Source organism: Palaemon carinicauda, chromosome 1, assembly GCF_036898095.1.
Source record: "Palaemon carinicauda isolate YSFRI2023 chromosome 1, ASM3689809v2, whole genome shotgun sequence".
NCBI classification, from domain to species: domain Eukaryota; kingdom Metazoa; phylum Arthropoda; class Malacostraca; order Decapoda; family Palaemonidae; genus Palaemon; species Palaemon carinicauda.
This window is the reverse complement of record NC_090725.1, coordinates 81,646,759-81,718,847: the sequence shown is the minus strand read 5'-3', so window position 1 is coordinate 81,718,847 and position 72,089 is coordinate 81,646,759. Positions and strand designations below refer to the sequence as shown.

At 41.8% G+C, this 72,089-nt stretch overlaps 2 protein-coding genes across 5 annotated transcripts in view; one reads left to right on the top strand and one right to left on the bottom strand.

Annotated features, from left to right (window-relative positions):
- Nucleotides 1–6,700, bottom strand: part of LOC137649331 (uncharacterized) — a 32,172-nt gene extending 25,472 nt beyond the window's left edge. For both annotated transcript variants that reach the window (XM_068382316.1, XM_068382322.1), the window contains exon 1: nucleotides 5,064–6,700. In XM_068382316.1, the coding sequence (XP_068238417.1) occupies nucleotides 5,064–6,685 (1,622 nt within the window). In that variant the 5' untranslated portion in view covers nucleotides 6,686–6,700. The remainder of the gene's footprint in view (nucleotides 1–5,063) is intronic.
- An 18,044-nt stretch (nucleotides 6,701–24,744) lies between these two features.
- On the top strand, nucleotides 24,745–59,740 carry Sap30 (SIN3-associated polypeptide 30). 3 transcript variants are annotated; one of them, XM_068382337.1, is made up of 5 exons: nucleotides 24,745–24,969; nucleotides 39,496–39,675; nucleotides 52,693–52,830; nucleotides 55,172–55,249; nucleotides 58,563–59,740. In XM_068382337.1, the coding sequence occupies exons 2-5, from the start codon at nucleotides 39,508–39,510 to the stop codon at nucleotides 58,686–58,688; spliced, it is 510 nt and encodes a 169-aa protein (XP_068238438.1). In that variant the 5' UTR covers nucleotides 24,745–24,969; nucleotides 39,496–39,507; the 3' UTR covers nucleotides 58,689–59,740. The 3 variants fall into 3 exon arrangements, with proteins under 3 accessions (XP_068238438.1, XP_068238430.1, XP_068238433.1); XM_068382329.1 differs by lacking the exon at nucleotides 24,745–24,969 and adding an exon at nucleotides 27,637–27,754; XM_068382332.1 differs by lacking the exon at nucleotides 24,745–24,969 and adding an exon at nucleotides 27,668–28,037.
- Nucleotides 59,741–72,089: the final 12,349 nt, after the last annotated feature.

Below are 72,089 nucleotides of genomic sequence, written 5' to 3'. Positions count from 1 at the left end.
ATCGGTGACCAACACCCAGAAAAACTACTCGCCACCTCTACCCCAGTAGAAATCACAAAATTGATGTGGGACAGTATCATAGGGGTGGAGGACTAAATCTTCTAATAGACTCAGGAAACCTCAGTCAGATCCCTCAGCAGTTACATATATTCTCTAAGACATTATCCATAGCACAAAGACTCCATAAACAATATAAATTATCACCAAAACTCAACAAAGTCTTAGAAACAGTTCTGTATTGCTTACCCTCCAATAAATGTTTTGTAATCATTATTCAACAACTGCACAGACTCACACTGAAAGGTAACTCAAACTGTAAGATGAAGGTTTGTATATTTCACAGGAACAATTTAAAACTAAGCAAAATGTCATCTGGAGGTAAATATTCTGCCAACAACCACAGACCCCAAAACTTAACAGGCTATTACGGTTTCTACATCAAAACTAACCTATCCATATTTCAGTTGGAAATGTCCGATAGTATTCACATACATATAAATTTATTATTTTTAGTGGGCTTACTGCTTTCCTTTAGACTATTTATATTATTATTGTTTAATGAAATAACCCAGTACCATATATACTTCCTTAGAGCAGGCCCCAATTGGACGCCTTAAATGCAGGGGTTAAAAAGTACACATTGAATGAAAGTACTGGAGAAAAAAAAGTAGAGAAAGAAACAAACAGGTATAGCCTGGTGATAAGCCCTTTGGAACAGTACCATCTTATGTGAGCCATGCTAGATTCACTTTGCAGTTCCTCATGGGAATTAAATTATACCAACATTAACAGGTTGTATATTTTTATATAAGCAATGCACTCATCATCAACCGACAAAAGAATTCCGGATTTTATCAAAGTTAGAACATGTTACCAGTATATAACCCAAACAACCTACTAAAGTCTCTTACTGTTTCCATTTCTTGTCCCAATCATGCGCATGATTTTCTTTTTAAGTTTTTCAGCTACTTTACATAAAAATACTGTAACTTTAAACTACAATATGGCTTGCACAACCAGATTTCCTTACATAATTCTAATTAATATCTTGTGTTTTCTCTCAAAACATATTATGAACTGATACAGGAAATCTTTACTATACACAGCCATTTAATTACTTTAATTTTAAGAGAAACAAATAACTTTAATTTGTCTGCTTTTTAACTACCAAAATATACTTTGTTTTGCTGATCAAATTTTGTTTGCTCACGTAAATCACACCAAATACAGATTTTGCTCACCATCATTGTTATATATTGGTCCAGATATTTGCTTTTAGTGTTACAACCTTCAGAAATTCAAAAAACTTCTAAAAGTCATCTTTACCTAGACAATTCTCTCTTTAGTGAAAGATAGAAGTTTCAAAGTTTTCAAATACAATACTTATTAGTATTTAATCTATTAGCATCAACAATTGTATTTTGTAGATTTGCATTCAAAAATTTGTTATTCAATTAAGGATTTTGTACTTATCAAAACTTGTTCCTTAGGGGAAACACTTTGATCATTAAAAAAAAGCGAAGATAAACGAAAGATAAAAGAAATCCAATCATAAAGCCAAATTTACTTTAAATATTTTGTTGTCAGCATGAAATACTGTTTACCCAATACCAAATATGTACAGAACTGTATTCAATTAGACATGAAGAAAAACACATTAAAGAGCAGCAATCCAAATCAGATACCATAAAGAAAGGAGTTTATTGAATTGTGCCTGAATCAGTTCTCATAACAACTATACTAAAAATTCTCAACCAAAATACTGTAAAGGAAAACTACACTGCTAGGGATGGGGAGGAAAAGCGGAGCAAGTTCCTATTTTTTCCCTAGAATTCTCTTGCTTGAAGGGTACACTATTCCATCTTATTTTTCTTCCATCTTGTTTTAGTTTTTATGGTTTAATGTTGTTACTGATCTTAAAATATTTCATTTTAATTGTTCATTTCTTCTATTGTAATTTATTTATTTTCTTTCCTCAGTGGGCTATTTTTCACTGTTGGAGCCCTTGGGCTTATAGCTTTTCCAACCGAGGTTGTAGCTTAGCTAGTAATAATAATAATTAGAAAAGGAATCTAATATTCAGAGAAAAAAATACCATCACTTTGCTTCAGTTTAATATCCTATTAGTCACATCTAACGACATGGGAAAAAGGCAGCATAGAAGCAAAGTATTCATTCTAGCTTTAGAGCTAATTTATCCTTATGGCTGGGATTGCAGTAATCTTTGTTTTCTCTAAGATGATGAATCTAAAACTGGTAAATGATTATTACTCTACAAAAGTTTACAATTTGTTTCTGAATGTTTTCTCTTTTCCTCCACCAAGTTAACATGAATGAGACCGACTTATAGGGAAGGAAGAAAACCCATATGATAAGGGATGGTGATAGAGGCTGTATGAGAATCTAATACTAGAGAGAGAAGCATAAATCTATAGCCTTTTCTATACACGGTACAACAAAGGAAGTCTCAGGATTATGTAGGTAAACGAAAGGGAGAAGAAACCTGAGCGAAGATAGAGATGGGACTAAAAAAACAAAAAGCAAAACCAAGAAACCATGCCGTACTCAACACTTGCTAAAAAAATTAGCAAATTAGAACCCACATGAAGAGTGACTGCCACAAAGTAGTTATAAAATTTTAGATTTTCTATCAACCCAGAAGATTAAAGGAAAACAAGTTAGTTATTCTTTAACCATACCTCAAATGAAATGCCCTCTGTCTTTAGTTGATTCAAGAGGGAAGAAAATTATGCACAAATGGAAGAAATTAAAATGAAACAGTTGAATGAAACGAAACCAACAAGAGAACTCATAAAACTACTTAGATTTCTAAAAGTCACTAAATTTCTGGAATTGTACAAGCATATTCTCTTAAATTAATTTCCCAAGTGAAAAATGAGCTCTCAACTAGACATTTACTTGCATTTTTTTTTTTTAATAAAAAAAATCAAGCTTGTTCTTAAAAAACAATTTCAAGGATTAAGCTCAAGAGGGTAAAAAAAAAATGAACACCCTTCCAGACACAAAATTAGCAAGTTCCCTACTCCCGGCCCATCACGTTTTGTATTTGCACACACACGCACACAAAATGTATCAAGGTACTTTTGTCCTACATTTCCCATTCCAACAACCAAGCTGTTTTGACTTCCTCTCTTTCTCCCTCCATTACTACATTCCAAACATTTTTGCTGCCAACATCATCAACCCTTCCGTCTGACTTTCCTCTAAGAACTTAAGAGGTGAGAATTGCAAGACGAAGAAAATGAGGTCTATATTCCTCATGGGTTGCATGCTACTCTCAGATTTGTACTAAAGGCCTTAATAGCTCAACACAATATTTAAATATTTAAATAATGCAATGCCTTCCAAGGAATTTGTAATGATTATACTCTAGCTGATTATATAATATTGGAAGTAAATCTAACAACATTGTCCCATATGTCAAAGGCTCTTTCTGACAAGTTGTTGATCTTCCTTAAGAATTTCAAATATCCCTGTTTTGGCATAATAAAATCTAATAAAAGCACAGCTTAAAAAAAGCAGTAATTATAAAAATCCGAGGGTGAAGACTAGTAAGAAGAACCAGAAAATCATAAATATTTTTTGTTTCCAGATGTAATTGGGTATTCCCTTCAACAGAAGCAATACAATTTGGCACTAATGTGAATAGTTGCAAAGACCATGAGAATTCCAAATTGGCTTTGCAGGCTGGTATATTTCTCACTGATGAATATACTTCCTCTATGCATTGATCCTTTATCCTTCACTTTGGATGCAACCATGAACGTGACTGCTCCTTTCTTGAACTGTGAATGCTAACACTACTCTTATTTTCTCCGCTGTGTCTGTGGGTATATGATAATTTGTGCCTCCTCATCTGTGTAAAGACAGAAGAAGCATTCACATTTTACTTCACCCTTTAAAGGTATCATTACCATTTTCAATGTTATTTGACCTGAATGCAATCAATCTACCAAATTGCAGAACAAATGTAATGACATTGTTTAACTCTTTACATCAAATGGAATTTTACCACCAAGAAAAGTGGGCAGGCAACATGGACAATTTCTTGATTGGAAGTTAAAAGAAATTTTGTCCCCAGAAGTCAATGCCTTTCCATGTTTCTGCTGACATAAATTTGCCTTAACCTTTCATAGATTTATGAATAATTCAACAAGCCCTCACGCACTCCACAAAGAATTTAAGGGTACTAAAACTTGGTAGCCTATTCCAGTTTCTGCTGAAGTAACTCCACCTGATCACACATCAAGCCATCGCTCCAATCAAGCAGCACTTCATTATCAACTGAATACAGGTGGATCATAACCTTAAAGTTACATAACCTAAAATATAACATTGTAAAGAAATGGATCATAAAAAAGATCTCTTTTGTATTTAGCAGGAAAATAAAGTACTGCATGAACAAGCTATGTGTTTCATAACCAACAACACTTAGAAAACTCAAGATTCCGGACTTTTAATGGTAGCAACCAGGTGAAAAACTAATATATTACAATGTAAAGTTATCCTAAAACGATAACTTGGGAGAATAGGGTTGATAAAACGAAGAAAGTGAAGGTAAACAACAGTTGTAAAGGTAAACAGATGTACATGTTACAGAAAAAAAGGTAAAGAAATTAGTTTTAGAAAGAGAAGTGTGGACTCCCCTTGTGGAGGAGGTCTAAACAGTTAAATACCAGCATTAAACTTGTTTTCCAGTTATTCAGTACTTAGCATGTCCCCCCTAACTAGATGGTACGAATCAATTAGAACTTCTGGAAGAGGGTTAGCAATTTGTAATTAGACATTCTATAAAAAAAAACTTCTCCATCAACAATTATTTAGTAAATAACCTAATATTTCAAAAACTATAACAACAACAATAGAATAAACCAGAGGAATCCCAGAACAGCAACTTATCTATGACCACAATTATTTTGCTGATTCAACCTAACCTTGCCCTAATTTCATTGATAGCTATAGTATTAATTACAAACGCAGCAATGGATGTTTGAAGTTTCATTTTTTGGGTAAGGACATGAAATAGCCTATATTAAGCTCACCTTATCCATTCCTTTAATTGGTTATCGGAGCTATCTTGGCTGTCATCCAAAAAATATGATGGTTTGAGAGACCCAGCAGATACCAGGAACTGAGATCTTATTGCTGCCATTAACTGAGCGAAAACTACGTTTTGATGTAATGTGGCAGGGTCAATTTCCTCAAGAGATACCAATTCTGATGACTTAGGTTTTGGATGATGCAATGATGGCTCAGTTTTAGAACAAATATCAAATTCTTCTTTAGGATTTTCAGGTAGTCTACTTATTTCATAGTCATTACTTGAGGAAAATCTAACACCAACACTTTCATCGTCACAAAGTGAAAAGTTCAACAATCTATCGCTTTTTAAATCATAATGATCTGTTCTTTCATCACAAAGGGAATGCTCAACAATATGTTCACTTTCACTTGGGGATCTTTCTAACTGCACCCATTCATTTACATAAGGGGATGTGCCACCTATTTTATCAACTGAATACTGTTCAAAATGTTTCTCTTTATAATTTGGGGACTGTCTATGCTCTTCACTCTCTTCCTGATTTAAAGCATAGTCTCTTTTATTATCTTCACTAATGTCTAAAAATTCTATTTTTTTCTTATCAATAACCTCATTTGAAATCTTATTATCAAAATACAAGGAAGTAACACTTTTGGTATCTTGACCCTCCTCAATATCTACACTTCCAACATCAGAATCTCTTACATTTTCAGGGGAATTCCTACTCAAAGATAATCGATCAAGAATATAACTTGCAGATTCTCCACCAAAGCATTGGTAATTACCTTGCTCTGAGGTGTCTAATAAACTTATAAGACTTCTCGGCTTACAAGTCAAATCTTCTGCCTGCTCATTTACATCACAGGTCTTAGTAAGGGAAGGCTCAGATTGATCTATTAAATCAATCATAGATGACAACCCAGACATACGTCTTAATAATTCCAGCATGGCCATATGACTTATTACTTTTCTAGTTATAAAACTACCTCTTGCAGCAACAACTTCTTGTAAACTATTTTCAATTACCACTTCATCTGCAGCGCCAGAGTCCGAATTATTTTCCGATAAATGGTTAACTCTGCTGCACTTTAATCTGTGCATTCGAAACTTTTGAAATGTGGCAAAACTTCTTCTACATGGTCTACAATATGCACATTTGTGAGTAGAAAGATATTTAGGACTAGAAAAATACTTTTTACATAAATCACACTTATAGTCCGTGACGACTGGAGTACTCGTAGGCTCTGGTGGTGGCAACGAATGTACAGGCTCTAAATCAGCCGCGGAATTAAGCCTTGCACATTTGCGTTTGTGCATTTCATATTTTTGATATGATGCAAAAATGTGATCACACACTACACAGTATGGACATTTATGAGCTGCCAAGTAGTTCAAGCTTGAAAACCCCTTTTTACACCATTCACACACATGACTAGAGATACCAGGATTTTCAAAACCAACACTCACTATGTCCTTAGCATTTTTCCCAACACAACTATGACTGTCATATTTTTGTTTAGTGCTATATGAACGCTGACAAAAAAAACAAAAAGAGCATTTGTGTTTTTCTAAGCGTTTTATTGACGAATAATCTTTCTTGCATAACTCGCACTGATAGGACATTTTCCCTTCTCAGTAGTATAATCCTAGTAAAACCAAAAGTTATAAAATTATTTCAGGTATTATATAACTGCTGTACAATTGTAATTAAATAACACTACTCAACACATATATAATTAATGTGGCAATGTTACAAAATACAACAATTATCTTTTTAACACATTCACAAATAAGCATTGAACTTTACACACAAAACAGCATTTCTAAAGACCAATTCAATACAGAAAATGATGGACAAAAGTATGGCTTAAGCTTAGGATTCCTGAAAAAGATAACCTTTCTTTAAATTATACAGAAAGGAACAAGATTTCAATAATAATTTTAAAGTATTAAAATGAAAACAGCAAATATTGTGTAAAATACAGCCAACTTTAGAAAGTGAAAAAGAATTTCCAACCTCATGTTGACAATTTTATCTTTAAAAAATGTGCAAAAGGAAGTATATTCGATAGTTACACAACAGTAAAAGCTGTACTTTAGCTTGTGCCTCATGAACTGGTAAAGATTGCATCACTTAAAATTATTTTTTCCTTGTGTAAACCAATTTAATTATTAATGGAGATTATATATATACTGTATACATATAAATAAATATATATATATATATATATATATATATATATATATATATATATATATATATATATATATGTATATATATATATATATATATATATATATATATATATATTAAATATTACTCCATATATCTGTATATATAAAAATTTTCTATGATGAGCATCACAAATTCCTAAAGTAACTTGTAGTTTTCCTAACTATACAAACCTGCATCCTTTAATCAAACTGTTTTCATGGAAGCTGAAAGGAGGAGCTGTTAAAACTTTTAACGAAGGGTCAACAATTACTAGCGGGCAGCAAGGAAGTCCTGCCACCTAGCCAGTATGCTGGAAAGCCACTTTAACCTTCACTCAGTCTTGCGAGGTGATTAAGACGGAGTGAAACTTACAAACTTGGGATTGTATAGTTAGGAAACATACAAATTACTTTAAAAATTTGTTATTTGTTCCTATAAGAATACAAATCTTCACTCTTTAATAGGAGACTTATCCTAAGCAGTAAGGAAGCCCCTATAACCATATTGGATGTTTCAAAATCCCAGAATATCAAGAAAATCGGACGTACAACTGTTGATTCTTACCACCTCCAAACACTTGAGAATAAATTCTCATGGGTCAGGCTAGGTTTTTGTCTATGGACAGACAGACAAGGAAGTGCTGGGATCCTAGTTGGAATATGATGTCACAATATATGGCCAATTAAGCGTGATGTATCCTACATTCTATACGTCCTCCTCTTTGTAAGGAGGATGGGGGAGATACTTCTATTCCTTACTCATATAGGACAGTTGCTTCGTATGGAAGCTTAACTGCATCAACGACCGATCCAGCAAATAAGAGCAAGATCGCTGCTCCCCATTTGAGGAGAAGGAAAAGAGGGAAAGGGCCTGACATTCCACCTCTCAACGTAAACTAATGTCATGACCTTTATCTTGGGCGAGATGCTTCTTGTCCCGTATAAAGTTAGGTAAGCTACACCCTTTCTTCTGAACAGTTAACACAGATCCCAACAAAAATGTATCTAAAGACTTGTGGGTATACTCCAGTAGATAGTGGGTTGTTAAGGTTGTCTAAAGTTTCCAGACTTCAGCCCTTAGAACTTACACCACTGACAAGTTCTTCCTTTAGCCTTGGGTAAATCTGATATTCTGGCTTTGTGTGATAGCCCTTTTTGGATCAAGGACCGAGTGGTATCTTCACCGCAGAAATTGAGGAGTTTCCCAGATGAAAGATGATAGACAGCAATTAGTTTGGGTACCATTTGTATGAAGCTGCTTGGGAGCAATTAGGGGCACTCTGAATCGAGACATCTCTAATTAACTGTTGGTTAACGAGAAACAGGGATAAGGGTGGCAGAAAAGCACAAGTGTTTGGGATTCCTAGATTTGATTGAACTTGGCAGACAGTCAGGGACTGGCAGATTCCAGAAGTTTCCTTTTCTACTTCAGGGTAAGTAGGTCGAGCGATGGTGAAAACAAAGGCATTTCCACCACAAAATGATGTAGGGATAACATAAAAACCCCTAAACTGGGACTTCTCTTTCAATTGAGCAGGTTTTGCTTAAACAGTTCTCTTGACCAAAGAACTTTGCATAGCTCTTTTGCATTTACTACTTCCCAGAGTATATTTACTTGAGAAGGGTTTGTGAACTGGGCCCCTTTGCAACCTTAATCATAAAGGGAAGCTTTGTCTATCATGCTCTACCAAGTTATCTGGAGAGTTTAAGTAGTAACACTGTATGCATTCCCAATAGGATGAAAAATAGGTGTGTTCCTTCTGCAGATCACATCCCCTAGACACAGAAGGAAACTCAGGTGGGTGCCTCATCCCTACTCAGCTATGTCTGTGGTCTGTGGGCAGTAGATTCTAGGGGAAGCTCTTATGAAGAATTTCATCACACAGCTGCTGTACTAAGTTAGATCGTTCTGTAATCCTGTTGCCACCCAACTCAATGGTAAAAGGAATGCTGGGTGTTAATAAGCAATTCTCAAAAACTGTTGGAGCAATCATTGGGAAAGTAGCTGTGTGAACCTAGACTTCTTGTTGACGAAGGAAGTCTCAAGGCGTTGTTCTTGCCGATCCAGAAAGTAGTAGTACAAGAACACTTACATTGACTCTGATATGTTATCATTTGCCGAGAAGACCCCCGTAGTTGTCATGCAACAGTACTAAGCTACAACCCTAGTTGGAAAAGCAGGATGCTATAAGCCCCAGGGCTCCTACAAGACAAAATAGCTCAAAGAGGAATGAAATAAGGAAATAAACTATATATGAGAAGTAATAAATAAATATATATAATTACCAGTAACAACATTAAAATCACAAATTTTAAGTAATTTGTATTTTCCCTAACAGTACTTACCTCGAACTACTTTCTTAGGAGTATCTGGGATCTCCTCCATAACCGACCAAGAATTTTGCGTAGTTCCCCCTATCTCCGTTTTCCCTTGTCGGGTCCCTCCGTGGCGAATGTATACTCGCCCTGAGGCGACCCGGGGTACCAAAGTAGTTTGAGGTAAGTACTGTTAGGAAAAATACAAATTACTTAAAATTTGTGATTTGTTCCAACACGGAGTACTTACCTTGAACTACTTTCATAGGAGACTTACACTTTAGGAGACGGGGGTGGACTTACAGGCCGGAAGACCCACCACTACCATCCCAAGACACGGGACCTAGATAGGAGGCTAGGTCTAGACGACACAATGGACAGGGTAGAAGAGCCAGGGGGAAGCACGCAAAAGTCTACCTTTTGAATAACTCACCTTTATGCATAATCCTGGCATGGGCTTTCACAACATCCATCTCTCACATGGGAGGAGGAAAGGAAAGGGAAAAAGGGCAGCAAGGATAGGGGGAGTAAGGAGGAAATGTGTCGCTTGCGATTACTTCCCTCGGGCTACCTGGGGCTTATAGCTTTAAACTTGTTGCATGGCGGAAATCACTGGACCAATGGAGAAGGAGTCCAGGGACTTCCTCGTACAGTCTTTCAGGTAGTGGGCCGTAAAGGTGGACTGCCTGAACCATGTGCCTGCTCGCATGATTTGGCCTACTGCCATGTTGCTGTCAAATGCCAAAGAAGTGCTAAGACCTCTAATATCATGGGGTCACGGGGTACCAGGGACCGCAGACCCCTCAATGTCATAAGCTCTCTTGATGACTTGCCAAAGCCAGAAGGAGATTGTGTTCTTAGACACTTCCCTCTTTACCGGGCCTGAAGAGACAAACAGACTTTTGATGGGTGGCCTGAGTCTGGCTGTCCTACTAAGGTATTTCCTGACTGTTCTCACTGGGCACAGGAGCAAGTCTTCCGGGTTGTTCGAGTGAGGGATTGCCGGAACCGAAAACTCCTCGAACCTTGGGTCCGCAACGGCCGGGTTCTGAGTTTTGGCCACAAATTTAGGCAGAAACTTAAAGGACAGGTCCTTCCACCCTTTCGAGTGCAAGACCTCGAAAGACAAGCCGTGGAGCTCACTTGCACGCCTGGCTGAGGCTAGAGCTAGTAAAAACACTGTCTTGAGGGCGAGGTCTTTATCCAGGATATCCTTGAGGGGTTCGAAGGGAGGCCTTGTCAAAACCTTGAGAACCTTTGCCACATCCCACGGCATGACCTGAGAGGCGCGTGGGGAACAAGATTGCTCGAAACTCCTGATGAGCATGGAAATCTGGCGAAAGGCCCCCAGGTCGATGCCTCTGAGTTGAAATACCCGCCCCAGAGCCGCTCAGACCCCCTTGATAGCTGGAATGGAGACCCCCAGGTCGTCCCTCAGGTGGACCAGGAAGTCTGCAATCTTGTGGACTGATGCATCCAAAGGTCTCAGGTTCTGTGTGGCACACCACTTCACAAACATGGCCCACTTGGCCCGGTACATGTACACCACACTCGAGGGCTTCCGAAGATACCCTGACATCCTCGAAGCTGTCTTCTCCGAGTATCCTTCCTTCCTTAATAGATGCTCGATAACCTCCACGCGTGTAGCTGAAGGCACTGAGGGTTTTCGTGAAACCTTCGAAAGTGAGGCTGGTGCAGCAGATCTTTCCTTACTAGCAGGAGCCACGGAGGAAGGGTGCCCAGGTCCTGTAGATCCGTGAACCACTCCCTCTCCAACGACCAGGGCACTACTAAAGTCATCCTTGTAGCCCTTGATTGTCTGAGCCTGTTGAGCACCTGCCTGAGAATCCCGAAGGAGGGAAAGGCATACGCGTCGTGTCCATCCCACGATTGCTGGAAGGCGTGCTCGAACGCTTCTGCTGGGTCTGGCACAGGAGAACAGAACACGGAGAGCTGAGCGTTGAGCCTCGTGGCGAACAGGTCTATCACCAGTGAGCCCCACAACTGGAGGACCTCCTGGGCCACTTGTGAGTGTAGGGACCACTCCGACCCCACTATTTGCCCTGCCCTGCTGAGGCCGTCGGCCAGAACGTTTTTCTTCCCCGGAATGAACCTGGCTGTGAGAATGAAGTGGTTCCTCTCGGCCCATTCAAGGATCTGAGACGTGAGGTTGCACAGTTCCCTTGACCTCAATCCTCCTCGTTTCTTTATGTATGCCACCACAGTGGTGTTGTCGCACATGAGGGCTACTGGGTTTCCCTGAAGGTGATGGGTGAATATTGCGAGGGCCTTTTTAACTGCCAGGAGCTCGAGCAGGTTTGTGGAGAGGCTTCCCCTCTGGGGACCACTTTCCCTCTGCTGTCTCTTCGAGCAGATGGGCTCCCCACCCCTCCTTTGACGCGTCTGTGAAGAGCAACATCACCGGAGGAGCGGACGCGAACGGCACCCCCTTTAGGATGTTCGCCTTGTCGGACCACCAGAGGAGCATGTTCCTTGCTTGCCAATAATGTTTGAGGCATCCCCCCACCTGTGGCATGGGAAGGTGTAGGGGGCCTCCCTTCCTATCTCCTTCTGGGGGAGATGGTTTGAGCGACCTCGTCTTGAGCCGGCGTATTTCTGCCTAAAGGAGGCCTGGGAGGGCCGCGGGGATTGATGCCAGGAAGGGGAGGGGGCCTCCTGCCTAGCTGATGTCGTAGGTGGGTAGGCCCCGTCCACCGATGGTCTCCTGGGGGGGACGTCTTACCGCTGGCTGTCTGGGCTCCATCGAGTCTTTAAGCTTCCCCACTCTCTCCATTGTTTCTGCTACTGTCTGAAGGGGGAACAGGGTCTCACCCCACACCGGAGCATTTCTCAGGAACTTTGCCTCATGTTCGGAAAGTCTACGGGGGAGCCTGTTAAGAATCGTATCTCTCCTCCTTAACACCCAGTTTGCCGTCTGGGTCAGGGACTGGAATGTAAGGAACTTCATGGCCTTCCCTCCCGAACGTATGAGTTCCTGTAGTAGGGCCTGATTCTCCGACACCGAGAGATCGTGGGAGAGCTGGAACCCTGCTAGGGTGCATGCCCACCAGTCCAGCCAGAAGATCACATTTATATCCTGTGATGTGTCCTCCATCATAGCAGCCTCCGCCTGAGAGAAGACCACTGGGGCAGTAAGGCTCCTGTCATCTGCACTGCCCTGGCTTAACGTCGCGACGGCTTCTTCCAACGTCCGAGGCCCCACAGGACGCCCATCTGGTACATAAAACTGCTTTTGTGTCCTCAGTCCAGGCAAGAGCTTGAAGGACCCTTGGGCTCTGAGGGAGTTCCTATGTCCCGCGACAAACCGGTCGACGTGGTCCATGCCCAGGGCCACGTTCGGAGCAAGAGGTAGGGTCAAGGATGGTTTCTGTTGAACTGGATTATCTACCATCCTTCCCAAACCCGAAAGCCAAGCCTGCTCTGATGACGGTTTAGGCTTGTCTAGTCTGTGGTGGTGTCAGATCAGTGCCAAGACCTTCCTGTAGGAGGACACTTTGTCGGGAGAACATTCGCCAGTGTCCAACAAGCCCTCTACCACTTGATCCTCCGTGTTGGCTGTATCCTCGATCACGGATGGATCTGCGGGGGAGGCCGTATCCCTTAAATCCGGGCGGCTCGATGGAGCGGCTGCCTCCATCACGGATGGAGCCGCCGAGGCAGAGGTAGCCGTTATGGGTCTACTCCCTCCCGGGGGAATCCGTGGAGAGTAACTGCCCAGTACCAGTAGCTGCATCTGATGCCTGGATGGAGCCGGTGAGAATTTGGACCTGGGCACCATGCTGCCGGGCCGAGCCAGCGGCTGCCTCCGCTGAGCGGATGGAACCGGTGACTTGCCGGGCAAGGGAAAGTTAAAGTGCCAACGGCTGCATTCGACACGTGGATGGAGCCGAAGAGACACTGGGCACGGGCGCGGAGGCGGCTCCAGCGGCCACTGGAGCGGCAAGAGCCCTGTTCGACCTGCAAAGGGGAAAAGCCACTTTAACCCACTTCTTCCTGGAAGAAGTCTTCTTCTTGTTCTTCCTCCTCGTAACCTTGGCCTTCTTCCTTGACGGGCCTGCGTTTGAGCTCAACTTCTTCCTCATCTTTCTCGTCTCCCGGCCGCTGGAGTACGAGGTAATGTCCGAGATAGATGAAGAGGAAGAGGAGCTATCTGAGTCCTCTGTGTCTTCTGCCACCAACCTAGGGGCTTGCAATTGTGCTACCGGGGTGCCGGGTTGCACGAAGTCCGGCAGTAAAGAAGCCGAAGGCGTGCGTAGTGCCCCACGAGGCAAACCAGCCAGAAAACTCCTCCTCTTGCCGCATGGGTGACCTGAAGGACGTCCTTGGCGCTGTCCACACAATGGAGTCGGGGTCCGAAGAGCACGTGGCTTGCCTTTCTCTGTCTAGCCTGACCCCGGAAACTGCTGTTCCTGAAAAGCACTGCCACAATGGGGGTGGGGGGGGGGAGAGAAAGGAGCGGTTCCTGACCTCCCCACACTGGGTCTTCACTCGAGACGGGTCCTGCGGGCACCAGAACCTCGTCTACGGAATGCACTTCCGTCACAACAGCAGACTCCCCACTCGTCTGCGTAGGCACAATGCAACTAGAATCAATGACATCAGACTCATGGGGAACAGCAATGGGCTGTTTCCCTGCAACAGACTTACCTTGTCCCCTGCTCTGGGTAGGGGAAGGGGGAGGAGAACCTCTCTCCGAAGGCGCTGAAGACGACGTCAACGGCGAACCGATACCAGGTTTTCTAGGCGACCGCTTCGGCGCCTTGTTCTTCTTCGTTCCGTACAAGGCCCACTGCAGCTCCGGCCCGGACGCACACTCCGGACATGTGGAGGCTGGCGAGCACACACTGACTCAACACGAGGAGCACAACGTGTGCGGGTCGACGCTAGACTTAGAAAGCCATGACCCGCACGACTTACCGGCCTTGGGCCTAGGACAACGACGTTGGGATTCCATACGGGAATACCCAAGCAACACAAGGAAAGGATGTGAATGGGAAAGCACAAAGGGAACACGTGGAACACAATGGTGGGTCGGACGGGATGTGAGAGAGCGGCGAGATGTTATCTACGCTGCGTCCAGATGCTTACTGGCGACACAGACCTAGTAGCGCAATCTCGCGCGCTGACCCCGGGTCGCCTCAGGACGAGTATCCATCCGCCACGGAAGGACCCGACAAGGGAAAACGGAGATAGGGGGAACAACGCAAAATTCTTGGTCGGTTAGGGAGGAGATCCCAGATACTCCTAAGAAAGTAGTTTGAGGTAAGTACTCCGTGTTGGAACAACTAGACATTCATTTATAAACTGAAGATATGTCAGCATGTTCTACATAAAAACATTCGCTGCAAGTTAGATCTACTGATGTTCCACCTACCTAATTGCCTGTTTAGGAAGACCATTCCACAATCTGGTCAGAGTTGGAATAAAAATTCTAGTATAGTATTGACCCTTATGACAGAAAAGGAAAGACTGTTAGAACTAACTGCACCTAGTACAGGATGGTACAGTCTGGGAAGATCCAAATGCAAAGGATGGTCAAAATTATGAAAAATCTTATACTGTATGTTTGTTGAATTGAATTGAATATATCTAGGCCTTATATGTTTCTATGACATTCACTGCCTTAATGTTATTTTAAATATATGATACTACTCTAGTATGCATAACGAACCAACAGAACTATGGTGAAAGAGATTACTATCCAGATCAGGAATATGAAATTTAATGGACAGCAAGTTTTTGTCCAACAAATTTAGATGAGTCGCCATCAGAAGACTAGACAAGAGAACAATATTAGAAACAAAGTAGAATGAAAGAATTATAACATTTCTTCGGAATAGATAGATCGTCAAAAATCTTGAAAGACTCAAATAAATTTTTGGTGCAAATGAAGAAGAAGCAGATCAAAATTCATTTCACAAAAGTAAATTTATAATCAGAAACCACTCCTTGCCTGAATACTTGGGAAGTGATAGCTGGTCCAAAGCACCAAGCTTTCCAATGGTAGCCAATTTGCCAAAGGATGCACAAGAGAAAGGTTCCTATAAGATTTAGAGTGGATCCTAGGGTACGTGTCTCACGGGAACTGTGTATTCTTCACTCTTATGATGGATCGTACGCAAGCAGCTCTGTCCATCTTGAACAATGCCAGGGTAACAAAGCAGGGAGAATGAAGCCCGGTCTCAAGTTCTCCACTGAACAATAAATTTTTAGGAGGAGACTAAGAACTACACAAATCTTCTTGGAAGCCCCCTTGTTGCCTCTGGTCCTGCCCGAAGGGGCAGAGCTCTACAGCGTTGTTGGTACGCCTTTTAACATCCTGATCAGCACATCTACCACTCATACGAGCTGCAGGGTCACCTAAATCTTTGTTCCTTTCTACTATACTGAGATTTCCCTTATCCCTCTACCTGTAAGGCCAGATTGAGTGAAAGAACGGAGGGCTGTTCAAGCCTTTCCATGGCTACAGAATCAGGAGTCAGGATAAGAGTGTCCTCATGCTCGAATCTCCACCAGAGTCCCTGCTGTCCAAGTGGATCGATTGGGGAAGGCACTTGGGAGAAGCCTGGGAATCATTATCCTTTTGATCCGTAGAGTGCAAAGGATTCCATTGCAAGGAAGATGTCAGAATTGTCAAAAGGAACAGAAATACTGAAACTTCATCATATGCACGGAGTCACGTGAGCTTTGATTGGAACCCGTGGACTAGTGGGAACAGTCCCTTTTTGCTATAGTCCCGAAACGTGAGGAATGATGAAAATTGGCCTTAATTCTTGGGAAAGTCTCGATTCATGGCAGGGCCACTGAAATTGAGAAAGTTTGCAATACTAATATAGCAGTGAAAGGAAGTATGCGACAGTTGACCTGTGAGTAACGCTTCTTTCTGTGAATCTTCTGAGGTCTCGAAGGCTCACCGTATCCAATATTCCCAGGTGGTCACCTGTCTATGTGCTAACTAAACGTAACGTTGTTCTTAAAGCAATCTGGCCTTTGACAACCTCAGTACGATCGGTCAACTGGGAAACTAGACTCCCACTCTCTGCTAGGATATTGTTATTTATTAGTCTTCAGAGAGACTGTTTAGAAGGAAAAAGGAAGAGGGTGATGTCCTAGTTACAGATGAAGGAGCAAGGGGTCAGCAAGAACTAGAGGGAGCTATGCACAGAAACAACTCTGTGCTTAGAACGAACCCAATACAAAATGCTCTCTTCCTGGTACACATTGTTCTACTTGATATGTCATGTTCTTAGAATGGTAGGTTACGAGGGGAGATGTCGATAGGAGGTAAAATTGCACCCAAATCATTTTTTTACAATTACTTCTTCCCCAAAGAAGATATAATAGCAGTAGGCACAGAGTCCCACAGTTGATTTCTAATGTGGGGAGGCTACAACAGGATGAAGTGGATTCAAGGTGTGCAAAAGTCTGTCAGCTGAAAGCAGGTGCAGACTAGTCCAAATAGACAACTTACATAAGTCAACTTGTTCGTCGTTGATGTTATTATGCATATGCACATCAATCGTGAGGATTGAGTGTGTGGATTCCCAGCGTATAAGTGCACGAGTAGGGCTATCAACTGATGGCACAAATGAAAGTCCGCGCGTTAACAGTAAAGTAGAGTGCTTGTGGGAACAACATGTAAGGGTGTGTATGCACCCATAGGAGAGTGCTTCTATAGCATGTGAACAGGTGATGGCATAATGAAGATGATCTATACTCCTGTAAGAGAGACTGCACACAGGTAACACACACTGGCCCATGGAGGAGAAACATTTAGTATCATGTGAATGCAACTCTTATAACCAGTCTTTGAGGAGTTCTTCATCAATAAAGGGAAACAGAAGGACGAGGCCCTTCCATCCAGACCAGCAATGTGTCAAGAGATGAAGGTGAAGCAGCCGCGGAAAAGCACCTAGAAATTCTCTTTCTGGTGTGGCATCTATCCCAGGCCAACGGTGATGACACTCCAAAACTCTATGAAGAGACAGCACCACCACTAGTTACTTCTCTAGCACCTTTCTAGACACAATAAAATACAGACTAGAAACCTTTCCCATTCAACTAGTTGACACTCCTGAGTGAATAAACAGCAACAGCAACAAGAAAGTGTATCTAAGCAAGTTGCACAAAAAACTGTTGGTCAGCTGCAGTTATTGCAAAACCTTTCCTTAATCACCTAAGCACACAATAGAGCAAACAATTATCTAGAAGAAAAAATATGATTTAAAACAACCAGTTAAAGATGCTGGGAGCACCGTACATTTGTACTCTACAGTGACTGAAAACCAAGTGGCTTCTCAGTGTACTGGTGAAGGGATGGGGCTTTCCCGCCCTCTGGCACTAGCTACCGAAACTTTGTTTAAAGATTTAACAGCCGTCTAACGCTTCATTGAAAACATACCACTATTAAACGTTGAAAGTTTGTATTTGTATGGGAATAAAAACTTCTAAAGAGTAAAAGATTTTTATCAGTGCCCTGTGAAAAAATTATCAAATCAAAATTTGTAACTTCATGAAAACTATCCTAGTTACTAGTTATGAATATAAACCTTGAAGTTACAAAGAGAAATAATACTGGAGCTTAACATTTTCTATTAATACTTTATATACAGTAATCTTTAGCAATATCAAAGTTCTAAGTCATTAAAATCTCTTTGATTACAAATTCTCAAAATAAAACTTTACCTGAAAAGAAAAAAATCATGCACGCACTAAGTATGAAGGCGCTCAAAAACCTATCCATCTGTCCAGTCCCCTATGTAACCCATTCTAAAATCTTTAGAGTAATCACTAACTGCTTTTGTCCAATGTAGCTAAAATGATTGCATCAAACAGCAGCCAATAACAAAATACAGGGCAAATAGAGCTTAAAAAAACAGCAGCCAAAAAAGAGAGAGAGAGAGAGAGAGAGAGAGAGAGAGAGAGAGAGAGAGAGAGAGAGAGAGAGAGAGAGAGAGAGAGAGAGAGAGAGAGAGAGAGAGAGAATATTTTTACATGACAATCATATCCACATTTTGGATTCTACTGCTCGATGAAAGTGATGAAGTGAAATATAACTTTTAAATGATTTTGTTATACAGTAACAGATCTAGTTAGAATCATATCCCGATAAAATTAGACGTATTAAGATAATCTTCAAATTTTTCTTAAATCTCTTTGTGTACATTTACTGAAGTGGTTTTGTGATGGTTAAAAGTAAACAGAGATAATGTTGCAGTTTGTGCCAATGAAGCAGATACCAACTTAAACAACTGGAATGGGTAGATATTATCTACCAATGAATGAGATAAGACAGAATTAAAAAGATATCTACAGTCAAATTGTATCATTGGCATCATTTAGGTATCACTTACTTTCACACACCAGCAAATGTTGAAAACTTTAATGACACTCCCAGATTCCTTAAATAACTGGAAAAAACTTTTATCTCACCCTTGAGAAAAAAAAGAGAAGTAATATTCGTAATTATAAACAGTAAAACACCAGATACAGAAAAGAATTCAGTTACCGGTATATAATGCTAAATACTGTAGTACCCAAGATACACATGATACTTCATTCATAAAAAGAGTCTTGGCAATCGCTTAAAAATGCTGTAAAACCATTTTCCTCCATAATTTGCAGAAATCTTAAAAAATGGTTGCAAAACTATAAGTGAAGCCAGCATAAGGAGCTCCTACAACCTACCTTCTCTATCATTATAAAACCTAATTCTTTCAAAGTTCCATCAACAATTTGGATTTTGCTAGTTTCCTCATTTGTGATTTTTGCTCCGTGTACCATACACAGATTTCCTTACTAAACGGATTTATCAAAGTTAGATTTTGTAAAGTTTATACAGTAAACTTATTTTTGTGAAAGTTAATCCTCATGCAAAATGTGTTTTCCTGGCTATGATAGTGAATTCATGTCTTGCACCAATTGCATGATACAATATCTTTACATTGCTAATTCATGCATCCCGTTCGATGCAAACCCGCAAAAGATGATGCTTTTCAACTCTCTTTCCTAATTCATGTTATTTCAATATTTTAACCTGTTTATTCGTTAAGTACACTGCTCATATAGAGGAAACCAAAAATTTCATTTTATAAAGCTAATTTTAACTTTTCCTAAATACTGTATATAAACTAAAGTCCTTCATTCAGGAGAATGTCTTCTGCCATGCGTGGAAAGGCTGTTAGATGGATTAACTAAGTAGGTACGGTAGTTAGCGGGGATCCATGGCACTGATGATCTTTGTCCTAAGGACTGAGAGGGGTGGTTGAATAAGGACTTCAAAGATTCTTCTCTTCCCTGGACATGTCAACAAATACATCACTCTAAAAACTTTATAAAAAAATTTTCATTTTACCTAAAGTAAGTTTTTGTTTATACCAACTTATTTTTTTACTTTATTACTTAACAATAAACAAAGTAATACGACCTTACTGTATTTCTTTTCTATAAATAATTCGAAAATGGCAAATAAAATAAAATAGATCTATTCTTTAAATATTGTAATATCCCAGTTCCTATCAAAGCATCATAAATTCCAACACTCAGTCATCATCTACAATCAGCAAAGAAAAGCAAGTACAGTATATGTATGCAGCAATCACAAATGCTGAAAGGACTCAACCTCAAAAACAAAAATTTATTGCTAATAAAGAGAATAAAATATCAGCAAAAGAAAATACTGTACTGTATTTCTTTAATAAAAATCACAAGACAAGTTTTTCACTGAATTTTGCAGATAAAGAAGTTTTATTCTTTAAATAAAATACTTAGAATTTACTTAATATTACTGTATTGCAGTTCAAGAGATCTGACAATCCCTCAATCTACACAATAATTAATCGATATCAAATTATAACCCATCCTAACCAGAACAAAAGCCCTTTTATAAATTCTTTTTTTTTTTACTTTTATCTTTCTTAGGATTGTTAAATCTCCTCCCTTTAACTAAAGGAATGCCAAGCATCCTACCCACTAATTACAGACTTGTAAGTTTGAATGACTTTAGTAAATTAACGGTTAAAATTAAAGTAGCCAATCATAATTGAACATGATTTATAACAACCTTCAAATGGTCTTTGCTCTGGCAAGCGGTACATGGATGTGTTTACGTATACAGTACTACTATAACAAGAGCAACTAATGTTGCACCCATATAACTGAACTCCTTGGAGTGAAGCTTATATGGAACAATTTTAGCATATTTTCCAAAGTAAAAATACATCTGGCTTCCTACTAGACTGGCAATTTCATTGAAAATTAGAGGGGTACTCAGTAGAGTGCACACCTCCACCACGGCAGCTTATTTCTCGACTTTGACCTTAATATGCATTAACTGACGTGGATTTTTATACACTCAAATATGTATCAAGTTTATATTCTCTGTGATAACAATATCCAAACTTATGGCCAATTACATGAATTGGGACATTTTGCTTGACCGTGACCTTGACCTTCCAAAATGTAATCATTTCCAGCTTTATACATAACAGTTAATCCCTACAATTTTCATAACAATTAAAATGCGGCCAAGAAGCTGTTCACAAACAAATACACACACAAATTTTAAAGACAAACAAGAGCGAAACCATAACCTCCTTCCAATTTTCTTGACAGAGGTAATAAAGACCTAACAGATTCTACAGTACTAAAATCATTGCTCACTTGCCAATCACCTAATAGCTGGACTAAAGGTAAAAATACTGAAGTTCAAAGAGGAAAAATATATGAGACAGCTATACATGCTAGACAAAGTCTGACACAAATCAAATTTGTAAAGCTGATTTAATTAAACCACCATAATGCTATCGGAACAATACTAAAATTTACCATTGTCCACATACATTATACACTTTCAAAGGAAACGGATATTCAACTCCGAAAATTTTACTAAAATGCCGGCACTAAGAGACACCTGAAGTCGCAAGTGAAAGTGAAAGTACTTGAAGTATATTTGATAGTTTGCAGTTCAGCAGACTATCAGAACTCCCTTATTTTCAACCATCACAATCTTGGATGAATAAACCTTGTTCCGAGTGTTCTTAAACCCCTGAATACGTACTGTACTTGCCCAACTGATAATCTTTTAAAATTTGCCAAATTACCATAAAATTTTGTCTGACAGCTCTTACGCCATAGCCGTGGATTTTATGGACCAAATGGTACCCTACTTGACCTCAGCAAGTGTTGGAAGGCATTTTTTTATCCATTCAGAAAACCCTACTGCAAAATACTGAGCATCAAGCATAGTGTGAAAATAATTGTTCTTAGCTCTCCAGATGTGGAGATGGCAAAATATTCCTCTGTGAAGAACCTAGTTCATCTATAATATAAAGTACAAGCAATGCATTCAAGAACCAGAAAAAAACATTCAATCGATTATAATTTTTTTTTTACTTTTCACACCGAATTTAATTCATATTTATATATGAAAGGATTGCTCTGTGAATTCATGTCTTTGAACAAAGTGTAGCCTGTTATTGGCGACATTATTATCATTATTATTACAGTACTGTGATACTAGTTAAGATACAGCCCTTGTTGGGAAAGCTGGATGCTATAGGGCCAAGGGCTCCAACAGGGTAAAACAGCCCAGTGAGGAAGGGAAATAAGGAAGTAAATATGAGAAGTAATAGATAAAAATTATATACAGTATCTTAAGATCAGTAATAACTTTGAAATAGATCTTTCATATATAAACTACGAAGGCTTAGGTCAGCCTGTTTAACATAGAAATATTTGCTATAAGCTTGAACTTCTAAGTTCCATCAATTTAACTGCCAAACTAGCAAGATTGTTCCAGAATCTTGTCACAGTTGGAATAAAACTTTTAAAATACTGCAGTGTTGCGACTTATGATGAAGGCAAGACTTAAAAACAACTGCATACCTAATACAGTACATGTATTAGGCTACATGCTGGATGGTAAAGTCTAGGAAGATGTGAAGGCAAAGGGTGGTCAGAATTATGAAACATCTTAAAACAGCATGCATAAAGAACTAACTAAATAGTGCCAGAGTTAATATTAAGGTCTGGAATAAGAAAATTAATAGACCACAAGTATTTGCCCAACTAATTAACATGATAGTCAGCAGCTGAAGACCAGACAGAAAAATAATTGAAACAAGGTAGAATTAATTAAAAAATTTCTTCAGAATTGATTGATCATAGATTATATCTAAAGACTCAATACCTGTACACTAAATTTCTTGTGCAATTTTAGAAGAAATAGACCAAATGCATTTCTCAAAAGTAAATTTGCAATAAAAAAAAATCTCCCTTCAAATTTCAAAATTGTGTATAGTTAAATAAACAATGTCAATCAAGATTTGGATGTTAAGAGCCACTGTTCTCAACCTACTTGCAATCATATTTTGAGTTTTGTTAAGGTTCAACTTAATGTCCCATAATTTGCACCATGAACTAATTTTAGCAAACCTATATCAACACTCAGATGGAATTGATGCATAGTAGCATCATCTGCATACTCAATTTTTGTTTTTGTTCTACACCAAACCACACATCCAGTGTATAGTGTAAATAGTAATGGGCGAAAAACATTACCCTGCGGAACAGCAGATATTACATACCTATACTCCCTATGGTGCCCATCAACAACAATTCTTTGCAATCCGTTAATCAAAAATTCAATAATAATGCTAAGAAAAAAACCCACCTACTACCAAATGTGAGTTTGAAAACAAGGGCCTCATGATTAAAAGTCAAGGGCAACATTAAACAATCACACAAACTTCCTGATCATAACCAAAGGATTTCAGTACAGCATTGGAAATGCAAAGCTTTCTGCAGAAAACAAATTGCAAACTAGGAAACAGATTATTACCTTCAGCATAACTATTTAGAGGTTCAGAAACTTAGGATAATATGGAGTTTTTATGATAAAACAAAGTTTTATGAATACTTACCTGGCAGTTATATATATATTCGAAGCTATATATATATATATAACTGCCAGGTAAGTACTATTCATAAAAATGAATTTTAAGCGTGCTGCTGTTTCTAGGTGAATCCGTATCAAACGCCATGCAATATTGCTTAGAAAACAAGCTTGCTGATTTCGAAGGATGTGAGGGAACAATTAAATTCTTTAGTATATATATCCTCAATTCAAGAAATTTGCGCAGACGTAACTTTAAATCTCAAAAAAAAAAAAAAAAAAAAAAAAAAAAAAAAAAAAAAAAGCCTGTTAGTTTGAAGAATTTATGATGAAGGCTGATATTGGGATAGTCCAAGGGGTTGTGACTGGGAAGGGGGTCCAGGGGCTTGCCCCGGCTAGGGGCTGTGACCTGGGAAGGGGTCCGGGGGCTTGCCCCGGCTAAGGGTTGTGACCTGGGAACTACTAGGTTAGGTTAGGTGGGTTTGTTAGGTTCTGTACCCTTCTACAAATCTCAAATGTGTTAAATAATCATGTTTGGCCTATGTTCAGCCACTTCCATGATCCACATGTTTTACCAACTGGTTATCTTGTTCTTATTTAGCATTTCTGACCATTATTATGGCTGTAAATCACTCATTTATGACATTTCCCCACCCTCAAAACCATGGTTTCCCACTTGGTTCCCCCATAATCTCTGGTAACAACTGAATTGGTATCATCTCCTTTCTCATCCATAGTGCTTCTTAGCATCAAGTGTACTTTTTATTTCTGCTGGACAGTACGAAAGAAGAGTAAGGTTTTCACTATATATATATATATATATATATATATATATATATATATATATATATATATATATATTTCCTAATATTTTGTCAATCTTACTGCTGATTATTTAATTCATCAAAATATTTTCTCTAAGGGAGGGTGGGGGAGTAATGGCCTAGGGGGAAAAATATCCTAGGGTTGAAATTCCCCCGGGAGAATAACAGCCCGGGCTGCTTTTCGGGGGAGGGGGGGGGGTCGATCCTAGGCTAATTTTCCCGGGGGGGGGGGGGGAATTTCCTGCTACACCGGTAGTTTTATTTGTGGACCAAAACAAAAGTAAACACACTCGAGTGTGGGTTACAATGGACGCAGCTATGAGGGACTCCCTAGAAGATCTCCATTTCTTCTATGCAAGCAGCAGTTCTGTCTGTATTCCACGAAGGTTATTTAACAGTTGTTGTAATGTTCAGAAAGCACAGTGATCATGAAGACAGCCCACATTCAACATCCTTAAAACACACCAATTTGCAGCACAAATAAGAGAATTTGATTCATGAATACCATTTGCAAAATGAGAATTTACCATTTCAGGCAATCAAATTCAGAAAGGATGCTGCTCACACCTGAAGCAAAAAAAATTCTCAAATAGCACAGGCGCAAGTACAAGTTATAACCTTGGCTGGGAAGGATATAGGTAAGTGGTTACAAGTAACCAGACCTTAAATAAGTTATCAAATGCCAGCATGGCTGTTTCAAGTCTTCTAATGCTATTAAATTCAACTTACTTTAGCCTTCTACCGTACACAACAAACTCTTATTTACTCATTTACTATGTAACATCATAAAACATCAGTATACCCTAGAGCACAGACCTACTGACCTGGTTAACACATGCCAGGCATGGTGGTACTTAATGATTCACTTATTTTTATAAACTTAAGAACATTTTCTCAAAAGAACATGCATTGTTAGTTTATATCAAACCTGTTGTGTCCATATGGGACCTATCCCTATTGCAGCCTTCAATGTTTACAGCAGGTTTGCAAAAGTCAAGTCTCGATAAGTTAAGCTTGGACTAACGATATTTTTCTGGATTAATTATTAAATTTATAAAATAATTTCCTTGAATAAGTTAGTTGAGATATTGGTTTGGTTTTAATTAGATCTATCCTATACATTATTTAATCTCCTAGTTGAGATAATATTGGCTTGGTTATAATTAGGCCCATTGTGAAACTATGCAATGCCTTAATTAACATACTAAGTTCATCCTGAGTTTAACAAACCGACAAGGTACATAATACTGTATACGTAGACATACCGTATAAAGTACCTAAACTAAAAGCTAGTCTAAATATCGAATGTATGCCTACTAACTTTCAATGAATCTCGGAAAGAGAGAGAGAGAGAGAGAGAGAGAGAGAGAGAGAGAGAGAGAGAGAGAGAGAGAGAGAGAGAGAGAGAGAGAGTGAGTTCCGAACAATCATTCAAAGTGAACAAAGAAAGGAGAATAAAGGAATTGAAATTTTAATACAATTACATCCAGTCTTAACAGGGCAACGGATATTAAGACCGTCTCTTCAAAAATCTACAGGTGAATGGTAACAAATCGTCGTTAAAGCTTTAAAGAAAAGTATGAGTCATGGATATACTATCTACAAAAAAAAATGAAAAAAAAAAATTGGAAAAGAATAGTTTGCCCTCCCGGGTACGGCAATACCTCGCCTAGATAAAATCTACACCTTTTTTATAATTTAACTGGCCGTGAGCCAAGTTATCAAATTCAACAGCGATTTTCGGGGATGGAGTCCTATTCAGAACAAAGGGACGCTTCCCAAGACTTTTCCTAAAACAGGAAGCCAAAAAAAATAAATTCAATATCTACATATTAAACAAATGCGATAACACCAAGGAGAATCTTCTTTGTTAATCCGCCGAACAAAGCCAGCCATTGTCATAATTATCCGTTCATTTATTTAGGTTTGTTTCTCAACAGGGATCTTATATGCTATGACAGATGTCATGTTTCAACGTTTTAGGACCCAGGTTCAAACTCTACACAAGCGCGATATCATTCTATGCCAGTTTGAGCTGAAGCGATTTCTGTCCATTTTATTTTGGGATGACCATAAAATTCTGAAATGGCGGCACTTGTTTCGAAGTTCTGCGTCGGTAGCAACCGATTACCGATATTCACAAATATATGTATACCACCTGGGTATTTAAAAATCAGCCGGTTAAATACAAAGAAAACAAAAGTTTCTTAGCATAAATTATTTAATATTTCAAGAAATTAGGAATAATTACGAATTATAAATCTCGACTATCTCATACAATCCACGGAATCGAACACCGACGCCCGATAATACATCGTAACTTTTCCTGTCGTCTGACTCCGTTCACTTCAAAATACAACGAAGATGAATGAACACACTATCTCACAATAACAAAATCTGTATAGAAACGGGAAAAACATTTGGTTTCGGTGTGAAAATCAAGAGAAATATCTAAAAATACTGTCATTCAGAAAAGCAAAAATACGATGCCTCAAGAACCGTACTTTGTTTTATGGCTGCCATTGCAAAGCTTAAAGCAGGACGCTGAATAGTTTTTAATAAATTTAACACTTGGACAACGCAGTTTAACCTCGAAACTATACCTCACTCTATTCTTATGGCACCAGCTGAGCTAATATACAAACGAAATTAAATCAACATGTACCGTTAATGTTAAAAATACATTACCTATACGTAGATACTCTTCAACGTTAGACTTTCCGGGGGAATCGGCCAGCGTTCTTCCATAGAGAAAGCATAGGAAGGCAATCGCAGTCGGTGATTGGTCAGTTTTGTTTTTCCCGCAAAAATGGACCAATAAGACATTCCCTTAGACGACCGGTGCACCGAAAAATGGGCCAATGAAAATGCGGCAATAGACGGAGAGTTGACAGGCCAAGTTTCAACAAGTTTTGTTTCAAGCATTCTTTGTTTCCAATAAGAACAATTTCTATAGTAGAATAGGGTTTGATTTATGTTTGTTAGCTTTGATGTTTAGCAGAGGCCATTATATCCCGAGAATATAAGATCAAAGCGAAAGTCTAATTTTTGTAGAAAATGTGCTAATAAGCAGCTTATAATGACGTCTATGAGGACCAATCAGCGCTAATCTCTTAGGGAATGTAGACACTTAATGTCATCCTTAGACTTTTAAAAAAGATTCTCTTTAAATTTCTAACCCTTAAGCATAGGAAATGGCTCAGTTTGCAATTCGAAGTTTTATCCATCTGCTTTTAATATGTAATTTTGTCTCTACTCATATGTATAATAAGTCCATATTTTATTTTTCTTCATTTATTAATATTATTGGAATGATTGGTAAACAGACAATTGAAAGCGAAAACAGCAGCGAACCAAATGATAGTGCTGTGAAGGCTCTCTCCTGTTCAGAACCATCTATGCCAGAGTTTTTCCGAGACAATGGTTATTATGAGCTATTGTTCTTGTTGATTGTCATTTGTGTGTCCTTTAGCTTCAGATACTAAAGTATTTCTCAACAAATTCGTGCTATACTGTTGGTTAAGGTGCCAATTGCCAGAAATTAATTTGTATTAGGCTTCCTTGATTGAAAGTCCATAGCCCAACGGAGACAACCTACGGTAGCCTTTTGCTAATAGAAGAATAAACTTTAAGAATTAAGTTTCATTCATCGGGACTGCATTGGTCGTCGCATTTTGTTATTTTGTGTTCTTTTGAAACATTCAAGGTAGGTCAATACTCTTCTCGTTTAGGGCGATGTTTGTAAATCAATTTATTCCATTTGGTATATCCTAACGCAGGTCATGTTAAGCTTCCATTAAAATGAAGGTTGACAGGTTTACCCAAACATTAGTAAATCGGTTACTTATCAAGAAGATACAGTGTCATATACAGTGCAGTATTAATTTAACGTGTTAATTTGTTCTCATTTCCTTATTTCCTTTCCTCACTGGGCTATTTTTCCCTATTGGAGCCCTTGGACTTATAGCATCTTGCTTTTCCAACTAGGGTTGTAGCTTGGCTAGTGATAATAATAATAATAATCTGTGTCTTGTTAGAATTGTTCGTTTAGTACAGATATAAATTAATATCCAATATGCTTTATATTTTCTTACGTGATATTTTATTTCTTGTCAAATAGGTTTTCATTTTTACATTTGGTCATTTGTGTAAAACTTGTCTTACCCCAAAACTTAGTTATATGTTGAACTTGTCAGTCAAATGGAGATAAATGGGTGATCGTAGAGGGGCATAAGCTCTCTGACATGAGGAAACTTGGGCATTGCATTTTGGGTTTCATCTGAAGTAAGGATTGCGCTTTCTGTTAAATGGCATTTTCAACTTCATTTAACAGACCCTTTTCTACAGAACAAAAGTAGTTTTTTCCCTAGGTTATATTAACCTGTAATAAACTACAATATAACCCATTTTTTTATGCCAGAGCCATCATGTCCGTCAATCCACAAACCTCTTCCTGCACTTGTGGCATATATGCGTGAATTGCATCAAAACCAGCATGAAAAATAAATAACTTGTGAGATTCATAACAAACAAGGGATATTTTAAGGGGGAAATGGGGATGGAGAAACATATGCCCTAATCTAACCACATCACGTTTGCTTAACCTAGGGATCCAGCTCCTTCATACGACCTGGGTACTTGGCTCCCCCTTTCAAATGGCCTATGTAACTATTTTGCATTAATAATTCACCTTTCTCTTCTATCCTGTTTTAATCTTTTTTTCCCAAATGTCATTTGTCCCCTTACCTTTCCTTCTGAACTTATGCCTTCCTCCATCCACCTTCATGACCATGACCTGCGCACATGTGATCATCATCCTTCCACATGGCATGCACAAACCTCTGTAATATTCTTTGCTGTATTAATTTTTAGACGTCCTACTTTTCCTTCTAATATACTCATTTCCGATCCTGTCCCTACTCGTGGTTCCACATATCCATGGTAACATCCTTATTTCTCCTACTTCTAACTTCTTTTCTTGAGTCATCCTTGTTGGCCAAGTTTCAACTCCAATCACCAAAGCTGGTCTAAATACACTTTTATAAAACAGTCCTTTTACCTTTGCACTAACCCAACCCTCTTATCACATATTTCCAATGATCTCCAGTTCATCCAAGCATACATCCTATGGTTAATTTCCAATTTCCCGCCTCCATTATCCATCATAGGACCTAAGGTATGTAACATGTTAACCTGCTGGATGTTATCCTTCCCTATTTTAACAACACCCAGTTTCCCTTCTCGCATCTGCAGATATTCTGTCTGACCCTACTTATCCTTAAACCTTGATCTTTATGAGATTGTCCCCACATCTCGTTTTCTTTCCACACCTTTTATAGTCAGATCTAACAAAAAATCATCAGCAAACATTATTTTCCAGGGGACTTCCTCTCTGACACCTGCTGTAATAACATCCATCACAAGATCAAAGATTAAACTTTGAACCGAGATTAGAACTTTGATGTAAACCAAACTCGCACTATACTTCCCTGTTGTTCCCACCCATGAATACATATCCTGGACTAGTTTTACACAGTTATCTGAAACACCCTACTTTCATACATCTCCACACTTGTCTAGGTACCGATCATACTCCTTTTCCAAATCAGTATATACAGTACCAGATGTAGTCGCCTTTGTCTTTCTGAATAGTTTTAACATTATTTGTCTCAATGCAAAAATTGCATCTACTGTACTCTTTCCTGGCATAAATCCAAATTCTTCTTCTCTAACTGCCATTTCATTTATTCTTCCCTCTATAATTCATTCATAGAACTTAAGATATCAATTTAATTCCTCTATAGTTTGAGCAGATCCGTTTATCCCCCTTTCTTTATATATAGAGACCATGATGCTATTTCTCCAGCTGTCCGACATTTTTTTCTTGATTGTAGATCTAAAGTTTTTGAGAGGTCCCAGAGCATTTCAACATCCCCTCTTCCCAGACATTTCCACACCACAACTAGTATGCCCTCAGGTCTAACAATCTTAACATTTTTTATTTTATATTTTATCAAGTGCTTTTTACTTCTTCCCAGGAGATTTGAGATTGCTCTTACTCTGGGTTTCCCTCTTGTTATTCTTCTGAGATTTTCTTCACTTAATAGCTTCTCAAAATGTTCTTTCCGTCTTTCTCTTATTAAACATAAATAATGTATCTATCATATACAGTATGTGATTGAGTAAATTGCACTCACACCCAGCTCATATCTATCAAGATGAGATCATTCCCACTACTGTATTCGTGCTGTTTCCTACTAGCTGACTCTACCTCCACTCCTTACTTTTCCTTGAAATTTATTAAGAAAAAAAAAAAAGTTTGAGGGGTGTGATGAGTATACTTTCTGGAGAATTTGTAAGATTGAATGAAGGAAAAATTAGTCATAGGAGATTTCTTAAGCAAATTCCCATCTTTCAATTAATGCCTGAACTTCAATTTTAGTGGAAGGAAAGCTTCACAGCAATCCCCAAAAGCTATTGCTGTAGCAGAATAGTGGACATGTGATTTAAAGATGAGGAAGATTAAAAGTTTAGTCTTAAGTCACTGAGCAGTTGCTACAAAGGTTTTAGACAATTTAGTTTTTCAGGTGAGTACATGTAAGAAAAGGAGATGGATGTCTACTAATTGTGTCAACTAATAACTCAAAGGAGCTTGTCTGTTTAATGCTATAGAGACTGTCCTCAATGCAGTGTGAAATGGACGATGGGATAGGGCACCTGGTTTTAAACATATCTCCCCACTTTCCAAAATCTCCAAAGATCACTGGCTTGTCTTCTTTTTCCAACCCCACTCCACGTCTTTCCCAGTTTCTAAGTAAATTAGTGTGTTTCCAAGATGAAATGAAACATTCTTTTTTTTTTTTTTTTCACACCCATTGAGGTAAAACAAGGCAATATGTTTAACCCATCCAAAATGTGGTACTGTATATAAGTAGATTTCCTCCCTTGCTCATGTGCCAGATGTTGCCATTACACACACTGATACACATTCGTTATAGATCGTTCCTGTTTCAAGGTAGTCTAATGGCCACCTTCATAGCTAAGGTAAAGCAGTTGTTTACAATGTGAACCGGCATTTCTTGGAAGTAAAGGCGCAGAGAGAGAGAGAGAGAGAAGCAGATAATTTTGGAAATACTCCAATCTTTAATAAAAACAGAGTAAGGGGAAGAGGTTGGAGAGCAAGCAATGATATGTGGAGGTGTTGCAACAGTGAGGATATCTGTTTAAAACCATATCGTCATTTCTTGTTGGGTTATGTATACATGTAGTTGCTTGCTGGGTGTAAGGCACCTGAAGATTATATCCAACCTCCCTCCCTTTAGAGGTTAGATATGAATCAAATCAATAATAGAATCCAACCCCAAAATTGGAGCCCTTTCCTAGGTAAATTTAACAGTGAGAATTTAGGCAGTGGAGGATCTCTTACTTCATTGTCTCAGTCTAGAATATCCTTACGTCATTGCAACTCTTCCATGATGGTGCAACTGCAAGGTTTTTTCCATAGTTGTACTTTGGCATTGAATGGATTTCCTATCCACAGTACCATACTGTACTGTACATGGGCAGTTGCGGGTCTAGTGCAGATACATGTATGAGAAGTACATTTAAATGAGGGATTGCTTTACAAGTGCATTTTATCTGCTGCAAGGATCATAGCTTTCATGAATTAAAAAATTTATTTACATAGTCATTCTTTTGACTTGTATGGGATCAAGCTAAAGGGTTTCTTATTGTTTTTGGCTCTTCTGACAAAATCAAATACTGCCATGTCATCATTGAAGTTGCATTCTATTTTGTTTAGTGTACTTTTAATTTTGTATTTGTGCCTACTCGAATACAAACTTTTTGCTCTTTACTATAAATGTATGTTTTCAGAGTAGCTGGAATCTAGTCATAAACATTTATGTGAGGTGTCAGCGATCCTGTGCTACTTAGCGGGGTGTAGACCAGCCACCCAGCTGACACACATATGTGGGTTAGCAAGGCATGTTTATGTCTGTTCTGGTGACGGATTCTCGCCGACATTGCCCTGCGTACAGAGGAAACTCCTGCATGCAGGCTTCTCTCTGTGGTAAGTGTCAGTAGTGGCCATCCTCCTAGTGGGAGTGGTACAGTAACAGAAGTAGTAGTCTAAAATGGATTAGTGTATTCTCCCTCGGGGTCTTCCTTGTACTTGAAGTCCTGACTTCTTTCTTCAGTGAATGATCAAACAAGAATGATGTCTGTTTAATCCATGAACAATCTTCAGGTCTGAAGTACTGTCGTTTTCCCTAGCAAAGGGCAGTGCCTGCACCTATGGGGAGTCAAGCTCTCTTGATGCCATGCTTCATTTGTGGTCTTCCTTGGGGCCTTCTTAGGAACTGAAGCTTGGGGCACTGCAGGAGCAAACAGCTGCCTCCACTGGGGTTGTTACAACCTTCCTCACCGAGCTGCTGGAGGGGAGCCCCTTCCAGTCTGTCTCCTCTCCCACCTGATGATTTACAGGCACGTTCTCCCCGAAGTGCTGGCCAGGCATGCGATCCCCCAGGGTGAGTGCACATGCTGAATTTTCTCAGTAGGGGAAACCTGGTGTACCTCCACCCTGTAAGGTTGGTTGCTCATCTTGCCAGTGTGAAAATGCTTCCTCACTTGAGTAGTCCCCTCTTGAGTAACTCATAAGTGATTCGTTACCTTGCGCTAGCTCTTCAGAGTGTTCTGGTGGTCATGGCAGCCAACTCCCTGTAGTTGCACCCCTTTTCTCCATGCTGTCAAGGTACCATGAGTCTTGCGAGTGCTAAACCCTCTAGTGTCTTCCCTTGGGCATCTACCCTTTGTAGGAAGCACCAGGCTGCTTGCGAGTATTTGTGCACCTTTTAGCGATACTTTGACTCGCGAAGGAACAGTACCTAGGTTAAGAGCAGAGACTAGTGCCCTGATGCATGCTCGCCAGCCTCGCTCGGTGGGTGGTGAGTGGGCGAGCTAGTTCCTGCTCCTTGAGGATGTCCGAGAGAAGTAGCTGTTGGTGACCTGCGCGCTTACAATCACTTCTCACAAAGGGCTCTTGCGGCCGTCTCTTTGTTCACGAAGGACATGTCATAGTTTGAAGAGCTCATGAAGGCTCTAAAGTGGGTTGTTAGCGATCCTGCTCCAGCTCGATCGTCAGTGCCCTTTAATCAACCCGTATCTATCTCTCTCTCGGTGTCAAGTTTTATGAGGAAATTCAGTCTACCTGTGGACCCTAGATGTATGAGTACAGGAAAGGCCAAAAGTCTTCCAGGGGAGGGAAAAATCCTAGAGTGAGCAGCCGAGGCCGCAAACGCTAGGATTGGCAGTCCCCCTGCATGTCCACCAGGGGGGGGGATGCCTACAAAGTTGAGCAGACAGGTGGCAGCAACTCGGGGCCAATTCCTGGACGATTTCCGTAATCAGTCACGGATGTCGCGTCCCGCTCACAACATCTCTACCTCCCCTGACGACTAATCCAGTGTCATTGAGCTCCCTTGCCATGGGATCAGCAAGGGGGCAGGCCCTTCGGGCAGAAGTCCAGACCATGTTGAAGAAGGGTGCTCTCCAAGAGGTCCTTGACGGGTCCCCAGGCTTCTTCAGTCGACACTTTCTTGTAAAGAAGCGTCTGGAGGCTGGAGACCAGTCATCGACCTCTCGGCTCTGAACAAGTTTGTCAAACAAACGACGTTCAGCATGGAGACCGCAGACACGGTCAGACTTGCAGTGAGACCGCAAGACTTCATGTGTACACTGGATCTGAAGGACACGTACTTCCAGATCCCAGTCCATCCGTCTTCAAGGAAGTACTTGAGATTCAGCCTAGACAGCAAGGAGTACCAGTTCAAGGTGCTGTGTTTCAGTCTCTCCACAGCACCACAGGTTTTCACCAGAGTGTTCACCCTAATATCTTCGTGGGTACACAGGATCGGCATCCGTCTCCTCCATTATCTGGACGACTGGCTGATCCTAGAAGACTCGGAGTCATCCCTTCTTCGGCACCGAGACAAACTTCTGGGACTTTGCCAGGATCTGGGGATCATGGTAAATCTCGACAAGTCTTCTCTGCTTCCCACTCAAAGACTGGTATACCTAGTCATGGTTATAGACACCAATGTCCCATCGGACGACAGGATAGCAAGGCTGAGGAAGGCCGCAAGCCCTTTTCTCAGACGAGAAGAGCTTCCACCCAAATCGTGGTTACGTCTCCTCGGTCACCTCTCATCTTTGTCTCGTCTAGTTCCCAACGGTCGCCTCAGGATGAGATCCCTCCAGTGGCGACTCAAGTCCTGGTGGAATCAAGGTTACGATTCCCCGGACGTCATGATCCCTATGGGACCTGCGGAACGGACGGACCTCCAGTGGTGGTTGACAGACGAGAACTTACGAAGAGGAGTGGATCTTCTCGTCCTTCCCCCGGATTTGATGCTGTTTTCAGACGCCTCAAAGAAAGGGTGGGGGGCCCACATTCTGCACCACAGGACCCCAGGGCTGTGGTCAGAATCAGAAAAGTGCCTCCATATAAATCTTCTAGAGATGAAGGCCGTTTTCTTGGCCCTTCAACAGTTTCAACAATACCTGGCGGGTCACTCTGTGGTGGTGATGAGCGACAACACCACAGTAGTGGCTTACATCAACAAGCAAGGAGGTACTTTTTCGAAGCAGCTATCCCATCTTGCAGTAGAGATACTGAGATGGACTGAAGTCCACTCGATTAGCTTTGAATTTCAAGCTTCCGCTGTACTGCTCCCAGTCCCGGATCCCAAGGCACTCTGGCAGGATGCCTTTCAACAACGGTGGGACAACATCGACGTGTACGCCTTTCCCCCGTTCTGTCTGATGAGGAGGGTGCTCAACAAGACCAGAATATTTGTCAATCTTTCAATGACCCTCATATCTCCGCTATGGCATCACGCGGAATGGTTCCCGGACCTTCTGCAACTCCTAACAGAACTTCCGAGAGAACTTCCTCCGCGACACAATCTACTCAGACAACCACATGCCAACATCTGCCACAAAGCCCTAGCTTCGCTACGACTTCACGCCTGGAGACTATCCAGCATCTCCTCGCTGAGAGAGGATTTTCGCAACAAGTTGCGATCAGGATGTCTGGACATCTGCGAAAATCATCCGCATATGTCTACCAGGCAAAGTGGAAAGTCTTCTGTGGTTGGTGTCGTGAAAGGGGTATCTCTCCACTCGATGCCACTATTCCAACAATAGCGGAGTTCCTTGTGTATTTGCGAGAAGAAATGTGCTTTTCAGTCTCGGCAGTGAAAGGCTATCGCTCAGACTTAAGTCTACCCTTCAGGCTCAAAGGAATGGACATTTCTTCTTCGCTGGAACTTTCCTAACTCATACGAAGTTATGAACTTACCTGCCCTCAGTCGGAAGCGAGACCTCCTCCATGGAACGTGGTTCGAGTTCTCAGGTCTCTTAAGAGACCTCCCTATGAACCGTTACGCCTGGCTTCAGATTGCCACCTAACTTGGAAGACGGTGTTCCTACTAGCTTTGGCTTCGGCCAAGCGGGTCGGTGAACTTCATGGTCTCTCGTATGACATCGCCCATTCAAGGGGATGGGGGGAGGTAACGTTGAAATTCGTCCCTGAGTTTATTGCTAAGACTCAGAATCTGGGGATGGCGGACCCTCTGTTCGAGTCTCCGTTTTGTAACAGATGACCCAGACCATCTCCTACTGTGCCCAGTAAGGAGTTTGAGGCTATATCTCAAAAGAACGGCTGCAGTCCGTCTTCAGATGCAAGCTTTGTTTGTTAGCACTGGGAGGACTAAGAAGAGGGTCACCAAGAATACCATCTCTGCATGGATTCGTAGAGTGATTCATCTGTCCCTGAATCCAGACCCTCCTCCGTCACGTCGTTCTAGAGCACATGATGTCAGGGGCGTAGCTACGTCCCTGGCCTTCAAAAAGAATTTCTCAGTGACGCAGGTTCTTCAGGCTGGGGTGTGGAAGCGTCAGACGACCTTTATAGCCCGCTACCTGCAAGACGTGACCCACAGGAGGCTCGATACGTTCTCTATCGGCCTTGTGGTGGCTGCACAACAGCTGGTTTAAAACCTCAGGCTCCTTATTGGACAAGTAGCAGAAGGTTGAGGGCATTGTTACCCGGTCTTAGTCTGCATGAATGAAAAGGTTTGTCTGGCCCTTATTCTTTTCTTCATCACCCCCTCCCTTGGGGAAAGCATCATCCTGGGTTCTCTGCACAGCTGATCTCAAACCACTGCAGGTAAACCATGTTTCCTTGTGTTCCTAGTATTAAGCTAATACTGTCACGTCCCCATACCCTGACGAGGTGGTATTGGGAGAGTCCTAGCCTAAAGTTTCCATCTAAAGGACTACAGGTCAACTTCCTAGGACGAGTCACACTGTATTATACCTTCACACACAGCTTGCGTAGGCCGCAGTCCTTGGGTAGCAAGGTTCTAGCGAGGTGCACGGACTCTTTATTTTTGAGTGCTGACACTCAAATAACGAGCCCCTGGGCAAAGTTAAAAGCCAGTACTGGCTGGGACGTTCCACTTCTCCTAATGGGTGAGGCACCCCTATTAAATAGCGGGGTTTGTATGTCAGTTACGGAACAAATGACAAGTTCGTAGATAATTTGTATTTTTCCTAACTATACAAACCTTAGCTATTTAATCAAACTTGCCCGCCAGCCCTATCCCCCTTGAAATCCTACCTCCAAGCAAAGTGAGCTCAAGCACAGATGTGTGTGTGTGTGGGGGGGGGTAGCAAGCTACCCTTCCCTACCCCCCGCTAATTAGTGGTGGGGTAGTAAACCCTTGTTAAAATTCTAATGGCTCGTCATTTCAGCTACGCCGAAAGTAATACCCCTATTAAATAGCTAAGGTTTGTATAGTTAGGAAAAATGCAAATTATCAACGAATATGTCATTTTAGCAGATTTTCACATATATACTTTATGGGGGTCCTTGACTAGTACAACTTTGCTGATCACGGCAACACAACCCTTTTACCATGTTAAGGGCTCCCCACTCAGAAAGATGTATATAAAAATATATATATATATATATATATATATATATATATATATATATATATGTGTGTGGTTATACACATACATATGTACATACATACATATACACACACACCATACAGAATTAACATTAACATCATCATCAGCCATTGTTAGTCCATGCCAGTCTATAATCACAAATATTCTTACTTGGTCAATTCATCATCTCCTCTTCCCTCCCCTGCTTCGTTTGCAATCTCCAGAGACCTGTTATGTTATTCTTTTTGTCCATCTATTACCTTTGGTTTTCTTTATATGTCCTGCCCATGGTGTTAGAATATCCTCTACTTAAGATTGTTAAATTTGCTTTCATATCCATGTTGTTCTTTTTCTGTCTCATAGTCTTAATCCCACCATTATTCTTTCCATATCTTTAAGTTGTAAGTAGCTTATGTTCTAAGATTTTAGTAAGGACCATCTGATTAAATTATTTCATTTTAAGAGATACTGACATTTTAATTTTCATAATCTCATTTTGTTTACCAAAAGCTTTCCATCCCATGCTTATCCTTCTATTAATTTCAGTCTCATGTTCTGGGAAAACATTATCCTTAGTATTTATATTCAATAATCTTAAGAGGTTTGTCCATAACCCTTATTTGTTGACTGCATTTTCATTAAAACTTCTTTTTTTTATTCATATTTTCAGTCCTACATTTCTGCTTTCTCTTCAAATCTTCTGTCCTCTTTTGCTATTCACTAAATAGAGCTGTCTTCAATCCTCAGTTTAAAGAAATTCCCCATTAATGTTAATGACTATAGTTCCCAATCTAAACTTAAAAACTTCTAGGCATTTCTGAATCTGAATTTTTTTTTTTACTATTTTGATTTAGTTTTATTATTGCCGTACTACCTGTATAGATATCTTCAAGTATTCTAATGTAAGAGCTTTCATTACTCCGGAAGTTTTAACAGAATCTAAAGCTTTCTCATATTCTATAAATGCCATACATAGTGGTTTGTCATACTGTAAAATGTTTACTTTTCCATTAGCTGGTTAATTACTTTGATGTGGTCAGTTGTTAAATACTCACCTCTAAAACCTGTCTGCTCTCTTGGTTGGTTAAAGTCTAGCTGTCTTTCTATTCTGCCTAATATGATCTTTGTAAATTGAATACTGTGTACACACACACTCAAAACAAATTTAGCATTTTCAAGTCCACTACAGACAAAACCCTTAGACATCTCTGAGGTTTGGCCATATTTTATCACCATGCCTGCTAGTGTTGGAGATTTTGATATAATTTTATAGGATTTCTCGCAGTAAACCAACCTAGTATGGGTGACCCTGAAGAGTGCAGCTTTGCTAATCATGGCAATATGCTAACCCTTTCACCATATTAATGTATCTCCACTTAGAAGGGATATATATATATATATATATATATATATATATATATATATATATATATATAAAATCATCGTCATATGCCTATTGACACAAAGGGCTTCAGTTAGATTTCGCCAGTCGTCTCTATATTGAGCTTTTAATTCAATACTTCTCCATTCATCATCTCCTTCGTGTTTCATAGTCCTCAGCCATGTAGGCCTGGGTCTTCCAACTCTTCTAGTGCCTTTTGGAGCCCAGCTGAATGTTTGGTGAACTAATCTCTCTTGGGGAATGCAAAGAGCATGCCCAAGCCATCTCCATCTACCCCTCATCATGATCTCATCCACATATGGCACTTGAGTAACATCTTATAGTTTCATTTCTAATCCTGTCATGACATTTAACTCCCGATATCTTTCTGAGGGCTTTGTTCTCAAATTCACTAAATCTAGTGGAGATTGTTTCATTGTTATGAGTCATGGTATACTGTATATATATATATATATATATATATATATATATATATATATATATATATATATATATATATAGTGTATGTGTTTTTATTTGTCAATATTGATAATACAAAATTTATTTGTTGCAAAAGAATTGCAGTCTTAACTACAAAATGTGTAGTTTGTCTATTAGCCAAATATGTCTAACCAACTGAATGTTAGGGTGCAATTATCTGGGGGTCATTCTATGAGAAAGTTTTTTGATAAATACCTAATGAATTTACACTACAATAAATCATTAGTGTGATCTTTATATTCTCTAGTGTGCAAATATATTTCAGATTACGGTCAAAATGAATGGATTGAGTACAGAGGACGACTCCAATTCCCAGCATGACCAGGTGTGTTGCTTGGTAGATGCAGGAGAACGCTGCACACAGTTAGCTGGCAATGCGGCCTATAACAAACGGATACAAAAAACTGTTGCACAGAGGAAACTTCGTCTTCATATGGATTCTGGGGTAAAACTTCATCAGATTTTATGATTTCACTAATTTTTCAGACAATCGAGTGTAAAACTCGTTACTAATGCAGATGAACGTTTATTATGCTCAAAATGAATTAGCTTTTGTATAAAAGTTTAAACTTACTTTCCACAATTTTGCTGTTTTTGTTTTGTAGTTGTCTGTCATCAAACTGCAATACTTGTATACCACCATAGACTATTGTAATATACCAAGTAAAAAGTTAATAGGAAGTAAGTGAAACCTTAGCCATGGTCATTAGGTTTCAACCCCACCTTGGTTGTGGAATTCTGATTATAAAGGTGACTTTAACTACTACTGTTCAAAAGTGTTCCTAAAAAATGCAGTACAGTGCTGACAATGCTGTGACCGTTCAACTATTGCACTGAATAAGATACAAGTATTGTAAATTAGGGTAGTACTGTCGTAACATAACACTGTCCAGTATGATGACAATGATAATGCAATAGTAATGCAGTCAACTCTCGTTATCTGGGATTATTTTTGTTCTAATTTCTGCGTATAACAAATTCGCACAACTAATTTTTCCTATAAGAATACATAGTATGTCTGTCCAATTTGTAGACCAAGTTCCCAACTTATTTCGTATTTTTACTGAATAAACTATATTTCACCTTGAATAACTATTAACCATGCATCATTACATTAAATATCCCAGAGTTCAAGAATAATATTATCATCACTAAATGCTAATTGTGGTGAAGAATCCCTTGTTTCATGTCAGTGGAAGTAACGTAAAAAAAAAAAAAAAAAAAACATGGAATTAAATTTCATCAGCTAATATATATATCTCTCTAGATAGTTGATTGCTTAAAAAAGGACATTGTTCCGTAACCGAAATACAAACCACGCTATTTACATTGGGTTTACTTTCGGCGTAGCTGAAATGACGAGCCAATAGTTTTTAACGAGGGTTAACTACCCCCGCGCTAGTTAGCGGGGGTAGGGGAAGGGGTAGCTTGCCCCCCCCCCCCCCCCCCCCCCCACACACACACACCGGTGATTTGCTTCACTTCACTTTTGGCCCCGGCGATGAACAGACGTTTCTGTCCATCGGCCTCGTTTGACAGCCTTAATCTTTTTTGCTTTTCCTCAGCTTGTGTGCGTTTGAAGATGGCCTCACCCTTGGATATCCATCATGCGCAAGTGGCCTGGTATTGCTGGTCACCCTTGCGGTACTTTCATGTCTGCGGTGGATACGGATCCTCACACCCTTTACCCGCAGTGTCGAGGCCGACGGTGTGACAGAAAATAATTGTAGTGATTGCAGGGAGTGGTCTGCCTCCCAGTGGGAGAAGTTTGGCCGCTGGCGTAAAAAGAAGTCCAAGAGAGACCGTTCTCCTTCTGGGGTTGCCTTGAAGGAGGAAGGCTCTCGGGACTTCTTTCGCCGCCCAAACCTCCTCCGAAGCTCCTCCTCGTCCGGCTCCTAAGGAGAGACCGCCGAGTAGGAGCGCAGGCCCTAGTTCTGTTTCCCGACCTTGAGTTGGGGGAGAGGGCGTCGCCTCCCATAGCGGGGCGGTTCCCCCTCCTCCCCCGGGAGAGGTTATTGATAATGATTCGTTGTCTCATGATGATCTCTTTCAGCTTTGGGCTTCCTTGGGGCTGAAGGGCCTGCCCTCCAAGGAAGCCCTGATTGATCTTGTCCAGTTGGGGGCCGCTGTTAAGCAGTCGCCGGTGATAGCAGAGGTAGATCCTCTGTCTATCGTCGACGTCGTGGTGACAGAGGCTTCCGACGGGTCGGGGCAAACCTCTGCGGTTCCTGATGAGGATGACGTTGCTGAAGGCTCTCCTCCCCCTTCTGTACATCCTTCGAAGGGGGAGGGGAGTCCCACGGGCTCTTCTGCTGCCAAGCCTCCCTCTCGGGGGAGCGCATTGAGTGAGACTCCCCTTCGGAGGACGGATGATCCTGACGACCCTCCTCGTGGCCGCCTTCGCCGTAAGGCTCACCGTCCGCTGCGTCGTAAGGGTGCTAAGAGGCGCCTTTTTGAATCTTCTTCTCCTTCCTCCGAGGGGGGGACTCCTCGACGTAAGCAGCCTGCAGCTCCTGCCTCCTTAGACCTCTCCGGGGATCGATCTCCAACGCCTTCCAGACCTTCCGCCCATGGTGCAGATGGACAGCAGTCTGACCTCGTCATCCGACGGGCAACGGTCCCTTCGGGGCAAAGGGTTGCCTCCCACGGTGTGGGGGCTTCCCTTGCGCGTCAGGGTTCCCCTGCGCGCCCTTCTGCAGTGTTAGCGCACAGGCGCTCTCATGCTCGTCAGCGTTCCCCTGATCGCCAGCGCTCTCCTGATGATCGTCGTCCCACTGCTCGCCAGCGCTCTCCTGAGTGCTCCGAACATCCTGCTGTTCCTGTTGTTCGCCCTGCGTGCCAGCGGTCTCCTGACCGCCCTTCTGCAGTGTTAGCTCACAGGCGCTCTCCTGCTCGTCAGCGTTCTCCTGATTGCCAGCGCTCTCCTGAGTACTCTGAACATCCTGCTGTTCCCGTCGTGCGCCCTGCGCGCCATCGGTCACCTGAGCGTTCTAGATCTGCTCGTCAGAGCGTATCTGCGTTCCCAGTTCCTGACACACGCCCTGTGCTCCCACGTTCGCCCGCGCGACCTGGAACTTCGGTTCAGGTCTTGGACAAGGACTCTTCTCCTCGCCCTCGCGATCCTGTTCGCCAGCCTGTTCCAGTACAGCAACGCTCGCGGTCACCTGCGCGTAGTTCTAATGCTACTGTACGCCCTCACGCCCACGCTCCTCCTGTTCCTGAGGCCGTTCGTGAACGTTCGCCTTTGCGCAACGCGCCGGCAGCTTCCACACAGGATTCCACGCGTCACCCTTCTGCTCGCCAGCGACCACAGACGCGTCAACGTTTGCCTGCTCGTCAGCGATCTCCTGCGCGTCAACGATCCCCAGCACGTCAGCGATCTCCTGACCGCCTGCGTGATCTTTCGCCTGCGAGCAAGCGCTCTCCTACGCATCGGCGCCCAGAGGATCTGGAGAGACTTGGGTCTCCTTCTTCCAGCTCAACCGCTCGCCTGCGCGTTCTACGCGCCATCGCTCGCCGACGCGCCAGCGTTCACCAATGCTCCATCGATCGCCTGCTCGCCATCGATCTCCCACGCGTTACAGGTCCCCTGGACACCATCAACAGCGGTCGTTGGAGCGATCTCGTTAGCCCGCGCGCCAATGCGTTCCTTCGCCAACGCGTTCCTTCGCCGACGCGCCAACGCGTTCCTTCGCCGACGCGCCAACGCGCTCGCTCGCTCACGTGCTTACTCGCCCGCGCTCGATTGTCTCCGCGCGTTTGCGCACCCGCGCTTCAACAGCCTCTCGCGCGCGACTCCTTAGTGTCACCTACGCACGAGCGTCAGCGCGACCCCCGTTCGCGTCGGGTTCCGCAGCTCGCGACAGCAGCAGGGACGCGTGTCGCTAGACCGCAATCAGGATCGCCCCCGCCTAAGCGCAGGTCTCTGTGTCAGGATAGGGAAGACCCATCAGAGAGGTCAGAACAACTTTCTTCCCCTTTTTCTTCACAGGCAGGTCCAGTGGTGTCCACTCCGAAGGATCGCCCGATCCCCTTCCCTCCAGCGGGAATTTCGGACTCTGTGTCCGTGACTCGGCAGTCCTGGTTTGGTCCTCTGATGCGGGCGTTAGTGAAGGCTATGAAGCCGGCACTCGCCGATCAAGGACACAAACCAACGACGGCCTCACCCCCGCTGAAGAGAAGGAGAGGAGTGGACTTCGTGGTGACTTTTCCCCGGGAGAAGCTGGTTCCTAAGAGGTCCGTTAGGAAGGCTCCATCCCCTTCGCAGCCGCTTTCTCCTTCTCCTGAAGACGAGGTTTTTCCGTCCTCAGGAGAATCCAGTGAGGTAGCGGTCTCCCCCTCGGCACCAAGGGGGGAGTCGTCTCCTCATGGAGGGGAATCGTCTCGCGTGGAAGGCACCTTCCAGGCCTCTTTGTTGGGGTCGTGTATCCCGCCCAGGAGGGAACCTAAAGACTCCAAGACAGTTCCGAAGTCTTCTTCGCAAATTCGTCAGGTTCCAGCTGCACCCCGGGAGAATGTCCACGCATCTCCCCAGGAAGAGATTCCGGGGACGGGAGACTTAGCTGCCAGTCCGCAGGGAGGAGACCAGCAAGAGTCGGAGCACGCCTTCTGGCAAGTCCTGAGCCTGATGAGGCAACTCAACGGGTTCATGGATCCCGTGATCGCCCCCCGGGAAGGCAAGGACTCGGTCCTGGATCAGGTGTACGGTACTCAGAAGCCCCCTAAGGCCAGCGCGGCTTTGCCCTGATCCCAGGGGCTAAAGAGTGCCAGAGCCAGGCCCAATGCTCAACTCGCGGGTCTCGCCTCCTCCAGTCGTTCCTCTGCCGGGAACAAACTCCTCCCACCTCCTCGTCTCCAGCAGATGAGGTACTTCGAGATCATGGGGGAGTCTAGCCTCGCTCTTCCCCTCCATCATTCGGTAGAAGAGCTAGCTAGGGGAGTTCCCCTAGAGAAGCTCTCCGCCCAGCAGGTGTTGTTCTCGGCGTCGGAGATCCTGAGCCATGAGAAGGTCACGAAGTGCGCCATGCAGGCCACTTCGTGGCTGGATATCTGGCTAGGTTCTCTGGGCATCCTATTGCGCTCCGAGGATCTGTCTAAGGAGACCAATAAGAAGGCCCTGGAGACCCTCCTCTCGGGCACTCGCTCCATCGAGTTCCTGGCACATCAGGTTAATGACCTTTGGGCCAACTCGGTGTTGAAGCGACGTGACACGGTGACCGAGAAGATTCACCCGAAGGTCCCCGCAGTGGATGTCTGCAGGCTCAGGCACGCTTCCCTCCTTGGGGGGAATCTGTTCGAGCCACAGGACATGGAACGCACAGCTGAGAGGTGGAGGCAGTCGAGCCAGGACTCCCTCCTCCAAAGGGCCCTTACATCTCGGCCCTATAAGCCTCCAGCTCCGCAGCAGCCTGGCAAGACACCAAAGGAGGCACCGGCAGCTAAGAAAGCGGTGTCTAAGCCCCAGCCCATTCCAGCCAAGGTCAAGAGGGGTGGTAAGTCCTCCAGGGGAGGCAAGACTCCTAGAGGGAGCGGCCGCGGCCGCAAACGCTAGGAGTGGCAGTCCCCCCGCGTGTCCACCTGTGGGGAGATGCCTTCAAAGTTGCGTGCACAGGTGGCAGCAACAAGGGGCCGATGCTTGGACGGTCTCTGTGATCGGCCAAGGCTATCGCGTCCCATTCACGAGATCTCTACCTCCCTGACAGCGAATCCAGTGTCATTGAGCTCCTATGCCATGGGATCGGTAAAGGGGCTAGCCCTTCGGACAGAAGTCGAGACCATGCTCAAGAAGGATGCTCTCCAGGAGGTCGTCGACGGCTCCCCAGGCTGCTTCAGTCGACTCTTTCTTGTAAAGAAGGCATCTGGAGGCTGGAGACCTGTCATCGACCTCTCAGCTTTGAACAAGTTTGTCAAGCAAACTCCGTTCAGCATGGAGACAGCGGACACGGTCAGACTTGCAGTGAGACCACAAGACTTCATGTGCACACTGGATCTAAAGGACGCGTACTTCCAGATCCCAATCCATCCGTCTTCCAGGAAGTACTTGAGATTCAGCTTAGACAGGAAGACCTACCAGTTCAAGGTGCTGTGCTTCGGTCTCTCCACAGCACCTCAGGTGTTCACCCTGATTTCATCTTGGGCGCACAGAAACGGCATCCGTCTCCTTCGTTATCTGGACGACTGGCTGATCCTAGCAGACTTGGAGTCGACCCTTCTTCGACACTGAGACAGGCCTCTGGGACTTTGCCAGGATCTGGGGATCGTGGTAAATCTCGAGAAGTCCTCTCTGCAGCCGTCCCAACGACTGGTTTATCTAGGCATGTTGTTAGACACCAATCTCCACAAAGCCTTTCCATCAGACGACAGGATAGCAAGGCTGAGGAGGGTGGCGGAACCCTTCCTCAGGCGAGAAGAGCTTCCTGCCCAATCATGGTTGCGTCTCTTAGGTCACCTGTCCTCCCTGGCTCGTCTGGTTCCAAACGGCCGTCTCAGAATGAGATCCCTGCAGTGGCGGCTCAAGTCCCGGTGGAATCGAGGATACGATTCCCCGGACGTGCAGGTCCCGATAGGACCTTCGGAACAGGCGGGCCTGCGGTGGTGGCTGGTTGACGAGAACATGCGAAAGGGAGTAGATCTTCTCGTCCTCCCCCCGGAGTTGACACTTTTCGGACGCGTCAAAAGAAGGGGGGGGGCACATTCTGAACCAGAGGACCTCAGGCCTTTGGTCAGAATCAGAAAAGTACCTGCACATCAACCTGCTAGAGATGAAGGCCGTCTTTCTGGCTCTTCAACAGTTCCAACGGACCCTGGCGGGTCACTCCGTGGTGGTGATGAGCGACAACACCACGGTAGTGGCTTATATCAACAAGCAGGGAGGTACCTTTTCGCAGCAGCTATCCCATCTTGCAGTAGAGATTCTGAGGTGGACCGAAGTCCACTCGATAACACTATCAGCTCGCTTCATTCCTGGCAAGAGGAATGTGCTCGCCGACAGTCTGAGCAGGGCTTCGCAGATAGTGAGTACCGAGTGGTCTTTGGATCCTCAGATAGCCAACAAAGTCCTGACTTTGTGGGGTTCCCCGACTGTGGATCTGTTCGCGACAGCCTTGAACTTCAAGCTGCCCCTGTACTGCTCCCCAGTCCCGGACCCCAAGGCACTCTGGCAAGATGCTTTCCAACAACGGTGGGACAACATCGACGTGAACGCCTTCCCACTGTTCTGTCTGATGAGAAGGGTGCTCAACAGGACCAGACTGTCGGTCAACTGTTCGATGACTGATAGCTCCGCTATGGCATCACGCGGAATGGTTCCCGGACCTTCTGCAGCTCGTGACGGAGCTCCCGAGAGAACTTCCTCCACGGCACGAGCTACTCAGACAACCACACTGCAACATCTTTCACAAGGCCGTAGCCTCGCTTCGGCTTCACGCCTGGAGACTGTCCAGCGTCTCCTCACGGAGAAGGGCTTTTCCCAACAGGTTGCGGAGAGAATTTCTCGCCACCTGCGAAAGTCCTCTGAGGGAGTCTACCAGGCAAAGTGGAGTCTTTTCTGTGGTTGGTGTCTTGGGAGGGGTATCTCTCCACTCGATGCCACTATTCCAGCAATAGCGGAGTTCCTCGTGTATCTGCGGGAGGAAATGCGCCTTTCGGTCTCAGCGGTGAAAGGCTATCGCTCAGCCTTAAGCTTGGGTTTTAGGCTGAAAGGAGTGGACATTTCTTCCTTGCTGGAACTCTCTCTACTCATACGTAGCTATGAGCTTACCTGCCCTCAGTCGGAAGTGAGACCTCCTCCTTGGAACGTGGTTCGGGTTCTCAGGGCTCTTAAGAGACCTCCCTTCGAACCATTACGCCAGGCCTCTGATCGCCACCTGTCTTGGAAGACGGCTTTCCTGCTCGTTTTGGCCTCTGCCAAGCGAGTTAGTGAACTTCATGGTCTCTCGTACGACATCGCCCATTCAAGGGGATGGGGGGAGGTAACGTTCAGGTTCGTCCCTGAGTTTATTGCCAAGACTCAGAATCCTGGAGTGCTGGATCCACGATTCGACTCTTTCAGGATCGCGAGTCTCCGTTCTGTAACAAGCGACCCAGACCAGCTGCTACAATGTCCAGTGAGGAGTCTGAGGTATTACTTGAAGAGAACAGCTGCAGTTCATCCTCAAGTGCGAGCGTTGTTTGTTAGCACAGGCAGGACGAAGAGGAGGGTCACCAAGAATACCATCTTGGCTTGGATTCGAAGGGTTATCCATCACACCTTGAATCCAGAGCCTCCTCCATCACGTCACCCTAGGGCACACGATGTCGGGCATTGCTACGTCCCTGGTCTTCAAGAGAAACTTCTCTGTGACACAGGTGCTTCAAGCTGGGGTCTGGAAGCGTCGGACGACCTTCACAGCCCATTACCTGCAGGACGTGACCCACAGGAGCCTCGATACATTTTCTATCGGCCCTGTGGTGGCTGCACAACAGCTGGTCTAACCTCAGGCTCCTTTATGGACAAGTAGCAGTAGGTTGAGGGCGTTGTTACCCGGTTTTAGTCTGCGTGAATGAAAGAGTATGTCTGACCCTTACTTCTTTCTTCATCCTCCCCTCTCTTGGGGAAGCAGCATCCTGGTCTCCGCATAGCTGACCTCAACCTCTGCAGGTAACCCATGCTTCCTTGTGCTCTTAGTACTGTCGCATCCCCCATAACCTGTCGAGGTGGTATTGGGAACGTCCTATCCTGGATTCCTATCTAAAGGTCTCAAGGTCAACTTCATAGGACGAGTCACGCTCTTTCCTTCACAAACAACTTATGTAGGCCACACGTTCCTCGCGAAGCAAGGAACTAGTGAGGTGCAGGGGCTCTTTTCTCAAGTGCTACTCACTGGGAGGTGGAGCCCCGGGTAAAAGCCAAAGGCAGTAAGGCTGGGGACTTTCCGCCCTTCCTAAGTGGTAAGTCACCCAATGTAAATAGCGTGGTTTGTATTTCGGTTACGGAACAAATTACAAATTCGGAGATAATTTGTATTTTTCCTAACCATACAAACCTTAGCTATTTACACATATTTGTCCGCCAGGCCTGTCCCCCAAGTCAAGTCCTACCTCTAAGTGAAGTGAAGCAAATCACCGGTGTGTGTGGGGGGGAGGGGTAGCAAGCTACCCCTTCCCCTACCCCCGCTAACTAGCGGGGTGGGTAGTTAACCCTCGTTAAAAACTATTGGCTCGTCATTTCAGCTACGCCGAAAGTAAACCCAATGTAAATAGCTAAGGTTTGTATGGTTAGGAAAAATACAAATTATCTCCGAATTTGTCATATTTTTAACATATTTCAGTTTTCTGTTATAACATTAAATAAAAGTGGTCTGTATGAGAAATCGTTCCAATAAAATTTAAATATAAGAATTACAAAAAAATTATGAAATATATATTAACAATTTACAATACAAGATTTAGGCAACAAAAAGAAAAACAAATTATCTTGTTAGAAAAGTGAAGAATTGAAACATATTTATTTGAAATGCTTTTTTTTCTGAAAAAATCTAATATTTAACTTTATAGTCAACTTTTGCGTGATATAACATGAAACAATTAGGTTACCAGGACAAATTAGACAGCAATACGCAGCTTTCTTACGACCACCGGGCCTGTAGCGATCGCTGCAAACAGCACAATCTCTTAGAAGATTATCTGGTATACAGTTTATTATATGGCATTTATCATTCCTTAGTCTTTCTGGCACTTCATGTCTGTTGACAAGAGATCTTTTTCCTCCCAATCTTACTTGGAAATCACCAACAAGTTGTTCACATAGCTCTTTTCTATATTTACGATGGTTTAGTTTTTCTCTTTTTGGGTGTCCATATGTATTTTGTACAGGAGAAAACTTGACAATAGATATTTCAAAAACAAAAAAATATAGCTTTCTCCACCATTTTATAGACTTCTGTATAAAGGCATAAGAAGAACAGTAGTGATCAGCCCTATCAATACCACCCATATTTGCAGTATATTCGCTGATTACTTTTGGCTTTATTTCTTCCAGCCCATTTCTTTTTGCAAAACGACGGACAGTTTTAGTTGATGATGAGTGGAACGTTGTAAGCATCGTCACATCGTTTATCACGCCAACTAAGAACGTGATAGCGGTTACTCTTGCAAAATGACGTGTGTTTATCAGGAGAGAGTTTTATCTTGCCTTTTTTTATATTATTTGGAAGTCCTGCTTGATTGTTTGAATAGTCCCAGTCAGATGAATTTTTCACCCCAATAGCTCTTTAGCTAACTGAAGATTGGTATATAGTCTATCAGTGAACACGTGGTATCCACTGGATTTCGTTGATTTTATGACCATATCCACTAATTCCAGTATGATTCTAGTATTGAATTTATGGTTAGCATTGCCAAGAATGTCTGTCATTGCTTTGCCATGATACGGTATTAGCGCTAAAACATATCTAGTCATTGAGCAGGCTGTATCGAACACTTTTAGACCCCATTTTGTAGGTTTCATTGGATTATACATTTTGAATCCAATGCGACCTTTGAATGGGGCAGTGGACTCATCGGCTGACAAATTAGCTCCTGGGTGATAATATTGAAGAAATTGAGGCATTACGTAATCTATCACTTGAGGAACCTTTGATCGCCGACCTTCAAAAATGTCATTGGATTCACCCGGAGGAGACACATGTAGGGCCCAGAAAATTTGCAAGAATCGTGTTCTGCTAAACACAGATTTTGTGAATTCCCTGGAATCAACTTTTCTGGCACTAAATACATCATTGATAGAGATCTTCCGAAGCAACCCAAATTGAATGAGCAATCCATGAAAGGCCATTACTTCTTTTGCCGTTAAGTCTTTCCAGTCTTGCCAAACAGAATATTGCTGAAGAGGACGTTTTACGTTGATCTTTTGCCTTGCATAATTATTTGTTTCATTGGCAATCAACTGAAATAACTCCATGGAAAAAAATAAATGGAAAAAATCTAGCGGGCTACGCATCCCAGCTCTAGGAGGGAAAAACTGTTGTTTCCCCGTATGAGGATATTCTTTTAGTTTATGCACGTCTTCATAATATTCTTCCCATTTATTTTCTTCATCGTCACTGTCACTACCTTCATCATTCACTTCAAGCAATTCTCGTGGAGGGTCGAAGAGCCTCTTGTCAGTCACTGCCAGCGTGGTCAGAATTGGAATTGGATGAAGCATTATTTTCCATGTCCATGTAAACCCCGTTATAACTAACATCGCAATTTTCCTCATTGTCGTCGATAGCTACAAAGTCATCTTCTGAAGGACACATTTCAAGACAATCTAATATTTCCGACGTAGTTCGCAAAAACTTTTTCGATGAAGCCATGATATAGGATAAGTGTTTGAAAAGCGATGACCTAGGAAATTAGCAGGTGAGACGGGAGTCGATCACAATGGTACTTGCTGCTGAACGAGGCCAAACGCACTGAGAAATGGATATCGTGAGTGTCTTCCTTTATTTATTAATCTAACTCGTCTTGGGGGAAAAGGGGGGAGAGGATTAACTAAGAAAATTAGGAATATTAATCTTAAAGAACCACAGAAAACGAAGCAACGATTTAAACAGCGAATAACTTTAATTAATAGAAACAGTTTATGAATAAATAAGATTTTTTTAGTGGGCTACTTGGCGTATTTTGCTTGGGCTACTACAGGTAGTCCATGGAGTGGAAAGGGTTAAAGAAGTACTGTAAGTCTTGTGTCATATTTCTGACAGGTGAGCTGGGAAATCAGGTGATTTCCATAGTACTGTACTGTATTCCTATTATTGAAACATCAAGTAATGATACCTAGAATTTCTAATAGTGTCTAAAGAAATATGAAGATTTGACAATGAAATAAAAATTGAAATAAAATGCGGTGAGATAGAGAATGTATTCATGTGATAACTAATAATAATGGCCATAAAGTAATTGTATGAAAACGGATGCCCTATGACATATTGGTGCTGATATAATATTCATTATAATGTTTCTTATGGGTTGGGCTTTCCCACCACCCAGCAGTAACTGCCATCCCCTTGTTAAAGTTTTAACATCTGTATCCAGCTTCACTGAGAGCATACAGTACTCCTATTAAGGACTCAGGTTTGTGAATTAAGGAAAAAAGTAATTTGTAAATTTGTGATGTTAAGTATAGTTCAAATTAGTATTTCTATTTCAATATCTGATGAATAGTGACTTTGTAGGAAGGGCTTTGAATAAGTAACTCACCATATGGGGAAACCAGTTACGGTATATCTGCTTTGATGTGATAATCACTTGTATTTGTAATGCTTCAGAATTGCTCTTTGTTAATTGCAAAATTTAGTGTAATTATGTACTCATCAGAATTTTTCTTGAAATCTTTTAGATAAAATGTTTTATCTCGAGCTTCCTTCCTAAGTTTCTTTATGGCTTAGATCTTTCTTGGTGATTATATAGGGCCATACAACTCATCTTCATGCTTCTGTACTTCCTTTTCTAGCTAATGTTTTTCTATTTCATCCCAAGCCGAACAGTATTTTTGATGTTTTGAGGTGTCATTTGTTTTGTCTTTCCAGCCACTGTATGTGGCACATACACAAACCTGTTTTAAATTGATTGAGCAGTGGTCATAAAGTTTAGCTCTTTATTTATTATGAAATATTTTTTACCACTTGTTTAAAAATGTTTTTTCAGGTAGTTGCTACTTGTTTAACTACCCTCTAATAACAGCTTTAAGTTAATGACAAATATTTTATCTTCATCAAGGCCTTCTTTAATCACAAAACTGTTCTTTCTCTTGTTTGTTGCTCTTGCTCTTGTTCATATTGGACTTGATAATTTTATTCTATACACAGTTTGCATAACTGAATATTTCCTTTTAATACTCATAATACTCTTTTTGCATCCGCCATAAGTTGCAGTAACTATTAAAGGACTGCATATGCTTGATGAACACATTATCACTTGACTGAAATTATTATATAGTTTTTGTTACTGCCTTCACCTTAGGTATATAATAATTAGGTTTTCTAGTACCTTCTGTTCTGTCAATTTTTGTGCCCTAGCATTGATGTTCAAGTGATGATTAACTTTAAATTCAATGATATATTTTTTTTATTTGCATAGCCATTATTTTAAAAATTCACTAAGTTCTTAGTTAAGTGATAATTACCCGTTATACTGTATGCTGTTTTTCCCATTTTAATCAGATACAGTTCTGTGCTGTACTTCTCTGCCCAACTATTCAAATACATTAATGCTTCAACCAAAAAAATTGCAACTGGAAAAATTCAAACTTAAATGCTTCCTGGATTAACTAGCTATTAGCTGGTTCACATCCCTCACCACTAATGTGCATATCCAGGATTCATAGGTAACCATCAATATGATTCTATTTTCTTTTTTTTTATATATATATAAGCTTTTGAGCATTAACACAACGTGGGTATCAGCAAGTACGTAATTTTATGAATGTTGCTTTTTTCAGTCCAGTCATAATTATATATGTGAATACCACAAAGGAGTAATTCAAAGTGTTCGAGTTAAACGGAAGAGAAGAGATTCTGAAGAGGATTCTGGAGAATTTGATGGTGACCATCCTGAAGTCGAGTTATACAATTTGCAGGTATAGGACTTTAGTTTATTATATGCTTGTACAAGTGAATGTTTTATAATGAAGATTGTATTCTGAATGCTATCTAGAAAATAGAAAGTCATCAAGATATGTTGTCAATTAAAATTGTGCCTATTAAACAAATTATGGTATTGGTTCCTACAACAATATAAACATTCTAATTTCTCAGCAGCCACTGGAATGGCTGCATCTGGAAACAAAATTAACGTTATGCTAAGAAGGGTATGAGAAATAAGCCCAACCATCCATGTATTGGTAACTGTTATTCCTTTAGCTGCGTTGAGTGTAAACATCTTTGGTGTTAGCTCTCCCATGGCATAATCTATACACACATTTAGCATGATCATAACCTCTGTACCATTCCACTGTCTTGGTTTAGAATTCTCATTTATGGTTATACTAGTCCAATTTTCTATTAGTTTTCTCATCCTCTTGTGGTTTTAAATGGCTATTTTGATAGTACCAAGGATTCCTGGGGGTTTATCAACAAGTTGCCTTTTGATTATATTTTTCTTTATCTTTGACCTTTATTTTCAAAATGGTTACTGGCTTTCCTTTAGTTGAAGTTGTCGGTCTGGAGAGCACTTTGATGTATGGTTTATTTTCTCTCCGGTTCATATTGTTTTTGTTATTACAGTAGAGTTTATTGCTTTTAATTTATATACTGCCTAATTGAGCAAAATTCCAAACCACATGATTAAGAATGGGAAAAGGAATATAGATGTAGGCTGCCATTGGGGTATTAATGACTCTACAGTTCCCTGTATCATGGATGAAAAAAATATACGAAGGCCAACAGCAAATGGGACTTAACAAGACTGCAAGAAGAATGATAAGTTCCTGCAATAAGGCCATCTTAGGGATGAAGTCTTGCATTAGCCCTTTAGTTAAGTGACTGCAGGAAGAACATTGCACTCGATACCAGCACCATCCGCAAGAAATCTGAGAAGGCCATGCGAGTTCCTGTGTGATGCATGGTCTATCAGTGGTTTAATAGTCTATATATGCATGAACTCAGTACAGTACTTTACTATATGTCCTTTATCCGTTCCAGAAAGAGCGGTCATATACTAAACATGACACATTCCAAAACAAACCTTTCTTATAGGGAATAATGGTAATTTGATTTACTCTAAGGTTCGAAAACAAAATTTTTTCAGGCATATGTATTAGTGGAATTTTTTTATGTATATGAAAGTACTGATTATTTTTTAATGATTAGAAGGCATAATTAGATAAATACGACAACAGCAAATGATATTACTCGGAGCAGTTGGTGGTGATGGTATTTGGTAGGAGAATCGCCTTTCAATAAACTCGGAAATCTAAATTCTTTTTTTTCTTTCATAACTATTATTATTACTAAGTTAAGCTACAACCTTCGTGTGAAAAGCAGGATGCTGCGAGTCCAAGGGCTCCAACATGGAAAACAGCCCAATGAGGAAAGGAATGAAGTTAAATAGAATAGTGTGCCTGAGTATATATACTCTAACCCAAGACAGTGGAATACCATGGTACAGAGGCTATGGCACTACCCAAGATTAGAGAACAATGGTTTGATTTTGAACTGTCCTTTTCCTGAAAGAGCTGCTTACCATTTCTATGAAGTCTCCTCTACCCTTACCAAGTGGAAAGTAGCCACTGAACTATAATAGTCCAGTAGGTAACCCCCCTAGTGAAGAAATATTTTTGGTTTTCTTTGCATTGTCAAGTGTATGAGGATAGAGGAGAATGTGTGAAGAATAGTCCATGTTATTCGGTGTATCTGTAGGCAAAGGAAATGATAGCTATAACCAGAGAGGGATCCAATGTAGTACTATCTGGCCAGTCAAAGATCCCAATAACATATTAGCAGTAGTATCTCAATGGGTGGCTGGTGCCTTGGCTAATGATGTTTGCTTTTGACTTTCAACTTTTAGTTCACTTACAATTTTAGGGATAGCCTCCTCCCTTGGGTGCTGTATACTGTAGTCTAAATCAAATTCACGAGCTAAATATGTTTAAAATCTAAAACTAATATGCTATATTTAAAATAATTTTTTTTTAAAGTTAACTTATAGATCATACAAAAACAAAATATTTTCAAATTATATAATTTTTTAGCTTAACTGTTTTAATCCAAGAATCTTTCCATTTACAATGCTACCAAATATACAATGCTTTATATAACATTAATTTCTTATAATACATCAATAAAATAAGAATTGAAAAGTGTACAGGATTCATTGTATTTTGACTTATTATTCTTAAGGTTCTATTGCTACATTTATCAAAAATATTTATTTTTATGTATTAAAGTTTTAGCAGTGTAATATTATGATGTTTATTACAGGTCAATACATTGAGACGATACAAGAGACACTACAAAATTCCAACACGACCTGGTCTTAACAAAGCCCAGTTAGTTGATGTAAGTACAGTATTTCACATTAGATGCTGTGACTCGAGTCTTTTTACATTATTTATGATTAATGGGTTGTAGTGAACAAAAACTCTGAAGTTAAGGACAGGGTTTTACCTAATTTTTTATTCAAATGAAAGCCAGATTTCAGTAATTGTATGAACTGTCAGTTTTCCACTGATAAATCCAGTCAGTATTATATGTCGTTTAGTTGTCAGCCTTGCTTACTGGTGATGCCAAAAACAGGTAATACAGTACAATTACATGATTCATTGTTATGCCCATTTGTGTATTTAAGTTTTACCAAATAGAAATAATTTACCATTTCAAAAGATCAAAAGAGATAATTTCTACATAATGATGTAATGAAAATATTTTACTTCAATAAATTGGGTTTTCACTTTGAGGTAATAAGAGAATCCCATAACTAGGTTGTAAAACTCCAGAGTAATCCTTAGTCATCACATTAGTTTTCTTATTCAGTAGCTACAGTGTATTAGATAATAATTAAGAAACAAATCATGAAGTAATATTAGGGATCAAACTTGAAATGTGCTATGCATTCTTAAGTGAAGTTTCAACTAAAATATCACATATGCACATAAATTGCGCAGAGTTGTAGGCACTAGGTTTGCCAGAAGAGCTAGTGAGAGGAAAAGTAACTGCTCTTCACTCAGAAACACAGTAACTTTGGCATATATCTAGAACTGGAGGCAAAGTCAGGATATCTTTTTCCTTTGACTAGAACTATTTTGTTGGACAGAAGTGGGACAAATATTACATCTTCCTTGTTTCATTTTAGAGAGGCTGAGCTTAGCAGACCAGTTAAACTGAAGGGATCAATTGTTATTGTCAAAATTATTTCATTGTCCTCATTTGTCTGGACATTTGAAAATTTTGGGGAAAACTGATGATAGACATCTACATAACATTAATGAACTTGAAGTTGGATATGTATTGTTTTCCTGTTCAACATCTTTATGCTTGGGCAGTGGATGCCATGATACTAGAATGTTTAATCTTAGAAATTAATTCATTCTCTCATTTAGCCTTGAATCGCTTAATCGTCATCGTTTCCCACACAAAATGCTATGATGATTGGGTTTTGAACCTGTTGAGTCTTCTAGGAATAAAAACCAATTCAGATGCCCACAGATCACAACTCTGATAACCACCAGTAGCAAAAATCCCTTGTGCGACAGCTAACCATATTGAAACTACACTGTATCCTCAGCAATACAAATTTTCAAAACCCTCAGACTTAACATTATAAGCAGCTAGATCTTCTGTCAGTAGGTTTTATCATCATTATTTTTATAATTTTCTTGGTGTAAAAGTAGGATATGAACAACTAAAACCAACTTAGACTACATTATTAAATTCTTTAGGTTTCCAAGATAGGAAAGTTTTTTCTATTCTGTCAATTATCAGGTAAAGGTTATAGATCTTCGTTGACTTTAGTACTGCAACCTGTAGGGTTTTATTTAGCTCTTAACAATTGCATTACAGATGTGGAAAGGTCTTTTATTATTGAAAACCCTTCAGCTCAAAATCAAATTGGGGGGTTTTGGATGTTGTGCTAAGGTATTTGAGAGGTCCTTAGTTTGAATGTCAATGAACATGCATGTGCAACCTTAAGGAGGTCAGCAACTCGCGTTCAAATGACTTCATGCAATTTCTGTGGACCAGCTTCTAATACGTAATCTCTACTATAGCATCATCTGCGTAATGTTAACCAATATCTGAATTAAATCGCATATGTAGAAGGAACATGCCTGGCAGGCTATGTTAGCATGTTTTTATCTGTGAAGATAGGTTGTAACAGCATTACAGTACTTACAAAAATTGTCGGAACAAGAGCTTTAATGTGGGGTTGGTAGTTAGTAGCTTAAATAATGTAGTTGAGTTATGAAAAAAAAAAAAAAAAAACAGGGTTGATTTAATTCAAAATAAATTATTGAAACTGATTTAAATCAGTTAAAAAATCATGATTCAAGTCAAAATTATATATAGTCAGAAATGGCTTATGGAAAAGAGAAAACTTCCTAAACTAGTTACTATTTATAAGTATTACAAAAAGTGAACAAAATCCCAGGTAAATCAAATAAATTTTATTTATTATTAAAAAAAAAAAAATTAAATCCAAATTTTTACAACCCTGCAAAAATAACACTACTTTTCATCCTGTGGTTCTTAGGGACTGTACTCATGCCAATGAATGTCAGCCAAATACTAGTGTGACAGCTTATGTGTCACACTTGCGAAAGGGTTAACACAGTCAAAGCAGCATTAAATTTGAGGCTAGTCATACAAACTTCCAGCCCACAAACAAAGGGGTGTTTTGTTCATCAATGGAAATTGTAATAAGGGTATCACTAGCTTCAAGATCTTTACAAAACCCTAACTGCAAACTTGAGAATGTGTAATTATTTTCAGCATACTATTCAGACATTCAAAAACTATGATTTATATAGCTGGTTACCAAAAACTTGCATTATACAGTATTTATGCTTTTGTTGTTTTCCCTCTCTAAGGCTGTTAGCAATTATTTTATTGTATATACTTGTGTAATAGTCAGTCTCGCTTGTTGTTGGACCCCCAAAATTTTCACCTATAAAATATGATTTTATGATATCTCTTATATCACGTGAGTTACTTTTTGAGAAACCGAATTACAATAGTCTAACCTCTACCTCATTTCTTTATCCCATCTACTTCATTGTGTTAGAAAATTAAAAGATAATGATAAAAGTATTGTTAGTAACGTTATAATCAATGCGTAAACATATATAGCCACAATAACACAGAACAAAAAACAGCTGATTTGTTATGAACAATCTAATCAGATAGCAGCTGTTATGCTTGTACTGTATTTCAATCGTTGTACGATGATAAACAAAGCATAAGACTGACATTTTTACATTATACCCTTATTCACTCTGGAAAAAAGATCAAGAAAATATACTGCCAAATATAAACAAACAAGCTGTAAATGAACACAAGAAAACTATCAATATTCATAGCCGCTAATCTATTTGGAATGTGGGAAAGGTGTGTTCAAAAGGAGGAAAAAAAATAAATTCAGTGGGAACACATGAATATGTAAATTGCGTATTTAAATGGAAATGCCAAATTTAGAAGATAACATTACAAAGTGTCTGAAAATCAAGAATATAGTTTTGAATTTAGCTTCAAAATATCATGATACACGAGTATATACAGTATCTTACATCAAAAGAGATATTCTACCCAATGTATTAGCATTATACGATTATTCATCTCCACAGATTTACAAACTTACAATGATTTTTCTTCTCCACAGATTCTCATGAAACATTTTAGGACTGTGCCAGTGGCTGAGAAAGAGTGCCTTACATACTTCATATATATGATTAAAGCTAATCGGTCAAAGTTTGACCAGAGGAACGGTTCCAATATAGATATGTGACCTCAAGTTTCTAAACGAGATATTTAAACTCGTTTGAAGACTGTGGTATCAAGAAATAGCAGAGGCAGACAGAGGAGCATTGCCTTTGTGGAACTTTCTATGTGTGGCTTTAATACCTTGATTGCTTTAGTCAAGATGCAATATCTTGGAAGCTTTCAAGTAGAGGTGTGGTACTTAGTTTCAAGTACTACTATTTTTTTTTTTTTTTTTACTTTTTGAATGGTGTCCTCACTGATATTACTTGTAAGTAAATGTGAAACTCTGGTCATAGATGATTTTATATGCTTAAGGCATTTCTACAGCATATATTTTAGGAAATGTTTTAAGGAACATATCAGATTTCCATTACAGTGCAGTATGCAAGGACATTCTGAATGAAGATTGCCTATGGTAATAGTTTAGTTATTTATGATGTTTTCAAGATCCTTGCTGAGAGAGATTTGTGGACATTAATTAAGTTTTATTTTTCTTTGAAGATTTTGCAACCAAACAGGTTAAAGTTTTAATTTCAAATTATTGGGAGCCTATGAATAAGTAGATATCTAATCCATTTTCATGGCTGGTATTAGTTTAGCTATATTTCCTAGTCCTAAAATACATATAGCATTCATTTTACACTTCATTCCATTTACCATTCTTTCAGGTGAATAAATCATTTTGTTCACCATTCATTCAGGTGGTTATATATTTTTGTTTTCAAGATTAACTACATGGAAAACAGCCAATAGCAATGTTGTTCATCATTTTCATTTTTGAGGCTGAAAGCAATATAATTAATTCTCTTGAACCTTCTTGTGATAGTGTTGGTGTTCATGGATTTTGCCTTAAATTATGGTTAAAATTGAAATGTTAATAGCTCTAGCATTTACAAATTTATAGACTAGTCGTATGCAAGATCCATGAGCCAAATGTTTGTACAGATTGTATAAATTTGGCCAAATGTATGTAAAAGTAGTACAGTATTTGTAATTATCATAATTGGAGTAAATGTTATTTATTTTGTAGATGTTATGACAATAAATTTTAAGTCTTTTCTTTGAATTGTTTGCAGACTTTCAACTTTATTGTTGTTTCCATACAATAATGCACAGCGATTTTGCAATGTAAGATTTGATAAGAGGTTTTATGTGAAAAGATGTTTTTGCCATTATTATTTTATCAGGCCATATGAGTAATTTGTAAATATTTAAAACCTTTATAATTCCAGATGTAGGGAGATGATAGCACATGTTCTCATGTGAGAACGGTTGTAAGAAATGATTTAGCAGCTAGAGTGGATATGAATGTGCTGAGGTGGTTTGGCAGTGTTGAGAATGGAAAGTGGCCGTCTCCTAAAGAAGGTGATGGATGCTAGAGTTGATGGGAGAAGCACAAGAGGAAGGCCAAGGTTTGGGTGGATGGAAAGAGTGAAGAAAGCTATGGGTGATAGGAGGATAGATGTGAGAGACAAAAGACCGTTATAGAAATGGGAATGAATGGCGAGCGATTGTGACGCAGTTCCGGTAGGCCTTGCTGCTTCCTCTGGCACCTTGGTGACCGGGGAGGTAGTAGTAGCAGGGGATTCAGCATATCTTCATCTGTGGTGGATAACGGGCAAGGGTGGGCTGTGGCACCCTAGCAGTACCAGCCAAACTCAGCTGAATCCCTCGTCAGGCTAGGAAGAGCGGAGAGGAAAGGTCCCCTTTTGTTCATCTGTTTAATGTCGGCTACCCCCAAAAATTGGGGGTTAGTGCCTTGGTAAATAAATAAGATAGATTCTGTGTTAAAAGAGCAGAAAGGCTTTGTCAGAAAAATCTTACATGTTTACCCTTTGTAATCACAGTTACTAGGCTCTGACCTGGCTCATATAGTCAGTGTTTTCTACAAGAGCCGACTCAAGGTCCCGCCCTGTATGATAAACACTATCAAGATTACTATGGGTGTTGTGTTCTATGATGAAAGTCTCAGGACTCACGTTGCAAAATCAAAGTGGGAGGCTTTCATCGCAGAAAGAAACCTTCCTCACTTACTCCTGTTGGGAGAAGATAAAGAAGGAGAGAAAACTCACCTAAGTGTTCTACGATGAGAATAATCTCTCTCCCTTTAGGAGAAAGTCCATTCTCCACCATATTTACATTGTGACTTCATTGAAGACCTCTTATCTAGGTAAGAGCACAAAAGGGATGTGGATCTACGTCTGCCTGGCTCATAAGAATTCCACAAGGGTAGCCATCCTGGCCTGGGCAAAAATGCAAAATCAGTCATACTAGACATAAAAACACTCGGATAGTGAATAGTAATACAAGTAAGTATCAATAAAGAAAATACTCACAAACACTTCACTAAAAGGGTAAGCAAGTTGAATCCAAAAGTCACAATCATAGAGAGGGAGTAACCTGTATAAATGAATCAAGTTTGTATATTCGTAGTAATAAATGTTTTTATAAAGATATATATATCACATTTAGAAAAGAAATTGACCAAATTTTCAACAATTAATATAATAGAACCTTGGATTCATGTGCTATTCATTGAAAGAAAGAATACCTCATCTAATGATATACAGTGATGCTTTGCAACACTAAATCAATTAGTTCCGTAAGAGCTTTTGTGAAGTGATTTTTTCGTGTAGCGAGTCACCTTTTACATGTAAATAGCCTAATTCGTTCCAGGCCCTAGAAAATGCCACATTAATTATAAAAATGATTCTCGGTCCTAAATGTACTAAATATATGAAATGTACTGTATTTTGATCATTTAATAATAAATTAACATTAATAATCTGAAAAAGAAGTGTTTAAATAGAGCAAACAGTAAAAAATAAAGTAACAAAACTGTGGAACCTTAACTTTGGAGTGAGGCGATGGCCGAGAGCGAAGTGCAGGGCGGTAGAGGAGAATGAAAACAACAGAAAATGTTTACGTACAAGTGGCAGAAAACTTTAACACTTAACTTTACAAAACAGATTTATAAATGACAGAAAACATTAACACTTAATTTTAGGAAACACATCTACAAATGGCAGGAAATATTAACACTTAACTTTACGATATATTTTTTTCTTTCATTTTTCTATTTTTTTTTTTTTACTTTACATTCTCTATTTTCTAAATCTAATTACACTTCGTATTTTCTTCATCACTGCCACTTTTCTTTCGTTTGTTAGCTGGCGCTTTGTCTGCTTCTACCAAAGGACTCTTACTAATATAATCGTCCAAAGAATCTTGTTTCTGCCTGCTTCTTAAAATTTTCCTGAAATAACTCAGGCAAACTTCATTACAGTACCCAAGCGCACGATCTGTGAGAATTTTTCATGGGTGTCTTTTCTACGAGTCACCATTTTAAAAGTAGCCATCTAGACCATTTTTAATTTCTGCTGTTGTCAGTGGGTCATCCTCCTCCCCCCGCTGTGCTCTTCCTGAACAACGTTCACTCGCATGGCCTCCAACTTCTTCAGGTCATCCGTCGTAAGTTCCTCTTGGTGCTCCTGGATAAGCTCACCAATGTCGGCCTCATCAACTTCCAACCCCATGGACTTCCCGAGTGCAACGATCTCGGCAACTTCAGATTGAGCATCAGGTTCAGGATCGGCAACTTTTTTTGAATCGTCATCAGTTTGGTCTGCGTGGAAGCCCTCGAAATCTCGTGTGGAGACGGCATCAGGCCACAGCTTCCTCCAAGCAGAGTTCAAGGTGCGCCCCGAAACCTCCTGCCAAGCTTGATCGATCATTTTGAGGCATATGACAATATCAAAATGCTCCTTCCAAAATTGACAAAGGGTGAGGTTTGTGCTTTCAATGATTTCGAAACATCTCTTGAAGAGATATTTTGTGTAGCATTTCTTAAAGTTGGAAATCACTTGTTGATCCATGGGCTGGAGGAGAGGGGTGGTGTTCGGTGTTAAATAGAGAATCTTGACAAAGGAATATTGTGGTGCAATATCTTCATGCAGTGAAGGAGGGTGAACAGGGGCATTGTCCAGTACCAGCAGGCATCTCATAGGGAGGCGCTTCTCTTCCAAATACTATTTCACAGTTGGGCCAAAATGATATTTTCATAATAAAATAAATTTTTGAATATACTTACCCGCTGGTTATATAAGAAGCCAAAGTCTCTTGACGCCCCGGCAGAAAATTCAAAATGTTGCGGCCATCGCAGATATGCCAGGTGTACACTAGCGCCCTCGCGGTACTACAGGTAGAACTATACCAAACCCTTCATATCTTCCATGCCCCAGGGTCTCTAGAGGGGAGGAGGGTGGGTTTTTAACTTATATAACCAGCGGGTAAGTATATTCAAAAATTTATTTTATGAAAATATTTTTAAATATAAAACTTACCCGCTGGTTATAAGAATGGCTGATTGACACCCTTGGTGGCAGGTCAGAGACAGCTACATAATTGGAAATTCACTTAAATTACATAAAAAACTTAAGAGGTTCTCACCTCATTAAGGAAGCTAACAGCAATGATACTCTGCCTCATTTTGTCTGCTATCCTTAGGAGATCCAGCAGTCCACCCAGGGTGCTGATGATCTCTAGGAGCTGTCAAACGGTGCAATAACCTATAACATGACAGGACCTCAACTAATACCCTTGTTCCGGGCGCACTCTAGGAACAAATTGACCACCTGACCAAACAATAGATTGCGGAAGACTGACGACCAATCTCCACATACAACCATAACTGAAAACCAAGTTCCAAGAGAAAGAAAAGGGTATTAGGAAAAAGGGAACGTAGTGGTAGATCACTCGCCTACTATCGCATTCGCTGCCATGAATGTACCCAATGTATAACAGTCCTCATAGAGATTCTGAACATGCTTTAAATAATGAGATGCGAATACGGACTTACTCCTCCAAAAGGTCGTATCCATTAAACTTTGCCACAGAAATCGCTACCGCTCTGACTTCATGTGTCTTCACCTTGAGAAGCCTCTGATCTGCCTCATCACACTGGGCGTGAGCCTCTCTAATTAGGAGCCTAATGAAAAAGGATAAGGCATTCTTTGACATGGGCAGTGAAGGTTTTCGAACTGCACACAACAGAGCGTCTGAGTCACCTCTCAAACTCTTAGTTCTGTTCAAATAGTCTTAATGCTCTTACAGGGCAGAGCACTTTCTCCAACTCGTCTCCCACCACATCATAAAGGTTAGTAATCTCAAAAGAATTTTGGCCATGAACGGGAAGGATTTTCATTTTTGGCCAAAAACCCCAACTGTAAGGAGCAAATGGCTTTTCCATCCCGGAAACCTATGTTCCTGCTTAAAGCGTGAACTTCACTAACCCTTTTAGCAGTGGCTAGACTAATCGGAAACAAAGTTTTCAAGGTTAGATCCTTAAACGAAGCCGAGTGTAAAGGCTCAAATCTCACTCATGAGGAATTTAAGCACTATGTCCATGTTCCAGGCAGTGATTGTGATTGTCTTTTCTTGGAGGTATCAAAAGACTTGAGCATGTCCTGCAGATCCTTATTGTTGGAGAGGTCTAAGTTCCTGTGCCTAAAAACCGTAGCCAACATACTTCTGTAACCTTTGATTGTAGAGGACGAGAAATTATGTTTATTTCTGAGGTCTAGGAAGAAATCTGCTATCTGAGTTAAAGAGGTACTGGATGAAGAAACCGAGTTAGCTCTACACCATTCTCTGAACAACTCCCACTTGGACTGATACACCTTGATGGTGGAAGACCACCTTGCTCTCGCAATAGCTTTGGCTGCCTTCTTCGAAAAGCCTCTAGCTCTAGCGAGTTTTTCAATAGTCCGAAGGCAGTCAGACGTAGAGCTCGGAGGTTTAGGTGGTTTCGAGCCAAGAGAGGTTGTCTGAGAAGATCTGGTCTTAAGGGAAGGCTTCTCGGGACATCTACCATCCATTCTAGTACCTCTGGAAACCAGCTTCTTGACGGCGAGAACGGAACTATCAGAGTCATCCTGGTTTCTTCGTGGGACACGAACTTCTGTATCACCTTGTAAAGAATCTTGAACGGAGGGAATGCATAATACACCTCCATGTGCGACCAATTCGTTAGAAAAGCGTCTATGTGCATGGCTTCGGGATCCGGTACTGGTGAACAGTAACATTCGTGTCTCTTCGTCTTTGCGGTTGCAAAAGGATCTACAAGAGGACGACCACATAACTGCCACAGACTCTTGCAGACCTCTTGGTGTAACATTCATTCTGTGGGGAGAACTTGATCCCTCCTGCTAAGTGTCCGCACTTACATTGTTGACCCCGAATAAAACGAGTTATAAGTGTCACTTTCCTTTCCTCTGCCCATATGAGAAGAGGTCTCGCTATCTCGTACAGAGTCCATGAGAGAGTCTCGCCTTGCTTTGCTATATAAGCTAGGGCTGTGGTGCTGTCCGCATTGATTTGGACTACTTTGCCCAGGATATGCTTTTTGAAGCCTTTGAGGGCCAGATGTATTGCCAAAGGCTCCTTTTGGTTTATGTGGAGAGTTTTTTGCTCTATCGTCCACTGACCCGAGAGCTCCTTCTTCCCTAATGTTGCCCCCAACCCCGAGTTTGAGGCGTCTGAAAACAACACGAGGTCTGGGCTCTTCTGATGTAAAGACAGGCCTTCCTTCAGTCTGTGCTCGCTGTTCCACCACTGGAGATGTGACTTTATGAAGTCCGTGATGGGAATGCTTTCCCTGTAGAGACTGTCCCCTTTTTTCCAATGCCAATTGAGGTGAAACTGAAGGGGGCGTAGATGTAACCTCCCCAGAGTCACAAACTTTTCCAATGATGCGAGAGTCCCCAGAAGGCTCATCCATTCCCTTACTGAGCTGAGGTTCTTCATAAAAGCTTGAAGTTTCAGGAGAGCTGTTTTGATCCTCACAGGCGACGGAAAAGCCTGAAAACTCTGACTGTGAATCTCCATCCCCAAATAAAGAATCTCCTGGGATAGAGTCAGCTGCGATCTCTTCGAACTCACCAGGAGTCCCAGTTCCTTGGTCAATTCCAGTGTCATTCTCAGGTCCTTCAAACAGCAATTGGCTGAGATGGCTCTTATAAGCCAATCGTCCAGGTACAGGGAGGCCCTGATTCTCCTTGAATGCAGCATGCTTGCCACATTGAGCAAGATCTTGGTGAACAATAGAGGTGCTGTGCAGACCGAAACATAAGGCTCTGAATTGGAAGACCTTGTTTCCGTAAATGAATCTCAGATAACGTCTGCAGCTAGGATGTATTGGAATATGGAAGTAGGCATCCTGGAGGTCTAATGAGACCATCCAATCGCCCTTCCTTACCGCCACCAGAACCGTCTTCCGAGTCTCCATGGTAAACGTCGTGTTCTGGACATAACCATTTAGAACACTTACGTCCAGAACCGGTCTCTATTCCCTTGAACTCTTGGGAACTAAGAAAAGCCGGTTGTAAAACCCTGATGTTAAATCTTGCACTCTCTCTATTGCTCGCTTCTCTAGTAACAGAGGCATCTGAAGCCGCATGGCCTGCCTCTTTGGTCCCTCTCTGTATCTGGGAGAAAGATCCACCAGACCTGTGACTAGTGGAGGATTTGATAGAAATGGGATTTTGTATCCTTCCTTCAACACTTGGACGGACCAAGGGTCCGCTCCATTCCTCTCCCAGGCCTTCCAGAAGTAAATCAGCCTGGCACCTACTGCTGTCTGAAGGATAGGGCAGTCAGACTCTACCTCGGCCGGTCTTGGTTACTCTCCTCTTAGGTTTTCTCCCGTCAGATCTGAAAGAACCCCTTCCGGTAGGTTTACCACGAAAGGGCTGAGAAGGTCGTACCCCAGAAGTACTTTCCTTTGGTTTACGGGACAAAAACGAAGAAGGTAGAACTTTCCTGGCCGAATTGGCCACCAAGTCATGTGTGGCCTTTTGGGTGAGAGCAGTGGCCACTTCCCCTACCAACTCTTGTGGAAATAGAGTAGATGACAGAGGAGAGAGGAGTAACTCCGATCTCTGGTAAGGGGAGACTCCAGCTGAGAGAAAGGAACACAGAGTTGCCCTCTTCTTAATCACTCCAGCCGTGAACAGAGCAGCTAACTCGTTAGAGCCATCCCTCACACCCTTGTCCATGCAGGACATCAAATGAATAAGGCCACTATAGTCCATTTCTTTTAACGATGCATATTTGCACCGACTCGCGGCGGTGCCCTTTTAGCTCGGAAAAGTTTCCTGATCGCTGATTGGTTAGAATTATCTTGTCCAACCAATCAGCGATCTGGAAACTTTTCCGAGCTAAAAGGGCACCGCTGCGAGTCGGTGCAAATATGCATCGCTAAAAGAAATGGACTATAGTGTCCGTGCCTTTCATTTCAGAGAGACCCTCTTGCATAAGGCACCCAATGACCAGTCTAGATAATTAAAAACTTCAAAGGCCCAGAACAAGCCTTTAAGTAAATGGTCAAACTCTGTCATTGACCACCATACTTTCGTTTTCCTCAAGGCCAGACGACGAGAAGAATCCACCAGACTCGAGAAATCTCCCTGGGCAGAGGCAGGAACTCCCAAGCCCAGAACTTCCCCAGTCTCGTACCAAACACTGGATTTGGAAGCCAATCTTGCCGGTGGGAAAGCAAAGGCCATTTTGCCAAGAGTCCTCTTTGAATCCATCCAGGAACCCATCAATTTCAAGGCTCGTTTAGTAGCCTTCCCTAGGGTAAATTCCGATGGGGGAGAATGAGGAGCCACAAGGGTAAAGTGATCAGGAAAAAGGCCTGTGAAAATTAACATCAACTTCTTAAGATCTACAGAATGTTGATGTTTCTCTTCTTCCTCTTCCGAAATGGCTTCTAAAGGTTCGTCCATGTCAGAAACCTCCTCAGGTTCATCTTCTGGCAGTTCAGCTGTTGCTGCAGCCTGAACCGAGGAGTCGATGTCGGAATGAGAACGCTTGCTATGTTCGGTAATTGCTTCTATTGGGCGATCATTAGTCTTTCGTTTAAACTCGCCTGTAGTTTGGGGAACAGCCTCCGACTGAAGCGGAGGTCGCGGTTGACTGGTGTGTGACGCCATGAATGGACTGACGCTCGGCGTCAAGGGTCAACTGCTGTGTGCCGTCACGTGGACGCCTAGCATCCGCTTGCTGTTGAATGGACTGACGCTCGGTGTCAGGGGTCAACTGCCATTTGTTGACGCTGATGCTGACGCTCTATGCCGTCATGAGTAAACTGGCGAGTCGTCGCGTGGTACTTGCTGTTGATGCTGACGCTCCATCGCATCATGAGTCGACTGCCGAGAGCCGTCACGGTGACGCATTGCGTCCACTTGTCGCCGCCGCCGTTCCTCGTCGTGTTCGAAAGTCGATTTTTGTTTGGCAACAGCTCCCTGACGCGACTCATCTAAATCAACCTGCCGTTGAGCACTGCGAATGGGAGATCGCCTGTGCGATAACACGTCAGCACCAGAGACAACAGGCCGCCTGTGCGACAACGGGTCCAAAGACTGACCCCCAACCGCAGGTTGATAAGACCGCATTAACGACGAGAGCTGTTGTTTCATGCCCAAAAGCATAGACCACTTAGGATCGCCAGAATGCGATATACGTATTCGACTCCTTTTCTAAGGGGAGATCGTCTTCTATCTCGCTATCACCACGCTTCCCACTTTCGAGAGACGAAAGCGGCGGAGCATGAATCGTCACATCAGCAACAGGCAAAAGTTCTGAATCGGACTGTAACACATCGCCAACTACACCACGATCAGAGCGTTTCGCAGGTGTGCAAGCATCAGGGGAAGGGAAACGCTCAGGTGTATCCCAAGTACTACAGCCTGGTCAACGCGTAGGCGATTCGTGACGTTGAACGACCGCTAGCGATTTTCTTTTGAGCGGTCTGGACGCGTGACGCCAGGCCTCGCTACCCGAACTTTCATCGGAGGAGGGTGATAACGCACCAACCTCATCTTTTCTATGATGAGGGCGAGCGACCTGTGCTACGGCAGCAGGAACGCTCGTGGGGACGTCTGTATGATTGATGAAGCCTCTCGTTCCCTTATGCCGTCCGACATTACTTCTCCCATGAAGCCTCTCGTTCCCTTATGCCGTCCGACATTACTTCTCCCATGGGTTCGGGAGCTTGAAAGAGGTCGTAGGCTGGGCGAACGACAAGATCGTGCAGACGCACCCTCCACAAAATTTGAATACATTCGAAACACTTTTCACATTTCCTTCAGTCACAATTTTTCAGTACGTTGATCTTGGACAAAATCTGATTTCTATCCGCCGCTAAAGACTCACCGAGAGCCTGAATAGCGGTAAACATACCCTTCATAGAAGGTTCCTTCGGTTGATGATCTACCACTACGGGGGAACGAATAGGATCAATGACATTAGGCAAGGTTAGATCAACAGAGCGTGAACTGTGCCTAACCCTGTCCCTCTCTAATCTCTTAATATAAAAAATTTTAAGTAATTTTTATTTTTCCTAACATACTTACCAAGAACTACTTTCTTAGGAGTTACCTGTAATCTCCTCTCTACCGACCAGAGTTTTGTGTAGTATACCCTATACCCGTTTTCTATGGAGGGCTAACCCGGGAGTGAGAGAACGTGCCCCGAGGGTAGCCTTTGCGCTAGGTCGAGGTCCGCTTGGGTCGTGTGCGCCAGTAAGTTCCTCGGATATTGCAAAAGGTCCTTGCAAGGGCAGAGAGGCACACGGGGAAGGTAGGGAGGGCCATTACCCAAAAGTAGTTCTCGGTAAGTATGTTAGGAAAAATAAAAATTACTTAAAATTTTTGATTTGTTCCAACACGAATACTTACCTCGAACTACTTCCTTAGGAGACTTACACTTTGGGAGGTGGGAGTGCCTTCCTGACCTTCTGACCTAGCAAGCGGACGCCAAGAGGCCTAGATATGAATTAGGTTTTAAAACAAAAACACACTGGGAAAACGGACGATAGGGTAACTACACAAAGAGCTCACGTTAGTGTCTAAGTACTCACCCTTTGAAAAAATTCTTCTGATGTTGAGTCCAGTAATGCAGTTGCAGAGACGTGTTCTTCAATGGTTACCAGTGTGGTTATCTCCGATAGGGATAGGAAACGGGGATTAGGGTGAAAGGGAACGAACCTGTGTCTCCTGGTTTTGCTATCCACGATTGAGCCTGAGGCTTTACCGTTAAATCACTAGGAGCGCGGAGATGACTGTCCCAATGGAGAACCTGTCTTAGGACCTTCTTGAGTAGTACTTGAGGTAATGGGCAGTAAAGGTTGACTGGTTCGACTAGGTGCCCGCACGAAGGATCTGACCCACTGCCATGTTCTTCTCAAAGGCTAAGGAAGTGCTCAGACCTCTGATGTCATGGGGCTTGGGAGTGCCTGGCAAGGCCAGTCCCTCCTTGTAGGCCCTGGCAATAACTTGTCTCAACCAGAAGGAAATGGTATTCTTCGATACCTGTTTCTTAGTAACACCTGTGGAGACGAAAAGGCTCTTGATGCCTGGCCGGAGATGTGCAGTCCTTTCAAGGTATTTTCTAATGGCACGGACAGGGCATAACCTCAAATCTTCAGGATTCCCAGTCCTAGGAATAGCTGGCAGAGAGAAACCTTCGAATTTTGGATCCCAGACTGCTGGGTTCTGGGTTTTCGCCACAAACGAAAGACGAACTTGAAAGAGATCTCTTTCCACCCCTTCGAATGAGAGACGTCATAAGACAGCCCATGGATCTCACCTACCCTTTTCGCAGAAGCCAAGGCCAACAAAAAGACTGTCTTGAGAGTGAGATCCCTGTCTACAATATCCTTCATTGGTTCGAAGGGGGGGGGGGGGGGGCTACTTAACATCTTCAGGACCCTAGCTAAGTCCCACTGAGGCACCCTAACCGCTTGCGGGGGGCAGGACTGTTCAAAACTCCTGACAAGCATAGAGATGTGTCTAGAGGAACCCAGGTCGATGCCCTTCAGAAGGAAGACTTGACCCAAGGCTGCTCGTACTCCTTTTATAGCTGGGATTGACATCCCTATCTCGTCCCTGAGATATACTAGAAAGTCTGCTATGTCTGGGACCGAGGCTTTGAGAGGCTTTATGCGCTTCGAAGCGCACCACTTCGTGAAAGAGGCCCACTTCGCTTGGTAGACCGCTGCCGACGACCTTCTCAGGTATCGCGACATCCTCTTAGCTGTTCCTGCTGAATATCCCTCCTTCTTCAGGAGTCGCTCGATAGTCTCCAGGCGTGAAGGCGTAGAGACTGTAGGTTGTCGTGGAACCTGAGAAAGTGCGGCTGTTGTAGAAGATCTGACCTGTCGGGGAGTGGCCACGGAGGATGGCTCACCAGGTCTTTTAGGTCTGCGAACCACTCTCTCTCCAGCCACCAGGGCGCTACCAAAGTCATCCTTAAGTTTCGGGCAGCCCTTACTCTGTTGAGTACTTGCCTGATCAACGTGAAGGGGGAAAAGCGTACACGTCTAGGTTGTCCCACTTGTGCTGAAAGGCATCCTCCAAGGCTGCCCTTGGGTCTGGGACAGGAGAACAATACACGGGAAGTTGAGCGTTCAGCTTGGTTGCAAAGAGGTCCATCACCGGGGAACCCCAACGTTGAATGATGAGCTTGGCTACTTCTGGAAGGAGGGACCATTCTGTCCCTACTATCTGACCCATCCTGCTGAGACCGTCGGCTAGAACGTTCTTTTTCCCGGGGATGAACCTTGCCAATAACACAACCTGGTTCGCTTCTGCCCAATCTAGGATCTCTAGGGCGAGATCGCACAACTCCCTTGATTTCAAGCCTCCTTGCTTCCTTATGTACGCTACCACTGTGGCGTTGTCGCACATCAACGCCACAGTGTTTCCCCTTAGTAGATCGACGAAGTGCAGGCAAGTTTTCTGGACTGCCTTCAACTCTAGGACATTGATGTGTAGGTCCTTCTCCCAGTCCATCCAGGTTCCTCTCGCCGTCCCGTTGAGGAGATGGGCTCCCCAGCCCTGGTTGGAGACGTCTGTAAATAGAAGTATCTCGGGAGGGTCGGTCGCGAAGGGCATCCCCTTGAGCGAGTCCGACCGGCAATGCCACCATTCCAGGGAGGGTATTGTGTTTGGTAGGACTGGGATTAATTTCTGGGGCGAGTCCAGTTGGTTCCAGAAGTTCTTCAGGTTCCATTGGACGGCTCTGAGTCTGAGTCTCCCCTGGGGAACCAGTTTTTCCAACGACACCAGATGACCTATTAGTCTTTGCCAGTCCTTCGCCCTCCTGGGTTGCCCCGACAGGAACAGACGAAGAATCTTCATAAGATTGCTTATCCTCTCCTCCGACGGGAAAGCTTTCACTAGTAGGGAATCCAGTGTCATCCCCAAATAGGTCATTCTGGTGGAGGGAGATAGGTTCGATTTTTCTGGGTTGATCATGATACCCAGACCCTTGCAAAACTGGAGAAGCTTTATACCCTGCTCCTTCAAAACGTCCTTCGAGGAGGAAAGAAGCAACCAGTTGTCCAGGTACCGGATGAGGCGAA

Coding starts and splice junctions, on each gene's coding strand:
- Sap30 (XM_068382329.1), top strand. Junction 39,676..52,692: donor GTCTTCATATGGATTCTGGG/GTAAAACTTCAT, acceptor TGCTTTTTTCAG/TCCAGTCATAATTATATATG. Junction 52,831..55,171: donor TCGAGTTATACAATTTGCAG/GTATAGGACTTT, acceptor TGTTTATTACAG/GTCAATACATTGAGACGATA.